The sequence below is a fragment of the Wolffia australiana genome, chromosome 16 (genome assembly GCF_029677425.1).
Source record: "Wolffia australiana isolate 7733 chromosome 16, ASM2967742v1".
In the NCBI taxonomy this organism is placed as follows: Eukaryota; Viridiplantae; Streptophyta; class Magnoliopsida; order Alismatales; family Araceae; genus Wolffia; species Wolffia australiana.
In genome coordinates, this window is record NC_135850.1 from 13,113,061 (window position 1) to 13,184,817 (window position 71,757).

At 39.2% G+C, this 71,757-nt stretch overlaps 5 protein-coding genes across 5 annotated transcripts; 3 read left to right on the top strand and 2 right to left on the bottom strand.

Annotated features, from left to right (window-relative positions):
• Nucleotides 1–3,180: 3,180 nt before the first annotated feature.
• On the bottom strand, nt 3,181–7,370 carry DEG8 (Trypsin family protein with PDZ domain-containing protein). The gene is made up of 13 exons (XM_078588338.1): nt 7,152–7,370; nt 6,909–7,036; nt 6,675–6,757; nt 6,470–6,568; nt 6,212–6,278; nt 6,033–6,108; nt 5,886–5,952; nt 5,074–5,291; nt 4,812–4,879; nt 4,333–4,412; nt 4,030–4,116; nt 3,527–3,634; nt 3,181–3,437 (listed from the first exon to the last, which is right to left on the bottom strand). The coding sequence occupies exons 1-13, from the start codon at nt 7,343–7,345 to the stop codon at nt 3,309–3,311; spliced, it is 1,404 nt and encodes a 467-aa protein (XP_078444464.1). The 5' UTR covers nt 7,346–7,370; the 3' UTR covers nt 3,181–3,308.
• A 12,212-nt stretch (nt 7,371–19,582) lies between these two features.
• On the top strand, nt 19,583–25,146 carry LOC144713460 (S-adenosyl-L-methionine-dependent methyltransferases superfamily protein). Its single transcript, XM_078588041.1, has 7 exons — nt 19,583–19,935; nt 20,508–21,172; nt 21,712–21,922; nt 22,412–22,706; nt 22,858–23,250; nt 24,264–24,341; nt 24,753–25,146. Exons 2-7 carry the CDS (start codon nt 20,516–20,518, stop codon nt 24,982–24,984), a joined length of 1,866 nt encoding a protein of 621 aa, XP_078444167.1. The 5' UTR covers nt 19,583–19,935; nt 20,508–20,515; the 3' UTR covers nt 24,985–25,146.
• Nucleotides 25,147–33,787: 8,641 nt separating this feature from the next.
• LOC144713746 (ATP-dependent RNA helicase) lies at nt 33,788–36,777 on the top strand. Its single transcript, XM_078588422.1, has 2 exons — nt 33,788–35,922; nt 36,614–36,777. The coding sequence occupies exons 1-2, from the start codon at nt 33,884–33,886 to the stop codon at nt 36,666–36,668; spliced, it is 2,094 nt and encodes a 697-aa protein (XP_078444548.1). The 5' UTR covers nt 33,788–33,883; the 3' UTR covers nt 36,669–36,777.
• PFK5 (phosphofructokinase 5) lies at nt 36,739–41,368 on the bottom strand. The gene is made up of 13 exons (XM_078588423.1): nt 40,934–41,368; nt 40,756–40,837; nt 40,138–40,211; nt 39,906–40,017; nt 39,739–39,834; nt 39,524–39,625; nt 39,359–39,433; nt 38,249–38,390; nt 38,044–38,159; nt 37,854–37,958; nt 37,399–37,479; nt 37,131–37,259; nt 36,739–37,020 (listed from the first exon to the last, which is right to left on the bottom strand). The coding sequence occupies exons 1-13, from the start codon at nt 41,203–41,205 to the stop codon at nt 36,853–36,855; spliced, it is 1,554 nt and encodes a 517-aa protein (XP_078444549.1). The 5' UTR covers nt 41,206–41,368; the 3' UTR covers nt 36,739–36,852.
• Nucleotides 41,369–48,689: 7,321 nt separating this feature from the next.
• LOC144713748 (F-box/kelch-repeat protein SKIP11-like) lies at nt 48,690–50,544 on the top strand. The gene has a single exon (XM_078588425.1). The coding sequence runs from the start codon at nt 49,192–49,194 to the stop codon at nt 50,425–50,427; it is 1,236 nt and encodes a 411-aa protein (XP_078444551.1). The 5' UTR covers nt 48,690–49,191; the 3' UTR covers nt 50,428–50,544.
• The last annotated feature ends 21,213 nt before the right edge of the window (nt 50,545–71,757 follow it).

The following is a 71,757-nucleotide window of genomic DNA, read 5'->3' on the forward strand; positions in this document are numbered from 1 at the left end:
GAAAAAGATGGTTAGTATAAATATCTTATTGATATCTTCATGCCAAGGTGATATTCCAAATTATAGATCACAATGTTGTCCTCCTCATAACTTCTGGAAACCTTCACCAAAAAATAAAACTCTATATCCTATGGATTTGGGGTAATCTCATCAATAAATGTGATATTGAAATTTTCTCAAAATCATCTTAAAATTGTGTCCAAATGGTGTCATCTTGTGTTCTTTATGGCTAGATTTTTCACTAAGAGAGTGAAATTAGGTGTAAAAAACCAAGGGTAAATCTTCCTAGTTGGACTTTGAAAATCGAAAGGGAAATTTAGCAATTTAATAAGTATTGAACAATCAATGAATTAAATATGAGATAGAAAAATAATATGATGGCAACTATTTTAATTTTGATATGGCATGATTACAAATTGACATCCATTCATTACTAATCACTGCAGTTCCTCCACACCTTTAACGTCTAAAAATACCTGAAATTTTCATGTAGATAAATGAATTCATCTTGTTCAAAATATTACAAAGAGTGGAGTTTATTCATCTACATTTAAGCACTATAAATATTCCATTATTTTGGATACAAATAGCTAAGTTAGATCGCTATGTGCTAGTTATGCACACATTTCACAGGCCAAAATGTCTCATCAAATAAATATTTGATCAATGAAATATAACATGACCATATACATGACATATAGGTCTTGAGTCCTAAATCAATTATTTGGTACACTGACTGGATGGTCAGATGTCAGATGGCTTCATACAGATGAAGATAGTCATCCAATGCATGTCTGAGTTTCATAGTTTAAACCATCTGATGTCAGTGCTCTATATATGCATGCTTCCTAATAGAATTCACCATTCACTGACCATTGACTTCACCTAATTCACTTTGAAAATTCATCAAAACTCATACTTAGGTATTTTTACACAAATGTGCTAATCCTTAATATTCACCCCTTGATTATTTTCTAAATGAATAAAATGACATGATCCATGATATAGCTTATTCATTATCTACTTAGAGTATAAGCATATTTTACAAAAAACTTTAATGACTTTGAAAGAAATTTATTATTAAATTTAATGTTTATTTAATCAGTAATGCATCAACGAAGCCCCTTATGTGGATATTCATGCTACTTCATTACTCTATTAATAAGTTGTTTTACGTTTTCCCCAATCTTGATATATATATATATATATACTTGAGTGAATACAGGATCCAATATTAGAATATGCCCTTGTTTATCTACCATATTGTTGGGTTCTAGAGGCCTAGATCTGGATGAACAAATACAAAACGATGCGCAGCGGAAGTCTTTTTGCGAATCGAACGGCATCAACAAAAACCATTAAACGAGGTACATTTGTACGAATCTCATTGGCGATTTCTTCGATCCCGGAGCGAGACGAGTCAAGCTGCAGCCTCTAGACGTATCCACGCGATCCTCAGCACGTCGGATCTCCTCCTTCTCGTTGACGAGCCCCATTCTTTCTCCGTCGGCGTCGTTACGTCATCCCGATCACATTAGGGATGGAGAGGGGGTGTGGGGAGAGTGGAGAAGAAGGGGAAAGGGCCCCTGAACAATTCTGGTATGGGTGAATTTCGTTTAGGGCCTTTCCCTATTTATACTAAGTGGGTATTTTTCATAAAAACCCCCAAAACTTAAGTATATCTTCCAACGTCCAAAAGACCATTTGCGTGTGACCCTCTAGGCCCATGTATCAATCTAGTTAACGACTCCAACGGCCCAATAACCTTTATTGCCCTTCAAAATGAATTAACTATATCATCATATAGATTAATTAACGTAGGATCGATTTAACCCAATCGATAGGTCGAGACTCTGACACGTGGGGTGCCAAGCTACATCTCGTGTCCTAGAAGATACAAAGGAGTGTGTATCGGCTCACTCGTGGAACCTGTTCGTCATCGGTTACCGTGTATGTATAATCCCTCATCCACTTGACGCTCCTTGGATGACTTAGGGTATGGTCAAATGTCAAACCCTAATCGATCATCCGAGTTAGTACTAATGCATTCGGAAATCATCGGAGAACTCTTCTTCGATATTTCACTGCCTTGGCCAAGGACTTCATCGCATCATCTTCCTTGAGCTGTCACCTCTTATACCGAGGGTGGACGATCACATCTTGACCACTCAATCGCCTTCGTGTACTTCTTGATGCACCCGAACTAAGACCGTTTAGAATCCCATGACTAGAGACTCGTTGGCCATAGCCAAAGTACAACCGTCTGTCCACAAGACATCTTTGGTGTCTCAGGTCTAAGGACCACTTACACAACCGTGACGTGAATCAACCTGATTGACAGTTCGGTATAATACCATTCAGGGATTCGTACTGATCAATTAAGTAAACTCTTTCCATTAAAGAGCACCCACTATCTATCCTTAGTGTTGCCACACTAATGGCTACGGGACCGGCCATACTCATCATATGAGTGAGGCTAGATAGTGTTATTCTATCCAGATACTTCCATGTCCTTCTCGCGTATCCTTTGAATAGGAATGTTTAGAACACATGCTTAAATACTAGTGATCTCTGTATTACGATCTCATCATAATTCACTAAGCCCGATGATGTATTCATGAACTGCATTATACGCATCACACGTGCACTATAGTGAAAATGTTCTATTAATGAATATGGAACGAGATGTAAAATGTGTGATTGGCTTGTTGGCCACATATATTTCCATCACATCTATGTTTCTCTTATAGTCTTATGACATTATCAATAAATTATGAAATGCAATTATCGATGAAACTGAATTTTTCCTTAACAGATAATAAATACATAGACCATACCACACAAGATCCACAATTATCTAGGCCGCAAAGCTCTGGGGAGTAACCAAAAATATACATAGAGAATTCAAACAATGTGTAAAATATGGGCTCAAAATACCCTCATTCGAAAAAGGCATCTAAACTGTTATGTAACAGCAGGTTTGGATGCAATAAAACAATTCCCAACCATTTTTTGCCCATATTGATGAAAATAGTCCACCCCAAAGCAGATGAAAGAATTCTTGATAATTCAGAACCCATGCAGATTAAGATGACACAAAGTATGTTCATCGGATGGAATCCTGAAGCTTGAAGAAGGTAGAATGTGCTGAACGCTAATAAATTTGAGTGCTCCCCCAACTCTAGAAAGAATTGAATGCATACCAATGAATCATCAGAGATACACAGTCAAAAGATAACATATTGAATAACATTCTTCAGAGTAAGCAGTCTCCTCTTGTCTCCCATGCAATGCAAAATGAGCTCTTTTCAAGAGGTGGTCTCTTCAAGGGTAAGAGGGAGATCAAGAGTGGCACTGCCACGCCGGACAGTGGCCAGGATCTTGTCGCCCACACGGTAGTCTTCGAAGGCTCTCGCCAACCCGGCCTTGCTCTTCACCTGCATTGGGGGAGACAAATATGATATCCAAGTTCAAGGCAAGGACAGAGGACTAACCAAGAAGAAACACCCTCCAGGAGGAAACTTACAGGCTTCCCGTCAACGGCAATGATAATGTCTCCAAGTATGATGCTCCCAGCAAATCCTCTTGTCGTGGGAAGAAGACCTGCCTTCGCCGCCATGCTTGATCCAGGCACCTTAACATAGACAAAGATAAATAAATCTATAGAAATAGATTGATAGATGGATAATTTGACAGATAGAGAGATAGGAGGAGAGAGGGATGGGAAGTGAAATGGAAAAAGAAAGAGAGAGATAGAGAGAGATGTTGAGAAATATAGATGGTGAGAGAAAGACGGATGGAGAAAGAGAGAGAGGGGCCCATAGAAAAAGAGGGAGAATGGGAGAGAAAGAGAGAGATGTAGAGAGAAAGACAGATGGCGACAGAGAGAGAGAGAGAGGGAGCCAGAGAAAGAGGAAGGAGGGAGAAAGGGAGAGAGATGTAGCGAGAAATAGATAGTGCGAGAAAGACAGAAAAAGAGACAGGGAGAAATAGACAGAAAGATAGTTAAATAGAGAGAGGGAGAGATGCCTGTAAAACTAGAGCTCCATTGCGAACGTTCAGCTGACTAGCGATGAGGTCAGCCGCAATTTCCACATTCAGACCTGCGCGAACGACCTGGGAAGCATGCAATGAAGGAGACATGAGGGTATGGGTTTCATTGAAATAATACATTAACGGCTCCAAGGGATCACACTTCCTGCCAATATGAATCATTAGATAGCAGGAACCTAGCACATAAATAGTTGCATGTGGCTATGTATATATCTCTCTCCTTGGAGGTATATCTTTGGTCTCTCTCTCTCCTTCAAGGTAGATAAGACATTGACTCACCTTGCCGAACTGTATCAGCTGAGGCACAACTTTGAGGACAGATGTAGATGGGATGGCAAACCCAACTCCGGCAGAGGTTCCTACATTTATTTATACATAGAAATGAAGATATTTCTTGCAAAAATAATAAAACAGTCAAGATCATTTCCCTCATAAATCAAAGAGACAAATAATAAACGTCAGCCTAAATGCCTTGGCGGGTCTTGAAAAAATATGATAAAATGAGAGCGAATTATTGAAACCCTGATATATGTTTATGTCAAGGACGGACTTTCGATGGGAAGAGCGAGAAAGATAGAAAGTATAAAAAGTATGGCCCTTCCAGTCTGGCTCCTACTTCCTGCCTTCCTTCCTAGTAGAGGACTGTAGACATTTCAAAAGAAATTACCCTTACAACAACAGACCAATATGCTCCTGGTGGGCTGAAATGACAGAAACACTCTTAACAGAGATTTGGAATCATATCAAAGAATTCTTGCCTGTCTGGGTGAATATAGCAGTATTAATTCCGATCATCCTCCCCTTTGAATCCAGCAACGGACCACCGCTGCATAAAAACAACCAGAACCCATTGACATCAGATACCTCATACCAGTGCAATATATAAATAAATAAAAGTCCTCAAAATATGGACATAAAAACACAAGACTATGACGCAGGCAGAAAATAAAACACACATAAAAGTATTCTGAAGAATTAGGAGGCCAAAAAGCAAGTTTATTGTAGGCTGAAAGAGGTAACCTGTTTCCAGGGTTGATGGCTGCATCAGTCTGAATGCCTCCCGCAATCGTTATGCCAGTCTGGCTGAATATTTCACGATTAAGGCCACTAATGACGCCCAAAGTTAAAGTGTGGTCAAACCCAAATGGGTTCCCTATCGCCAAACATTGTTGTCCAACTTTCAAATCAGACGGCTCTCCCAAAATGATGGGCTTTAAGATGTCACTCGGAGCATCCACCTGCCATAAGCAGAAAATAAAATCTTACAAATAAAATCTTGCATGCGTGTATTTCTGTCATCTGCATCAAGGGTAATTTTCCCTTCATATAGAAGTATCCCTTCCCTAAGGGGAACATACAAGAAGTTGGGTTGCCGTTAGGGAACGAGGTTTCTCTTCATCTATCCCTCACTCAACTATGTTCTATGTTTCTATTTGGAATTGCTTATGATGATGAGCTCATCATCCACATGGAACAAATGGCGAGGATGATTCTTCATCTTCCTTATCTGCGGCTACAATCTAATGTGAAGAATCCTCATCATCATCCAAGCTGCTTATGAATGACAAGGAAGAGGACAACTTGTCGTTGAACCTTGTCATCTGAAAGAGTACATATAGAGAAAGTGATGAGAGAATGATGATGAGCTTCATTGTCAACCGTGAATATGCAGAGATAGGACAATGCAGATGGTGAGCTCATCATCGACTTGGTGGAAATGAATGAAGAGGACAATGACTAGCCATCAATGTTCTCCCCAACTCAAACTACCATAGGTCCCCAATCAGGTATCCTATCAAAATCCCATAGTTCTGCAGAAAGAAGAAATTTACCTTCAAGACGGCAAGATCTTTTGCACGGTCAGCCCCAACCAGTTTACCTTCAAAGTCTCTTTGTACCCTTTCAAAAATTGTAAAAACCATAGATATGAAATCAGTGCACAAATTCTCAATCATGGACTACATTAATGTTGTCCTTACCCTTCTTGTGTTAGAATGTTGACCCGGGCGACAACCTGACCTGGACTTGGACTCCTCGACAGTGCATTTCCCACCACTAGAGGTGTTCATAATTCCAGTTCCAAGATGGTTTAGTCAATGGTATAGTTTGAGATCATCTTCAGTATTATATACATCATAAAATGATATAAGGTTTTTACCATGGTAATTTGTCACAATGTGTCCATCCGCATCCCACACGATTCCAGAGCCATTTCCTTCAGGAACCTGCGTCATTATCACAGGAGGGAAGTTATGAAACCCCATTACTTAAGATAAAAAAGGATTCTTGAACGGATTCTTCACACCCCTGATGCGAGGAGGCTACATGTATTTGAAAGAAAATACCCTAATGCAAATGAAAAAACTATCCCTGAAGGGGTTTAAACATGGTATCAGAATTTCAATGATTTCAGTACCTCAACAAGACCAGAAGCATTAAGCTGAGGCCTCAGGGTTATGTCGAATATGTTGACGACAGAGTAAGTGTTTGTCTCAAACAGCGTCGCAATTCTTTCCTGTTAATCAGCTCATGATCGTCTCAAAAAATACAAGAAAACACAGAAAATGAAATTTAAGAATGCAGCCAGCATAAACCGATTAAGAAGGATAATCGGTATGAACCTCCGAAGGGAAGAGCGGTCCAGAAGGGTAAACCAGGGGAGAAACTTCTTCAATGGTAACCGATGGATCCCCAAGAGCTAGAGCTGTTAATGGAACAGTAAACAGCGTTGATCGTCAAATGAGATCTTCAATTTCCGATAATGTAAGAATATGAAGCAAGATTAACGTAACGTAGAGAACGCAAATTCCTCGTGTCAATGAATTGATGAACAATATGACGCTTAGGGACCGGACCTGAAGAGTACCTTGAAGGACGGAGGCTGAGGAACACGCCCAGGCTAGAAAGCAGCCTCCGCCGCGAGATTGAGGACGAATTATCAGCCGCTAATTCAAGCAATCCACCGTCGCGGTTGACGAATTTGCTAAAACCCAAGAATACTCAAAGATCATCTCCAGGGTCCATGCAATTTCAAAAAAATATCCATAAAAAAGCAAATTTTAAGTTATTATAGATAGAATTACGAGAATGCGACGCACCGCGGGTGGGAAGAGGAGATCGTCGACGGGGAGCAGCCATCAAAGCCATCATCGCATCTTCCGTCGGTAGAACAGATCGAAGAAACTCCATCTAAGCACAGCTTTCTACGGCCGAAGCATCTCGACGGAGATCGGAAGACTCTCTGCAGCCGCGTAGCAGGCTGCGCGGAAGCTCCCACCGCCTGCACAACCATTCTCTCTCCTCTACTCCTCTAGAGAGAGAAACTGAGAGAGATAAGCCTACATCTCTTTATAATCCCATTCCACAACCAAAATATCATCAGGATGCCGTTGGCCGGATGACGTTGCCCGGATGACGTGGTCCGGATGACGTTTGGAGGATGGATGATGTCCAGGCATCTATTCCATCCTTTACCATAGTCACTTCTGTTTAGACATGGTTGTTCTGTTCTGTTCATTTGAAACGAACAAAAAATTCGCACATAAGAACCGCACATGGCCTTGTTCTTTGTTATGTTCTTTCTTTTTCTAAAACGAACAAAATTCGCACATTCAAACAAAATTAGAACAAAATTCGCACAAAGCGCACAAAAGAACCGCACACGGGTCTGTGTGATATTCTGTTCGAATTCATTTTTGTTTTGAAAAGTGAACAAAGAACAATTCGCACAAATTCGCACAAAAAGAACCGAATGACCACGTCTACTTCTGTTTTAGGATTCTATGACAACATTTCTGATGATGGGGATGACAGCACCCACTTCTCCTTTCTACACTAACTTCCATGGGAATGAGGACTGGTTCTTGGCAGGGCACAACGAGAACCAACTCTTGGCATCCTCAAGGATTCATGGGGACAAGGATCAGCTCCTGACGTCTGAGGCCTACTCAATGACCATTCAGGTATGACTGTTGTAAACATTTTCTTTCTATCACAAACCAAACTTTTACATTTATAACCTCCAAGGTATGACTCGCATATGAGGCATTCTTAATGACCCAACAAGCTATGATTGTTGATTATGTTTTCTTTCTATCAATGACCAAACTTTTACATCTAAAATTATTGGGTTTTAGGCCACGAATGAAAGCTTAGAAAACTCTTTGTGAAGAAGCAAAAGCTGAAATTAATGCAAAATTTATCTCTAAAACATGGTAAAAATTGTGTACCTTGTGGGGAACTTGTTCCACCCTTGACTTGCAGCCAAGGACAGCGTCTTGAAGTCATTCACATGTATGGACTCTAAAAGTATCCACACAATCAGAAAACTATTGGATCTTCTTCCCTTCTTCTATGACTCTTCTTGAAAACGCCGTTGATCTCCTCACCACTAAGATGCACGTGTAGAATGAGTGGAGGCCAAATATGGATAGCATGGTTAACCAAAATGGGTGCCCTTTATTTATAATTATTTGGAAATTTTCATAAAAGTCTTTCTTAATAAAGTATATATTTCAATATCCTTTAATGTAGTGTGACCATTTAGGCCCATTTATCAATCTAGTTAATAACTCTAAAAGCCCAATAATATTTATCGATCAACCTTATTAATTAACTATATCAATATATAGATTGACTAATCAATGATCGATTTAACCTGATCAATAGGTTAAGTTTCTACCTGTTGAGTGACAACCTACACCTTGTGTTGTAGAACATATAAGGTAGTATTTCAACTCTCTCATAGAACTTTTACCCTCATCGGTGACCATATATGTAGAATCCTTCTTTCATTTGAGATTTTCGAATGACTAAGATTATGTTTAGTTGGAAAACCCAATTTGTGATTCAGTTAATGCTGATGTGTTGTAGGGATCATTGGAGAACATCTTCTTCAATATCCCAAATAACCTGACCAATGATTTTATGCATCTTCTTCCTCGAGTCAGTCTCCTCACATATCAAGGACATACAATCTCGTCTTGACCACTCAATCACCTTAGTATATTTCTTACTATGTCCAAGCTAAGACATGTTTGAATACCATGGTTATGGACTCATACATAATAGTCAAACTATAATCGTCCATACACAAGATGTTCTCTGTGTCTCGAGTCAACAAAACACTTACATAGATGTGAATTGAATCAATCTCATCGACGCTTAGGTATAATACTATTTAGGAATTCATACAGGTCAATTCAGTGAACTCTTTCTCTAAATAATATGTGTTATATGTCCATAATGTCTCCACACCAATGACCACATGAGCAGCCATACTTATCATATTAGTAAGACCAGATGGTGTTGTGCAGTCTGGATAATGATGAACCCATTTTGATTCATGAAAACATAGATATGTTAGAACCATTTCTTTTGCCATTTTTATCTTACCTACATTTTGGTATAAATTATCATTTTATCCATTTATTCTAGGATTTTTGTAAAACTATATTTTTTTAATAAAATTTCTACCTAATTTATGAATGCTATAAATTCTCATTCAGAACGTGTTTGGAGATTATTGTCTTTAATGGACTTAATTTTATCACAAAGTTGGTTATTCTACATTTTGCACTGCATAAATTAAATAAATAAAAAATAGGAAAAACGGTTGTTTAGAGTCACCATCACCAACATCAGAGCACTTAAGCTAGACGTAAGTGCATGGGTGTAAGAGCACTCCAGCCTGCCCACTACCAGCAAGCGCTGCTCACAAGCAATAGGCACCTAGAACGCAAGAGCAACAAACAAAGAGGCACATCAATTCTAGTAGGCGCCCACAAAGGCCCATGATAATGAAGCATGCGCACGCATGCGCATGGGGGAACACATGTTTCTAAATATCTCCATATCAGTTTAATCTTTCTTTATCTTTCTCATTAGGGGGGGGGATAGACTGATTCAATGCCAGAGGGGATTTGCTGGATTGGGGGTCAGTTAGAGAGTTTAGAGATCTTCTCTCTCAACCCTTTAAATCTGAATTTTTTTATGCTTAATTGGGGCATCTCTCGTCGCGAGAAGAAGGGGAAACAATAGAGACATGTTATGCAGTTTTTTGAATCATCAAAGGTCGTGTCGGCCTCTAAAGGTCTTGAGATTGTTGAGATGGCACTAGAGAAGGCTTAGGAAGATGAAGAACTATGCCATCATGGATAGAAGAGAAGGAGAAGTCACAAACAGAGGTTCGGGGGCATTGATTAGCGTCCCCACCCTCTGTTCTTCAAATTAGGGCAGATGTGATACTCTAAAATTTTAGTATCACATATGTTGAAACGATCTGGGTGCTGACAAATTTATCTGGCTTTCCCCAATTTTCCCTTAGAAAATTATAAAATATATAAAAAATACTAATGAAATATTTTAACTTATATAAATATATTATATGATTATAAACTACCATTGACCATATAATACCATCAATACTCTTCTAAACTCCTCTTATGATCTATCATTTGTCTCTTGCTAATTAGTTAAATTCCTCTCAAATTTAAGGAAATATCTTCACTCCCTAGCTCTTTTAATATTAAACTCTCCTCATTGATTTATAAATACATTTCCCCCCTATGATGGATATTATGTGGCCGTCAAGCCAATCACACTACCATGTTTATTTAGGTTTATTGAATAAAATATTTGTGTTCATTATTATTCCATGTGATGTTTATGATGAAGTCCATGAATACATGCAATGACTTAGTGAATTATGATGAGATCATAATACAGTGATCACTAGGCTTTAAACATGTATTCTAAATAATCTTATTTGATGGATAGTCGAGACGGCCATCGAATTATTTGGATAAAATAGTACTAGTTGATCCTACTTAAACGATAAGTTTAGTTGATCTTGTGGCTATTAGTGTGGTGATACTAACAACAGATAGTGGGTGCTCTTTGGAGAAAAAGTTTACTGAATTGATCCGTACAAATCCCTGAATGGTATTATACCTAAACATCAATCAGGTTGATTCAAGTCACAGTTGTATAAGTGATCCACTGACCTGAGACACAAAGGACATCTCGTGAGTGGACGACTACATTTTGACTATGACTTATGAGCCTCTAATAATGGGATTCAAATAAGTTATAGATCGGATGTAGTAAGAAGCTTACGAAGATGATTGAGTGGTCAAAATGGGATCATCCACCCTCGGTATAAGAGGAGATTGACTCAAGGAAGACGTTGCAAAAAAATCCCTAGCCAGGGTTGTGAGGATAGTAGAGAAGGCATTCTCCAATGACCATCGTTACATATTAGTACTAATCGAATGACAGATTAGGGTTTGACAATAAACCATACCCTAAGTCGTTCGAGAGTCTCGCGCAGATGATGGAATATACATATACAATAACTGATGACGGTTAAGGTTCCATGGGGGAGTTCGAGACTACTCGATATCTTCTAGAGCACGAGGTTTAGCTTGGCACCCCACGGGATGGAAACTTAACCTATCGGTTGGGTTTAATAAATCATTATTTAATTAATCTATATGTTGATATAGTTAATTAATAAGGTTGGTAAATAAATGTTATTGGGCCACTAAAGTTATTAACTAGAATGATACATGGGCCTAAAGGGTCACATGCACAAGCTCATAAGGGCATTGATGGATATATTTTACTTTGTAGGGTTTTTGAGAAAAACCTTAAGTGATATATAAAGAGGGAAAGGGGTCTCATTTTAAGCACCCATGCAAGCCTCATTTGAGAGCCCCTCCCTTTCAACATTCTCTTCTCTACTCATCTAAGGAAGAGTGTCTTCATGGTGAGGAGATCTTCTAGATTTTCATGAAAAGTTGAAGAAGAAGACGTGGAGATCAAAGCGTCGAGTGATCACTTGGATACTTCTAGAGGCCAGACGTGTGAATGGCTTCAGAACAATCTCAGAGCGGCAAAGTCAAGGGTGGAACGAGTTCCCCAAAAGGTATATTCAATATGTTGATTTTAATGTTCGATTGTGAATCGATCTACACGCTTTCGCATCCATGGAACGTGTTTTCCATGGACGAACCAAGGCGCCGAACTCAACACCCTATATATCCTAATTCTTTTCTCCGGTTCTATTTTCTTCTATATCTTATATCTCACTAAAAAAAATCTTTATCCACTTCCTTCCTGAGTCTCAAGATCCATCATTAATATACATATCTTGTATCTTATAGATAACGTAAATAAATCTAAGATACACAAGTGTACTAAGTACATCTCATGCTAAGGATAGTATATTTACAAATTTTGATACATCTTATTTCACCAACATTTTAATTAAAACCTTAAATATGATTCTTATACTACCTATCTCAATATTATCCTTAATTATAACACTAATTCATTTCAATATTCTACTTCCTTACTATCTATGATATCTATTAAAATAAATAATATCGTATATGATCTCTCTCTTCCCCGATCTCTCCCTAACACCATCTGGTATTACTTACTATGATGTATTATCTTAAAATCTCTCGGCCTTTAATTACTTCTCCTTCCTTAGTAACTATTTATCTTCCACCCTTTCATTATCATTATTACTATTACTCAACTATTATATCAACTTGTTATGTATTTGATTCACATAATCGCTCACTCAATCATCTTATTTCTCTAACTCTAACTCAACTATAAATCTATCCTTAAAGACCAGTCCTTGTGGAGACGACCTCATTCCCATTATATACCCCTCAGTGACATTTCTATTTCTACAAGTTTATTTGATTTAGGCAAATTAAATTTGCAGACACTTGAGTTAACACTGTAATCTCCATCATCAGATAACTAGATGTCATCTTGAGTATCCAATGAATATGAATATTTAGAATACATGCTTCAAGACCGGTGATAGTTGTACTGTGATTTCATTGTAATTTAATGAGTTATTGCACATACTTAGGGGCTTCCTTATAAACATCACACGAGAATAATAATGAAATAAATATTGATTTTAATGAACTTAAATAAATCATCAAATTTTGATTGGCCTGACAGCCACACAATATCTAAAAATTATCTCTTTAAGACAGAGCATAGGAGACGACATAAACCAATTCCTTGCATCCTCAAGGATTCATGAGAACGAAGACCAGATCATGTCATCTGAGGCAAAATAAGTGACTTGATACCATGATAAATGTATGTATATTTCCATACATTTTATATGTTTTTGGTATTATTAATTTAGAATTTATTATGTTATCACTTGACTTAACTAAATATTTATGCACTAGCCATAAATTATAATTTTTTCACGTTATGGTTATCTTAGACTAAGTTCATTGACTTCTTTGAAGTCAAGCATTTGTATCACTAATGAGTGTTTTATAGTTTCACACGTGCAGAAGTTTACACGAATGCGAAGATGGTAATTCTTATAGAGTCATTAGGCTCTCAAAAAGCCTTACATAGAAAGAAGCTAAAGATTCAAAGGGGAAGCTCTCAACCAATGGAGAAAAAAAGGCAAAATGACAAGAAAAGATAATAGAAAATGCCCAAAGGGGGTATTTTAGTAATTATCCCAATGTATATATACACTTTTTCTCTCTCATTTCTCCTCATTCTGGACATGCTCTAGCAAGCGTCTGGGCAGCAAGACAAAGCATATTTCAGAATCCAGGTTGTTCAACATGCTTAATGTAAGTTTATTGAAGTTTTCTCTTAATCCCATCTCTTGTTTGCATTGAAAAATGCCTGATCCTGGTGAAATATAAGGATCCAGACTTTATTAGAAGCATTTAGGGATCATTAAACTTTCATTGAGGTTTTAGGAACCTAGATTTACATTTTCCCCATCATTATCTGTCCATTTACCCTTAAAATCTATCATTTTCTCACTCTAAACACTCCTTTTCCAAAATTTATCTCTCTAGAATAGGCCCTTTATCTCTAGATATCTTCATCCATATCCCAATTTCATCCCCTCAAAATTTCACAAAAAATCTCCTTTACTTGCACCTTCAAATTCCATCTCAAACTCCCTCTACTCCATTCTTCATTTTCTCTCTCCATCTCTTCATTTTGACCTTTTTCTCTCTCTAAATTCATTTACTTATCTCTCTCAAAATCCATTCCTATCTCTCCATAGATACTCTGTCATTTCCATTTCAAATCCCAAAAAGAATCCCATTAAAAAAATCAAATTTATCCTTTTAGAAACTCATTTTCTCTCCCTTGCTGCCACCGCGAGGTGCCATGCGGCGCTTGTGCGGCAAGGACACCCCTCTACCCCCCGATTCGCGCGCGGGCAACACGCGTGACCACAGGACTTAGCCAAATTGGCTAAGTCCTGACCCCATTAGGCCAAGCCCAATTGGGCTGACCCAATAGGCTGACTTAGTGGACTGCTCCTTTGTGGGCTGACCCACTAAGGCCAACATAAACAGACCAGGTCGGGCCCACCGACCCCAAGGCCCAAAAGGCTCTCCCGCCGCCGCCGCCTCCTCCACCACTGCCCATCGCCGCCGTCACCACCTCTAGGGCAGCCATTGCCGCTGCTCGCTGCCATCACCTCTGGCGTCGCCTTTGTCGTTGTCGCTATCGCCGGCAATCGCCGAAAAAATTACGAAATCAGGAAAATTGTTTTCTGAATTAAAAATTTGCCAAAAAATCCATAAAAATCCCAAAAAATTTCAAGCTTTTAAACTCATTTCCTTCAGTCCAAACTTGAGAAAAATTTTGAAAGTAAATTTATGCCTATCAAGGTTTGATTGTCGTATACAGTTTCTTCCTACCAGGTACAAAACTTTTACATACATAGTCACCCATGATGGAGTCCAAGGCACGAAAATGACCAACTCTTGACTAGGGAATGACATGTCTAGGATGTGATGGCTTAGACGTGACAAGACAGGTGATGAGTGGTGACATATGAGAGTTTTGTATAATACCATTCAGATTAATAAAGTCGGTTAATCAACGGTGACGTGAATCAACCTGATTGAAGGTTCGATGGGGGACCATTGCATTGACCAAGCCACGGAATGCCATCAGACCTCATCGCGCAGCTCGAGCCAACATCCATGACCCTCGCTCAAGTACTAGACACCATCAATAACTATGGGCTATGCATTTATTTCTTGTATTTCTATTTTTCTGAACAATTCGGATTGACCGCCGTGTTTTGGGCTCGTCTGTTGTAATTTACTTTCACATTGTTTGATTTACATTTTAGGGGAAACCACGTCACGAGACAGTTTTTCCCTATTTTGGTCCCACTTGGGCATCCTTCCTCCCCTACATAAAGGAATGGTATGCCCAAAGGAAGCCTTGGAGTTTAATTGAAAAAAGTAAAAGTTCATTTCGATTGGGCTCCCGCCTGCTCCCTTTGGGAGATTATCTTTACAGTTTTCTATCCTAGCATAGATCGTGGGATCACCTACCACGACGCCCTTCCTACATCGAGAATTCCGTGGAGGAGCCGTCGTCGTCGTGTCCCGTAGCTGTTCTTGAAGGTCTGCATCAAGTAGGTCAGTTTATTGATTTAGATCTGATTCAAAAAGTGCCAAGAACCCTCGTCTTGGACTGTTCTTGAGATCACCATCGTCACTGCCGCCATTGCCGCTGCCATTGCCGCTGCCGCTGCCGCTGCCGTCGCCGCCACCGTCACCACCACCGTGCCGCCGTTGCCGCCGTCGCTGCTACAGTAGTCGTTTCTGCCTTGTTTCACCAAGAAACCTTTTCTTGGGTGGATGACTTTCCAATAACGCCGTTCTTGGACCTTTCTTGGGGCTTCTTGGAGTTTTCTTGGAGCTTCTTGGAGTAGATTCTAGAAAGGCCTTCTCTTGGAGTTCTCTTGAAGATTCGTGGAGCAGATTCAAGAAAAGGCCATCCCTTAAAGTTTTCTTGAAGCTTCTTGGAGTCTTGTTTGAGCTTCTTGGAGCATTTTCAAGAAAAGACATTTCCTTGGATCTTTTTTGGAGCTTGTTGAAGCAGATTCAAGAAAAAACCCTTTATTGGAGTTTCTTGGAGTTTATTGGAGCTTTCTTGGGACCTCTTAGAGGAGATTCAAGACAACGCCCTCTCCAACAACGAACAGCCTGCAAGAAGCACTCCGGTTTCCTGCTCGCCATCATCCTGCCTACGTTTTGGGCAATCGCCTCTTCGACTCTTCGCCAAGAACACATTGGATAAGCGATCCCGCCAGGTTCTACCATCCCCCCCCCTTATAAATTGCGGTATCATTACTTCTTTCAGTGTCGTCTTCGGCTAATTACTCTGCTGCCCAGATTTTATGAACGATTTATTAGGATTAGCCACCTTGTGTCAAGAGGTAGGGTTTTTATTGTGATAACCGTTAGGTCACCTATCAATAGAGGTCGTGGACGCCTTTCAGCACATCGTGGGCCTCACTACGTAGACGTCTAGTTGATCCTAACTGGTCATTGGGAGTCTGGCTAAACCGGTCCACTCTCGATCCTTTAGTTGATCGACCACCTAATCAGCATATCATCATAACATTTCTCATTGATTTTACTCAAATGATTGCATCATTTATAAGCATTTCCTTCCTTGATCATTAATCTATGTTGTAACACAAGCCGTTCGACCCCGACACTCATCTTGTTACATCAAGGTTTGGTATAATACCATTCAGGGATTCATATAGATCAATTTAGGGAACTCTTTCCACTAAAGAGCACCATCTATCTATCCTTAGTGTCTCCAAACTAATGGCTATGAAATGGCCATACTCATCATATGAGTGAGGCTAGATACTGTTATTCTATCAGGATACTTCGATATCCTTCTTGCATATCCTTCAAATAGAAATATTTGGAACACATGCTTAAAGACTCATGATCTTTATATTATGATCTAATCATAATTCATTAAGTCCAATCATGTATTCATGGGCTTCATTATTAAGTATCACACTTGCAGTATAATGAATATGTTCTATTAATCAACATGGAACGAGATTTGAATTGTGTGATCGACTTACCGGCTAGATATATTTTCATCAATATCCATAATAAATAATTTAATTTTTAGCTTTTAAATATTTTTAACATTCTCTCTCTCTCTTTGACGCCCTCTCTTTGTCAACCTCCTCTTGCACTCCCTCTCTCACCGTCTCCCTCTCCCTCTTTGTAAGTCTCTCTCTATCTCCCTTTCCCTCTCTCACGCTCCTTTATTCGTCTTTCTCTCTATCTCGGGTTCCCTCTCTTCTTGTCTCCCTCTCCATCTTTGTCAGTCTCTCTCTCTATTTCCCTCTCCCTCTCTCTATCCATCTTTCTCTCTATCTCACACTCCCTCTCTCTTCGCCTCGCTCTCCCTCTGTTTGTCTCCCTCTCTTTCTCTACCTCCTTTATCTCTCTTTTGGTCTCCCACTTTCACCCTCTCCGACTCCTTCTCCCTCTTTTGGTATCCTCTCTCTCTATTAGATTCCCTCTTCCTCTATCTATCCTTTAGTGTCCCTCCCTCCTCTCTCTCGAACTCTGTGTCCCTCTTTCAGTCTCCTTTCTCTTTCTCTCTCTATCTATCTTTCCCTTTCCCTCCCCCCTCTCTCTCAGCCTCTTTGTCCCTCTTTCCATCTCCTCTCTCTTTCTCTCTCTATCTATCTTTCAGTGTCCCCCCTCTCTCCGACTCTCTGTCCCTCTTTCCATCTCTCTCTTTCTCTCTATCTATCTTTCAGTGGCCCCCCTCTCTCAGATTCTCTGTCCCTCTTTCCATCTCCTCTCTCTTTCTCTATCTATCTTTCAGTGTCCCTGCCCCTCTCTCTCTCATACTCTCTGTCCCTCTTTCCATCTCCTCTATCTCTCTCACTCTCACTCACTCACTCTCTCTCTTTATATCCACCCCCGCTCTCGACTCCCTTTCTTTTGGTCCCCTCCTCCCTCTCTCTCTTGGAGTCCTGCTCACCCTTTCGATCTCCCTCTCTCTCTCTCTGTATCCACCCCTCCTCTCCAACTCCCTCTTTTTTGGTCCCCTCCTTATCTCTCTTGGAGTCCCGCTCCCCCTTTCGAGCTCCCTCTCTCTCTCTCTCTCTCTCTCTCTCTCTCTCTTCTCCGTCCCTCGATCTCCCTCTCTCCTTCTTCCAGTCTCCTTCTCTCTCTTTCTCTCTCTCTCTCATTCCCCCTCCCTCTCTCGGTCAATCTCTCTCTCTCTCTCATTCTCCTCCCTCTCTCGGTCAATATCCCTCTTTCTCTCTCTCATTCGCCCACCCTCTCTTGGTCAATTTCTCTCTCTCTCATTCCCCTCCCTCTCTTGGTCAGTCTCTCTCTCTCATTCCCCTCCCTCTCTCATTCAATCTCTATCTTTCTCTTCCTCCTCCCCCCTCCCCCTCTCTCTCTCTCTCATTCCCTCCTCCTCTCTCAGTCAATCTCTCTCTTTCTCTCCTCATTCCCCTCCTCTCTCTCTCTCTCTTTCATGCCCTCCTCCCTCTCTCAGTCAATCTCTCTCTTTCTCTCCCTCATTCCCCCTCCCTCTCTCTCTCTCTCTCTCTCTCTCTCTCTCTCTCTCTTTCATTCCCTCCTCCCTCTCTCAGTCAATCTCTCTCTTTCTCTCCCTCATTCCCCCTCCCTCTCTCTCTCTCTCTCTCTCTCTCTCTTTCTCTTTCATTCCCTCCTCCCCGTTCTTAGTCAATCTCTCTCTCTCATTCCCCCTCCCTCTCTCGGTTGATCGCTCTCTCTCTCTCATTCCCACTCCCTCTCATTCCCACTCCCTCTCGCAGTCAATCTCTCTCTCTCTCTCTCTCTCTCTCTCTCTCTCTCTCTCTCTCTCTCTCTCCTGCCTGTTCCCCTCTCTCCTCTCTCCCTCTCTCTCTCTCGCTCTCTCTGTGTCAGTCTCTCCCATTTTCTCTTGGTATCTCTTGTTTAATTCTAAATATGAGACAATTGTATTTTATTTTTGTTTTCTTCCTTTTTTTCATCATTTAAAATTTTTTCATCCGTGACGGCCATCCTGTCACATCAATTGTCTGAGGCCCTTCATCACCGTCACATCACTCGTCAGCGGTGTTTCATCATGCCATCCATCACTGTCATGGCGCTAAAAAATGCCATCCGTCACCATGACAAATGATGTGATGAATGACATTTGCTGTTCCCTTCTCCTGACTTTCTTTTGGATCCACCAAGGTATGACTACTGTATACATATCCTTTATGGTATGGATCTATGTGTAAATTAGGATATTTACCAGAAACCTCTATAGAACACTAAACTTTTATAATTTTCCCCGGTGGGTCCAGGGCACGGCTAGATCTGTATACCACCTCAAACCTCAGGATGGGTGCACACTGAACTGTGTTTCGTGCCAATTAAAGAAGAATTCCAGGACAAATAATTTAATGCAAATATATGCAATAGAGGCACAAAGTATTCTATCTGGCGGTGTACCATGAGTGGAAAAAAGACCAATTTATAGTAAATGACTATTTTGCCCCTATTATGGTGGGTCCCCCAGGAAAGAGTAATGACTAAAACGCCCTGATTACACCGACAATATTCAGACTCTCATTAAACGGTAAGCTTACCGTTGCCGCGTTTAGCGGCCAAAACCAAGTGAATTGCTCCACTCAGTGGAGAGAGAGAGTGATCTAGAGAGAGGGTGTGATCTAGAGAGAGAGAGAGAGAGGGATTCTAGAGAGAGAGGGTGTGATCTATAGAGAGAGTGAGAGAGAGGGATTCTAGAGAGAGAGGGTGTGATCTATAGAGAGAGTGAGAGAGAGGGGGTGATCAAAGTAATGGTCGTGTTGTCCGGAAGCGAGGGGAGGAGCAGGATCGGGTTGGATCTCTGAGTTGATGTTTGTGTCGGTGTTCGTCGCTGAAAAGGAAAGAGGGAGCGGTTTGAACGTTATTCGCCATCTGTAGAGCTTATTTTCGGTGAGATTTGGCATTGTTGGAATCCTGGGAAGGCTGGTTCACTTGCGGTCCTGCAGAAAAGGTTGATTCTTAGCGTTATTCTGGGCATTTATAACTCATTACCCTGTTGTTTTGTTTGATGGGTATTGGATCTGCGTTCTTTTTTCTTCTGGTATTTGGGTTTTTTCTTGGGTTTCCGTCGCTCTAGTAGAATCTAGATTTCTCTTGATATCGAGATCAGAGAGATCTGTCGGATGTTCCATCGGATTCCTGGCTTTTCCATCCCTATAATGATGTATTGCAAGTAGGAAAGAACAGATCTGTGGCCGTGATTCATACCGATCGATTTTTTGTTACCTGGATGGATGTTCTCTGCCGTTCCTTTTGGCAATCTGGGAACTTATCTTCGATACTCCCTCATTGAAAAATTCCTGTTACAAATTAGCAATATTTGGTTGACGAAAATGTTTCTTCTTGTCTTGTTTCCTATGTTCTGGCCAGGATGAACAAGCCATGCAAAATTTTTACTCTTTTTTCTCTCGAGGGAAGCTTGTTCCCATCTCCTTCCTGTTAGATGCCGATAATTTTCACTCCTACCAATCACTACTCTTGCTGTTTCAATTAATTACCAATACGAATAACTTGCTGTTTCAGGGTGAACCATGCCTCCAAAGGCAAGCGGGCAGGGTGGCAGGACCAGGAGTTCCATCTCAATTTTGATAGTGGTGGGCCTTTGTTGCTTCTTCTATGTTCTTGGAGCGTGGCAGAAGAGTGGAATCGGTAAGGGGGACAGTATAGCCTTGGAGATCACCAGACAGACTGAATCTTCAGTTGAATGTGGAGTCCTTCCCAACTTAAATTTTGAGACCCACCACGATGGCGGCCGCATAATCCCCAAAGCCTCCAATACAGAATCCAAAGTTTTTAAGCCCTGTGCAGAGAAGTACACTGACTACACTCCATGCCAAGACCAGAGGCGGGCGATGACGTTTCCCAGAGAGAACATGATCTACAGAGAGCGGCATTGCCCGGCCGAAGACGAGAAACTGCGGTGCTTGATTCCGGCGCCAAAGGGATACGTCACCCCGTTTCCCTGGCCTAAGAGCCGAGATTATGTGGCATATGCCAATGTACCATACAAGAGTTTGACTGTGGAGAAGGCCATCCAGAACTGGGTGCATTATGAAGGCAATGTCTTTAGATTTCCTGGAGGCGGGACGCAGTTTCCGCAGGGGGCTGACACGTACATTGACCAGCTCGCTTCTGTGATTCCTATCTTGAATGGGACTGTCAGAACTGCTCTGGACACTGGCTGCGGAGTAAGTTGACGATTAGATATCCTATGATAGATTTATTCTGTAAATTGTTCGTGTAGTGTGGGGATGTCTGATACATACGTCACACTTGAGTAGTGTTTGCAGAAGAATTTATAGGTCATTTATTTCTTGAGTTTGGGCCATAGCATAATACATTTTCATTAATTGGATTGATTTTGTCAAAATTTCTGTTTCCTAAAAATGTCCCTCAAGGCTATCAAATAATTATGAACAGAAATCTGGTTTAACTTTTTAATCTCTCTGAATGGTGTACTCTCTCGGTCCGAATCTTCCTTTGCATTGTTTCTTCGTTTTTCTATTCTGACAATCATCTTCCTTGACATCATCCATCGATTGGAAGATATACATTTGTAATCTGGCATCCCTCTGTCATCTGTCATCACTTGTTTTTGAGAGAGGATGACAAATGCATGATTGTCATCCTAGTGCAACAATAATATGGATAATGATGACTTGTCATCGTCATCAGGTATGGCAAACCCTATTCATTTTTTTAACCAAATGATGTGATGGATTTATAGGTGGCAAGCTGGGGGGCGTATCTGTTGAAGAGGAACGTTTTGGCAATGTCCTTTGCTCCACGAGACTCTCACGAGGCTCAAGTCCAGTTTGCTCTTGAGAGGGGAGTTCCAGCTGTCATTGGAGTCTTCGGCACTATAAAACTACCATATCCATCTCGCTCATTTGACATGGCTCACTGCTCTCGGTGTCTGATCCCATGGTCAGGAAATGGTATGTACAGCAGACGGTCCTTTTTTTCTTTGTTCGATGTCACTAGGGTTCCTTGCTGTTGAGCACACAAGCCAAGAAGGAGGGCAGACAAGAAGTTGATTAAATTGGTGGGGAGATCCTCCCAGAAGATGTTTCAGGCCCAATCTGCGCCTGTAACAAGTGTTGCTTCTATTTTTTTCTCTCTGCACAATTCTATGTTTTCCACTTTTTGAGGATGCACTGCCAAATTAATATCAACTTTTTGACTGCCCCTCAGTGGAGGACTACACTTGTTTAAATTTAAGGGAACCATGAATAAAAAAGGTTGTGTAAAATACAATGATTGGAGTTGGGGATCATAACAGAAACCATATCCGTTATCTTCGTGACAAGTTCTGTTCTTTTTTTTTTGTATTCACCGTTATGTGAGAGAATCTAATATTGGGCTTGTGTATATAGGATGTACCTGTGTAGAATTTGCGTTTATTTTGTTTCTCTTGGTGATGACAGATGGGATGTATATGATGGAAGTGGATCGAGTCCTCAGGCCTGGTGGATACTGGGCCTTGTCAGGCCCACCGATCAACTGGAGAACACATCATAAGTCATGGGAGCGGACTGAGGAAGACCTCAATGCAGAACAGTCAAAGATAGAGAAGACTGCCAAAAAACTTTGCTGGGATAAAGTATCAGAGAAGGGGGATATCGCCATTTGGAGAAAGAGGATAAACACCGACTCTTGTCCTGGCTGGCGCGATGGGTCTCAGCCTGAGATGTGCTCTACTCAAGACCCGGATGATGTCTGGTAACCAATACTGTCTTTCCTCCCTCATGTGCTTTAACTTCTTGCGTAGTTTGTTGAATCTGAAGGCTGTGTGAGGGGCAAAATTTTCTATTTTTTTACAGATAAATGGTGTTGATGTCTAAGTTAAATGCCTTCACTTTTTGTGTTTCAGGTACAAGAAAATGGAGTTGTGTGTGACTCCCGTCCCTCGAGTGGACGAGTCTGATGAGGTTGCTGGCAGAAAGATACTTCCGTTTCCGGCCAGACTAACTGCAGTGCCCCCCAGGATAACCTCTGGATCAGTTCCCGGTGCCACAGCCGAGAGTTTCAGGGAGGACAACCGTTTGTGGAAGAAGCATGTGGATTACTACAAGAAGATCAACAAGTACCTCGTTTCTGGCCGTTACCGCAACATCTTAGACATGAACGCTGGGTTTGGCAGTTTTGCCGCCGCCATCGAGTCACCCAAGACCTGGGTCATGAATGTTGTTCCCACGATATCGGAGCAGGTATCCTCTCTTGGCGCTGTCTACGAGAGAGGCCTGATCGGCATTTATCATGACTGGTAGGTCCACACGCTCCTTTCTCTTATGATTGTTCATTGATCTGCAGTTAGATATGTTGCCATGAGTTTCATACGGTCCCGTTGCATTAGAGCACATTTCCGTTTTTAGCCCTGAAGAGGCATTCTCATCATTTTATTGCTAGATCAAATCTCATCATTTTGTTGAAAGAAATGGATTTCACAACCCCCTTCTCCTCCCATTCCCAGGGATCCTCTCCTTAAAACCTCTTCAGAATTTCTGCTGTGCTAGATTGGCGACGACATTACCCCTTCCTCTCTTGCTCCCTCCTCCTCCATCGGTGTGTGTTATATTAACCAATTGGTAGAGAACTATTATTTTCATTGAAGAAACATTTTAAGAATTCATTGAAGAAACACTTAGATGCAATGTTCCCTTTTCTTGATGTCGTTTATGAAAGAGGCCTGATCGGCATTTCTCATGATTTGTATCTTCACAATCTCCATTCTCATATTAAAGTTAAATGGATGTCCCTCTGCAATAGATTTCTATGGCAGTGTCGTCAGTTTACTGTTAGATGAGTTCTCCTATGAAGAATTGGATTTCTCTCCCTCTTCCAACCTTTTGCCGGGTTCTTTCCTTCAAGCTTCTACAGAAGATATTCCCCACTAGATTGGTGACGGCATTCCCACTTCCCTCTCGTTCCCCCCCTCTCTCTCTCCCCCTTTGTGTGTGTCTGTTATCAGAACCAATTGGTGTGAAATTTTGTTTTCATTGAACAATGTGTGGGTTAAATCTAGAATCACTAATATGGTCTCAGGGACATATCGGAGTTTTGATTTCTCCCCTCAAGAGTTTTTGTTGTCAAAAGTTTCACTTATTGATTTGATTGGTGACTTTGCCGAGGAATAAGCACCATTCTCTCTTTTCTGCCGTTAGATTTGGATGGATCTCAAGTTGTTTCGGGTTTTTTCAATGTTGGCATGATATTTGTGGACATAATGACGATCATAGTATTTGTGGGTGATGATTTGTGTGTTTCAATTTTGATCAGGTGTGAAGCCTTCTCTACCTACCCAAGGACATACGATCTCATTCATGCCAGCGGCGTCTTCAGCTTGTACAAGAACAGGTGATTGTGTGCTTTCTTGTCACTCAGCATCGTCTTTTTTACATGTACAATTAGTTTTAAGGTTTCAGGACTATTCTGATTCATAATCTTTGCGATTGTCTTTAAAAAATAAATCTCAGTTCCAGGACTCTAAATTGTCTATCTATCTCGCTTATATCTATCTACATATATTAGTCTCTCGCTAGTTGCCTTTTTCCGCACAATGCTCCCAAGATTGCCATGAATCTTGATCGAAAGCAAGATACATATCTATCTGTTTTTACATATGTCTATCTTCCATTTATTGATGGGCATTTGAAAAGTGAGGTGTCTGGTTTCTGTTTAAAGAAATAGTTCCTTCTCTTGAATTATGTTGAGAGAGAGAGAGAGAGAGAATGCTCACTCTCAGAGATGTCTGTCTATGTAATGCAGGTGCAGTGAGGTGGATATCCTGCTGGAAATGGACAGGATTCTGCGGCCGGAGGGCGCCGTCATATTCAGGGACGAGGTCGATGTGCTGGTGAATGTGAAGAAGCTAGTAGACGGCATGAGATGGGATACCAAGATGCTCGACCACGAGGACGGTCCCCTCGTGCCGGAGAAGATCCTCATCGCCGTCAAGCGCTACTGGGTTGCCGGCTCCAACTCCACCTCCAGCCGCTGAAGTGGTGGCGCTCTTCTCATGATGGGCTAGAGAGATTGGTGATAGAGAGAGAGTTAGGACTCATTGATTATCTTCTATTTTTTTCAATTATCTTTTAGTTCTTCTCTAGAACCTGAACTTGATTAATATTCTTTTAAAAGTTTTTGGGGATTTCAACTTCAATTTGTTGAGAAAGAAAGAGAGATTGGTGATAGAGAGAGAGTCAGGACTCATTGATTATCTTCTATTTTTTTCAATTATCTTTTAGTTCTTCTCTAGAACCTGAACTTGATTAATATTCTTTTAAAAGTTTTTGGGGATTTCAACTTCAATTTGTTGAGAAAGAAAGAGAGATTGGTGATAAAGAGAGACTCAGGACTCATTGATTATCTTCTATTTTTTTCAATTATCTTTTAGTTCTTCTCTAGAACCTGAACTTGCCTAATAGTCGTTTAAAAGTTTTGGGGGATTTCAGCTGCAATTTGTTGGGAAAGAAAGAGAGATTGGTGATAGAGAGAGAGTTAGGACTCATTGATTATCTTCTATTTTTTCAATTATCTTTTAGTTCTTCTCTAGAAAATGAACTTGATTAATATTATTTTAAAAGTTTTTGGGGATTTCAACTTCAATTTGTTGAGAAAGAAAGAGAGATTGGTGATAGAGAGAGAGTCAGGACTCATTGATTATCTTCTATTTTTTTCAATTATCTTTTAGTTCTTGTCTAGAACCTGAACTTGATTAATATTCTATTAAAAGTTTTTGGGGATTTCAACTTCAATTTGTTGAGAAAGAAAGAGAGATTGGTGATAAATAGAGACTCAGGACTCATTGATTATCTTCTATTTTTTTCAATTATCTTTTAGTTCTTCTCTAGAACCTGAACTTGATTAATATTCTTTTAAAAGTTTTTGGGGATTTCAACTTCAATTTGTTGAGAAAGAAAGAGAGATTGGTGATAAAGAGAGACTCAGGACTCATTGATTATCTTCTATTTTTTTCAATTATCTTTTAGTTCTTCTCTAGAACCTGAACTTGATTAATATTCTTTTAAAAGTTTTTGGGGATTTCAACTTCAATTTGTTGAGAAAGAAAGAGAGATTGGTGATAGAGAGAGAGTTAGGACTCATTGATTATCTTCTATTTTTTTCAATTATCTTTTAGTTCTTCTCTAGAACCTGAACTTGATTAATATTCTTTTAAAAGTTTTTGGGGATTTCAACTTCAATTTGTTGAGAAAGAAAGAGAGATTGGTGATAAAGAGAGACTCAGGACTCATTGATTATCTTCTATTTTTTTCAATTATCTTTTAGTTCTTCTCTAGAACCTGAACTTGATTAATATTCTTTTAAAAGTTTTTGGGGATTTCAACTTCAATTTGTTGAGAAAGAAAGAGAGATTGGTGATAAATAGAGACTCAGGACTCATTGATTATCTTCTATTTTTTTCAATTATCTTTTAGTTCTTCTCTAGAACCTGAACTTGATTAATATTCTTTTAAAAAATTTTGGGGATTTCAACTTCAATTTGTTGAGAAAGAAAGAGAGATTGGTGATAAAGAGAGACTCAGGACTCATTGATTATCTTCTATTTTTTTCAATTATCCTTTAGTTCTTCTCTAGAACCTGAACTTGATTAATATTCTTTTAAAAGTTTTTGGGGATTTCAACTTCAGTTTGTTGAGGAAGAAAGAGAGATTGGTGATAAAGAGAGACTCAGGACTCATTGATTATCTTCTATTTTTTTCAATTATCTTTTAGTTCTTCTCTAGAACCTGAACTTGATTAATATTCTTTTAAAAGTTTTTGGGGATTTCAACTTCAATTTGTTGAGAAAGAAAGAGAGATTGGTGATAGAGAGAGAGTCAGGACTCATTGATTATCTTCTATTTTTTCAATTATCCTTTAGTTCTTCTCTAGAACCTGAACTTGATTAATATTCTTTTAAAAGTTTTTGGGGATTTCAACTTCAATTTGTTGAGAAAGAAAGAGAGATTGGTGATAGAGAGAGAGTCAGGACTCATTGATTATCTTCTATTTTTTTCAATTATCTTTTAGTTCTTCTCTAGAACCTGAACTTGATTAATATTCTTTTAAAAGTTTTTGGGGATTTCAACTTCAATTTGTTGAGGAAGAAAGAGAGATTGGCGATAAAGAGAGACTCAGGACTCATTGATTATCTTCTATTTTTTTCAATTATCTTTTAGTTCTTCTCTAGAACCTAAACTTGATTAATATTCTTTTAAAAGTTTTTGGGGATTTCAACTTCAATTTGTTGAGAAAGAAAGAGAGATTGGTGATAGAGAGAGAGTTAGGACTCATTGATTATCTTCTATTTTTTTCAATTATCTTTTAGTTCTTCTCTAGAACCTGAACTTGATTAATATTCTTTTAAAAGTTTTTGGGGATTTCAACTTCAATTTGTTGAGAAAGAAAGAGAGATTGGTGATAGAGAGAGACTCAGGACTCATTGATTATCTTCTATTTTTTTCAATTATCCTTTAGTTCTTCTCTAGAACCTGAACTTGATTAATATTCTTTTAAAAGTTTTTGGGGATTTCAACTTCAGTTTGTTGAGGAAGAAAGAGAGATTGGTGATAAAGAGAGACTCAGGACTCATTGATTATCTTCTATTTTTTTCAATTATCTTTTAGTTCTTCTCTAGAACCTGAACTTGATTAATATTCTTTTAAAAGTTTTTGGGGATTTCAACTTCAATTTGTTGAGAAAGAAAGAGAGATTGGTGATAAAGAGAGACTCAGGACTCATTGATTATCTTCTATTTTTTTCAATTATCTTTTAGTTCTTCTCTAGAACCTGAACTTGATTAATATTCTTTTAAAAGTTTTGGGGATTTCAACTTCAATTTGTTGAGAAAGAAAGAGAGATTGGTGATAGAGAGAGAGTCAGGACTCATTGATTATCTTCTATTTTTTTCAATTATCTTTTAGTTCTTCTCTAGAACCTGAACTTGATTAATATTCTTTTAAAAGTTTTTGGGGATTTCAACTTCAGTTTGTTGAGGAAGAAAGAGAGATTGGTGATAAAGAGAGACTCAGGACTCATTGATTATCTTCTATTTTTTTCAATTATCTTTTAGTTCTTCTCTAGAACCTGAACTTGATTAATATTCTTTTAAAAGTTTTTGGGGATTTCAACTTCAATTTGTTGAGAAAGAAAGAGAGATTGGTGATAGAGAGAGAGTCAGGACTCATTGATTATCTTCTATTTTTTTCAATTATCTTTTAGTTCTTCTCTAGAACCTGAACTTGATTAATATTCTTTTAAAAGTTTTTGGGGATTTCAACTTCAATTTGTTGAGAAAGAAAGAGAGATTGGTGATAGAGAGAGACTCAGGACTCATTGATTATCTTCTATTTTTTTCAATTATCTTTTAGTTCTTCTCTAGAACCTGAACTTGATTAATATTCTTTTAAAAGTTTTTGGGGATTTCAACTTCAATTTGTTGAGAAAGAAAGAGAGATTGGTGATAAAGAGAGAGTCAGGACTCATTGATTATCTTCTATTTTTTTCAATTATCTTTTAGTTCTTCTCTAGAACCTGAACTTGATTAATATTCTTTTAAAAGTTTTTGGGGATTTCAACTTCAATTTGTTGAGAAAGAAAGAGAGATTGGTGATAGAGAGAGACTCAGGACTCATTGATTATCTTCTATTTTTTTCAATTATCTTTTAGTTCTTCTCTAGAACCTGAACTTGATTAATATTCTTTTAAAAGTTTTTGGGGATTTCAACTTCAATTTGTTGAGAAAGAAAGAGAGATTGGTGATAAATAGAGACTCAGGACTCATTGATTATCTTCTATTTTTTTCAATTATCTTTTAGTTCTTCTCTAGAACCTGAACTTGATTAATATTCTTTTAAAAGTTTTTGGGGATTTCAACTTCAATTTGTTGAGAAAGAAAGAGAGATTGGTGATAGAGAGAGAGTCAGGACTCATTGATTATCTTCTATTTTTTTCAATTATCTTTTAGTTCTTCTCTAGAACCTGAACTTGATTAATATTCTTTTAAAAGTTTTTGGGGATTTCAACTTCAATTTGTTGAGAAAGAAAGAGAGATTGGTGATAAAGAGAGAGTCAGGACTCATTGATTATCTTCTATTTTTTCAATTATCTTTTAGTTCTTCTCTAGAACCTGAACTTGATTAATATTCTTTTAAAAGTTTTGGGGATTTCAACTTCAATTTGTTGAGAAAGAAAGAGAGATTGGTGATAGAGAGAGACTCAGGACTCATTGATTATCTTCTATTTTTTTCAATTATCCTTTAGTTCTTCTCTAGAACCTGAACTTGATTAATATTCTTTTAAAAGTTTTTGGGGATTTCAACTTCAATTTGTTGAGGAAGAAAGAGAGATTGGCGATAAAGAGAGACTCAGGACTCATTGTTTATCTTCTATTTTTTTCAATTATCTTTTAGTTCTTCTCTAGAACCTGAACTTGATTAATATTCTTTTAAAAGTTTTGGGGATTTCAACTTCAATTTGTTGAGAAAGAAAGAGAGATTGGTGATAGAGAGAGACTCAGGACTCATTGATTATCTTCTATTTTTTTCAATTATCTTTTAGTTCTTCTCTAGAACCTGAACTTGATTAATATTCTTTTAAAAGTTTTTGGGGATTTCAACTTCAATTTGTTGAGAAAGAAAGAGAGATTGGTGATAAAGAGAGAGTCAGGACTCAGTGATTATCTTCTATTTGTTTCAATTGTCTTTTAGTTCTTCTCTAGAACCTGAACTTGATTAATATTCTTTTAAAAGTTTTTGGGGATTTCAACTTCAATTTGTTGAGAAAGAAAGAGAGATTGGTGATAGAGAGAGACTCAGGACTCATTGATTATCTTCTATTTTTTTCAATTATCTTTTAGTTCTTCTCTAGAACCTGAACTTGATTAATATTCTTTTAAAAGTTTTTGGGGATTTCAACTTCAATTTGTTGAGAAAGAAAGAGAGATTGGTGATAAATAGAGACTCAGGACTCATTGATTATCTTCTATTTTTTTCAATTATCTTTTAGTTCTTCTCTAGAACCTGAACTTGATTAATATTCTTTTAAAAGTTTTTGGGGATTTCAACTTCAATTTGTTGAGAAAGAAAGAGAGATTGGTGATAGAGAGAGAGTCAGGACTCATTGATTATCTTCTATTTTTTTCAATTATCTTTTAGTTCTTCTCTAGAACCTGAACTTGATTAATATTCTTTTAAAAGTTTTTGGGGATTTCAACTTCAATTTGTTGAGAAAGAAAGAGAGATTGGTGATAAAGAGAGACTCAGGACTCATTGATTATCTTCTATTTTTTTCAATTATCTTTTAGTTCTTCTCTAGAACCTGAACTTGATTAATATTCTTTTAAAAGTTTTTGGGGATTTCAACTTCAATTTGTTGAGAAAGAAAGAGAGATTGGTGATAGAGAGAGACTCAGGACTCATTGATTATCTTCTATTTTTTTCAATTATCTTTTAGTTCTTCTCTAGAACCTGAACTTGATTAATATTCTTTTAAAAGATTTTGGGGATTTCAACTTCAATTTGTTGAGAAAGAAAGAGAGATTGGTGATAAATAGAGACTCAGGACTCATTGATTATCTTCTATTTTTTTCAATTATCTTTTAGTTCTTCTCTAGAACCTGAACTTGATTAATATTCTTTTAAAAGTTTTTGGGGATTTCAACTTCAATTTGTTGAGAAAGAAAGAGAGATTGGTGATAGAGAGAGAGTCAGGACTCATTGATTATCTTCTATTTTTTTCAATTATCTTTTAGTTCTTCTCTAGAACCTGAACTTGATTAATATTCTTTTAAAAGTTTTTGGGGATTTCAACTTCAATTTGTTGAGAAAGAAAGAGAGATTGGTGATAGAGAGAGAGTCAGGACTCATTGATTATCTTCTATTTTTTTCAATTATCTTTTAGTTCTTCTCTAGAACCTGAACTTGATTAATATTCTTTTAAAAGTTTTTGGGGATTTCAACTTCAATTTGTTGAGGAAGAAAGAGAGATTGGCGATAAAGAGAGACTCAGGACTCATTGATTATCTTCTATTTTTTTCAATTATCTTTTAGTTCTTTTCTAGAACCTGAACTTGATTAATATTCTTTTAAAAGTTTTTGGGGATTTCAACATCAATTTGTTGAGAAAGAAAGAGAGATTGGTGATAAATAGAGACTCAGGACTCATGGATTATCTTCTATTTTTTTCAATTATCTTTTAGTTCTTCTCTAGAACCTGAACTTGATTAATATTCTTTTAAAAGTTTTTGGGGATTTCAACTTCAATTTGTTGAGAAAGAAAGAGAGATTGGTGATAGAGAGAGAGTCAGGACTCATTGATTATCTTCTATTTTTTTCAATTATCCTTTAGTTCTTCTCTAGAACCTGAACTTGATTAATATTCTTTTAAAAGTTTTTGGGGATTTCAACTTCAATTTGTTGAGAAAGAAAGAGAGATTGGTGATAGAGAGAGAGTCAGGACTCATTGATTATCTTCTATTTTTTTCAATTATCTTTTAGTTCTTCTCTAGAACCTGAACTTGATTAATATTCTTTTAAATGTTTTTGGGGATTTCAACTTCAATTTGTTGAGGAAGAAAGAGAGATTGGCGATAAAGAGAGACTCAGGACTCATTGATTATCTTCTATTTTTTTCAATTATCTTTTAGTTCTTCTCTAGAACCTGAACTTGATTAATATTCTTTTAAAAGGTTTTGGGGATTTCAACATCAATTTGTTGAGAAAGAAAGAGAGATTGGTGATAAATAGAGACTCAGGACTCATGGATTATCTTCTATTTTTTTCAATTATCTTTTAGTTCTTCTCTAGAACCTGAACTTGATTAATATTCTTTTAAATGTTTTTGGGGATTTCAACTTCAATTTGTTGAGGAAGAAAGAGAGATTGGCGATAAAGAGAGACTCAGGACTCATTGATTATCTTCTATTTTTTTCAATTATCTTTTAGTTCTTCTCTAGAACCTGAACTTGATTAATATTCTTTTAAAAGTTTTTGGGGATTTCAACATCAATTTGTTGAGAAAGAAAGAGAGATTGGTGATAAATAGAGACTCAGGACTCATTGATTATCTTCTATTTTTTTCAATTATCTTTTAGTTCTTCTCTAGAACCTGAACTTGATTAATATTCTTTTAAAAGTTTTTGGGGATTTCAACTTCAATTTGTTGAGAAAGAAAGAGAGATTGGTCATAGAGAGAGAGTCAGGACTCATTGATTATCTTCTATTTTTTTCAATTATCCTTTAGTTCTTTTCTAGAACCTGAACTTGATTAATATTCTTTTAAAAGTTTTTGGGGATTTCAACTTCAATTTGTTGAGGAAGAAAGAGAGATTGGTGATAAAGAGAGACTCAGGACTCATTGATTATCTTCTATTTTTTTCAATTATCTTTTAGTTCTTCTCTAGAACCTGAACTTGATTAATATTCTTTTAAAAGTTTTTGGGGATTTCAACTTCAATTTGTTGAGGAAGAAAGAGAGGAGCCTGTTGATGGCTTTTATTTTCCCTGTTTGTGTTGTATTAATTTATCTATTCATTAATCTTCTTACGGTATCCTGGTATCTTTCCATCAACTATAAGTCTAACCATCTGTCAGTTTATCCATCTGCCGATATCTCTCTCTCTCTCTCTGAGTTCTTTCTTGTGTTTTAGAGAGAGAAAGCACTAGAAAGCAGAAACCCAGTGGGCGGAGAGACAGGAAGTCTAGTTTCTCCCTTGTCTCTCTCTAATGGCCTACGTACCTCTCTATCTGTCTCTCTGTGTCTCTTTCTATCTATCTATCTATCTCTCCATCTCTATGTCTATACTCATTGTCTCTATCCATCCATTTATCTATCCATCTCTCTGTGTACTCTCACTGTCTCTATCTATCTATCTATCCATCCATCTCTCTCTCTACTCTCACTGTCTTTTTCTATCTATCTCTCTATCTCTTTGTCTGCACTCATTGTCTCTATTAATCCATCTATCTATCCATCTCTCTGTGTACTCTCACTGTCTCTATCTGTCTATCTATCTATCCATCCATCCATCTCTCTGTCTACTCTCACTGTCTTTATCTATGTATCTATCCATCTATCTCTCTTTGTCCCTCTATCTCTTAATTTATCTCGCTCTCTCTCTGTGTCCCTTTCTGTAACAGAATATCTCAGTCTATCTCTCTCTGTCCCTCTCTCAATCTATCTCTCTCTGTCTCTATCTCTCAGTCTATCTCTCTCTGTCTCTATCTCTCAGTCTATCTCTCTTTGTCTCTATCTCTCTGTCCCTCTCTCAATCTATCTCTCTGTCCCTCGCTCGATCAACCTCTCTCTCTCTCTCTCTCTGTCCCTCTCTCAATCTCTGTCTCTCTCTGTCCCTTTCTCGATCAACCTCTATCTGTCCCTCTCTCGATCAACCCCTCTATGTCTCTCTCTTTGTCTCTCTCTGTATCTATCTATCTCTATCTCTCTCTCCATCTCTCTCTCACTCTGTATCTATCTTTCTCTATCTCTCTCTCCATCTCTCTCTCTCTCTTTGTCTCTCCCTGTATCTGTCTATCTCTATCTCTCTCTCTCTCCATCTCTCTCTCTATTCATCTCTGTCTCTATCTATGTCCATCTCTCTCTCTCTCTCCATTTGTCGCTGTATCTATCTATGTCCATCTCTCTCTCTCTCTTCATTTGTCTCTCCCTGCATCTGTCTATCTCTATCTCTCTCTCTATTCATCTCTGTATCTATCTATGTCCATATCTCTCTCTGTATCTATCTCTCTCTCCCCAACCGATTTATACTGAGAAAGCAGTACAAACTCTTTCTCTCTCTCTCTCTCAGAGAGCTCTACAAGCATGACTGCGGCGACCTCCCTCCTCCACTCTCCCCGGCGACCCTCCCCCAAGCCCTAATCCTTCTTCCTCCTCCTCCCATGGCGGCGGCCCTCCTCCTCCTCCTCCGCAGACCCCTCTGCTCCCCCGCCGCCGCCGCCGCCACTCTTCCTCTCCGCCGCCTCTCCGCCGCCGCCGCCGCCGCCAATTTCCCCCAAATACCCGGCCATCTCCCCCCGGCGGCGCCGCCGGCCAGCGCCGCCGAGCAAGCCCAGCTCGCGGCGGTGCTCCGCCACTTCGCCCAGTCGGGCTGGGCGGCGGACCAAGCCCTGGCCATCTACCTCCCCGCCGCGCTCTTCCCCGCCGCCGCGAAGCGCTTCTCCGCCGCCCTCCCCGCCGCCGCCGCGGCGGAGCCCTCCCTCCTCCGCCGCCTCCTCGCCGCCGGCCCCTCCCCCGCCGCCGACCGCCTCCTCTTCCCCCTCTTCGCCGACTTCGCCCTCCGCCACTTCCCCCGCGAGCTCTCCTCCCACCGATCCCTCGTCCTCTCCGCCGACCTCACCTCCCCCCACGCCTGGTTCCCCTTCGCCCGCGCCATGCGCCGCCGCGTGGTCTACCACTGCGGCCCCACCAACAGCGGCAAGACCTTCGCCGCGCTGCGGGCCTTCGCGGCGGCGCGGCGGGGGCTCTACTGCTCGCCGCTGCGGCTCCTCGCCATGGAGGTGTTCGACAGGGTGAACGCGGCGGGGGTGTACTGCAACCTGGTGACCGGGCAGGAGAGGACGTTGGTGCCTTTCGCCGAACACACGGCGTGCACGATGGAGATGGCGTCGACGGAGGAGCTGTACGAGGTGGCGGTGCTGGACGAGGTGCAGATGCTGGCGGACCCGAGCCGGGGGTGGGCCTGGACGAGGGCCCTGCTGGGGGTGAGGGCCGACGAGGTGCACCTCTGCGGGGACCCCAGCGTGGCCGGGCTGGTCCGGCGGGTCTGCGGCGAGACCGGAGACGAGCTGGTGGAGGTGAATTATGGGAGGTTCAAGCCCCTGGTGGTGGAGGGGAGCACCCTGGGGGGGGACCTGACCCGGGTCCGGCCGGGGGACTGCGTGGTGGCCTTCTCCCGGCGCGAGATCTTCGAGGTGAAGCTCGCCGTGGAGCGGCTGGCAGGGCACCGGTGCTGCGTGATATACGGGGCGCTGCCGCCGGAGACGAGGCGGCAGCAGGCGGCGCTGTTCAATGAGGAGGGCAGCGGGTACGACGTGCTGGTGGCGTCGGACGCCGTCGGCATGGGGCTGAACCTCAACATCCGGCGCGTGGTGTTCTACTCGCTGGCCAAGTACGACGGCGACAGGGTGGTGCCGGTGGCGGCGTCGCAGGTGAAGCAGATCGCCGGGCGGGCGGGGCGGCGGGGCAGCCGCTACCCGGACGGGCTGGTCACGACCTTCGCGGCGGCGGACCTCGAGTACCTTGTGGAGTGCCTGCAGCGGCCCTTCGAAGAGGCGCCCCAGGCCGGGCTCTTCCCCTTGTTCGAGCAGGTGGAGCTCTTTGCCAGCCAATTCCCCGAGCTGCCCTTCTCGCAGCTGCTGGACCGCTTCCGCCAGAGCTGCCGCCTCGACGGCTGCTACTTCTTCTGCCGCCACGACCAGGTCCGGAAGGTGGCGGCGCTGCTCGACCGCGTGCCCGGGCTGTCGCTGCAGGACCGCTTCAATTTCTGCTTCGCCCCCGTCAACACCAGGGATCCCAAGGTGATGAACCACCTGCTCAGGTTCGCCGTCAAGTACGGCGAGCGCCGCCCCGTCGGGATCGCCCTCGGCATGCCCCGGGCCTCGGCGAGGAGCGACGCCGAGCTGCTCGACATGGAGGCCAAGCACCAGGTGCTGTCCGCCTATCTCTGGCTGGCGCACCACTTTGAGCAGGACACCTTCCCGCAGGCTGACAGGGCACAGGAGATGGCCGCCGCCATCGCCGAGCTGCTCGGCCAGTCCCTCGCCCGCGTCACTTGGAAGCCCGAGCCCCCCCGCCGCAAGCGCCGCCCCGACGACGCCACCGCTGCCGCTGCCACTGCCGCCGATGACAGCGGCACCGTCTACTTCCCCGAAGACGAGTTTGACTCCGAGCATGCGACACCTCGGCCTCGCCTCGCCAGGTCTGCTGTCTTGCACTTTGAATTTTGACCTCTTGCCGCTGATCTTACCTTTTCCTCTCTGTTGACTTTTGTTGACTTTGACTTCCTGTTGTCATTGAGTCTAGATTTCCTTTCAATTCTTACTCAGTTTGGACGTTTTGACTTTTCCTCTATCCTTGAGTGTTGACTTTTATGTATAACTCCTTCCAGCACTGCTGACTTGGACTTGGTGTCATCATGTATTTTAGATTTGCTCTGAATTCTGATTTTATTTGGACGTTTGACTCTTCCTCTATCATCGAGCGTTGTCTTTTCTATATGATTCGCTTGTATCGGTGACATTTAACTCTTCCAGCACTACTGACTTGGACTTTCTGTCGTCATTGATTTTCGGTTTGCTTTCAATTCTTACTAATTTTGGACGTTTTGACTTTTCCTCTATCATTGAGTGTTGACTTTTCTATATGATTGACTTGTATAGGTGACGTTGAACTCTTCTGGCACTGCTGACTTATGATTGACTTTCTGTCGCCATTGATTTTAGATTTGCTTTGAATTCAGAATTAAATTGGACTTTTGACTTTTCCTCTATCATTGTGTGTTGACTTTTCTACATGATTGACTCTGATTCTTACTGTATTAGTTGACTCTTTCAATACTGATGACTTTTACTCTTCTTTATCGTTGACTTTTGGCGTGTTTCATTTGTCAGGGGAAAGAAGGGGAGAGAGGGAGGAGATAGTTCCTCTGAGGGGACTGCCAGTTGACCAGGGAGTTCTTGAGTTTCCATCATTGACTTGTGAAATGGAAGGGAAATGTGTCTGATATAGGAAGATATTGTGAAATGAAGATATAACGGTTCATCTTTATTGCCAAGGCATGAATGGATACAAATTAACAAATTACTGTTTATTCATTGGGGGGTTGACAAACAGGGGAATAAAGAATTCGTCACTCAAAATCGGGTTGACCAGTGGAGGTCAAACACCGATGCCACATTCGACTGTTTGGGTCAACGCGGCGTGTCGAGGCAATCACCTCCGTGATCGGCAAGTAGACGTAGTGGGTGTTGCAGATCCCCACTGTTATTCCGCTGAACCCTGCAAATGCTCCATGGACCTGATCAATCAATCAAGCACACACCAATCATCTTTATTAGTCAATCTACCAGGTCATCCATCTCTCTCTCTCCAATATATATATATATATGCATGTATCTGCCATGTTACCGCATTTTGGCCAAGCACAGTGCAGAGGATGGCATCAGAGGCGTTGGCGCGGCAAGCGCGGATCATGTAGGTGGGGTCGATGTACTTCACATCTGCCGGAAAGCCTAATTCTTTGAAGTGCTTCTTGATCTGCAAACCCAGAGGTGAGATAATTACCACATAGAGAGAGATAAGCTAGAATTATAGATGGATATACAGATAGAGAGGCTGGATGTAGAGAGATGATTAATCGAAGATAGATTTAGATGTAGAGCGGTGAAGTGCAGGCCTTCTGCTGGATGTGGACACCAATATCTCCAAGAATCTTATTTCCTGATGCATCCTTCTCGTCTGGCTTCTCAATTAGATCCTGCAAAACCCACTCTCTCAGGAAGACACATAGATAGATAAAGAAGACAGATAAATAGAGAGAGAGAGAGAGAGACATACAGATAGAAGAATGGGAGAGGGAGAGAGTAAGGTTGACAGAGAAATGAGATAGAGAGATAGAAAGGAGAGGGGGACAGAGAATTGAAGTGTATGTATGGATTGATGGATGAATGGATGGATGAATTAATGAATGAATGGATGCATGAATGAATGGATGGATGCATAGATGGATGTATGGACGGATGTATGGATGGATGTATGGATGGATGGATGGATAGATGGATGGATAAATGGATGGATAGATGGATGGATGGATGGAGAGAGAGAAAGAGAGAGAGAGAGAGAGAGAGTCACCTGCCCTGCTCCCTCGGCAACGCATACAACAGCAGAACCCTTAGACCTGATGAGGTGCTCAAGATGCTGGAGAACACCATAGGGACCGTCCAGCTTGAAGGGAGCCTTCATGAAATGCCCCACATAATTTATGCTTGGGCTGATCAGATCAGAACTTGAATAAGACACAGAAGAAAGGCAGCTATCACACCTCGGGGATCAAGCAGATGTCGACCTGGCCACTAGAGAGAGATGCATGCATGGCGATGAAGCCACTGCTCCTGCCCATGAGCTTCACCAGCCCAATGCCGCGATATGCGCTCCTCGCCTGTAGCACTTGTAATGTCAGACCATTATTTTACATATAATTTAAATTTCAAGGAGGAAATAGAATATGAACATGAAAGTGGAAAGTTCCTCAATGTAGGCTGAGTTGATGGCCCTCTGCGCTTCCTCGACGGCGGTGTCGAAACCAAAGGTTTTGTCCATGAGGGGGATGTCGTTGTCAATAGTCTTGGGAACACAGACGACAGCCACCTTCAGCCTTCGTCGCCAGCACTACACATCCATGAAATCTCACATCAGATTCTCTAATCGTTGTTTCTTTGAATAAGGATGGAGGACAATGACAAATTTGTCATCCACACAGATCATTATCATCATCGCTATCCTAACTTCAGATGAATGACAAGGGCCACGACAACTAATGATCATCCTCTTCTCATGTAAGAGAATGGAGACAAGAGAGAGTCACAGAACAATTATATTCATCATCCATCGTTACCGTCCTCGTCATTTGCGTGCTTCTAAGACAGTGTGATGAATGTAGTTGAATCATTTACTTAATTCTCCTCAGATTGAAGTTCTCTTCCTCTACTCCCTCTGATGATGAGAGGACAATGATGAGTTGTGATCGTGTTATTTGTCAGCGTAAAGGGTGATGATGTCATTGTCATCCCTAGGGGCACACAAATTGTTTTGCTGTTATGATGTGGCACTTCACCCCCACATCAAACACCTATTTTGAGGCAAATAGGAACGTTGCATTTCATATAGTGCCACGCTTAATCTACCTGATACAATCATTCATATATAACTTAAAATGAATAGAGAAATATTGACATGTTTTGCCCTCTGTTTTCATTGTCAACCAGTGTTCCATCGTCGCCCAAGATGCATCCCTTTTCACCCAATATTTTTGAATGACTAAACCAAATTCAAGTTGCTTTTGTTTTGCTTCTACCGCACAGAAAGACGATAAAACAATTACGATCAGGATCTTTTCAGAATAATCATCATGATATTTAATGAATTCTTCCTGATGTGCAATGTTCCTCAAGTTTTTATCTTTTTGTGTGCATCATGAAGGTAAACACATTTTTTCGAGGCATATGTATTTAAGCAGAAGTTAAAAAAAACTCACTTCTTAGGCAGATTATGCGGTCTTAGATTTTATGAGAATGTTTTTCACAGAAAATACCACATGATAGCCATGAAATGTCCCATCGAGTCAAAAGTTAACCAACCTCATCATGTATAGCATTAGCCCCCGCATGGGTACCATTCCCACCAAGTATAAAAAGCATATTGATTCCCCTGGCCTGAAGAAATCACCAAGAATGTAAAAAAAACATCATTACCAAAAGATGAGCCAGGATTCTATAAAGTTCCCACCGACAAAAGCAGCGGACCTGGATGCTATCAACAATACTTGAGACATCACCACCACCTCGAGAAGTACCCAGAAAACTCCCACCAGCGAGGTTTATGTTCTGCACCAATCCCCTTGACAACTAGATTGACAAGAACAAGCGCACGAAATCAATAACTACTTCATCAGATTCCTTGAAAAAAAATTACTTTCATAAGATCATCACCAGTTTGTCTTTCCATTCATTTCACTCACTTGTATTTCTTGCAGATCTTTGTCGAAGAACCCGCGATAACCAAAGGGGATCCCCACAATCTCACTGACGCCATAGATATCCAGAGTGAACACAATCTGATGAAGACATCAAAATCCAAGATTAAGTTCCTAACATGGTCATGTTCAATTTGATGGCCAGAACAGACCTGTCTAATGACATCATTCAGACCAGGGCAGAGCCCACCACACGTGACGATTGCAGCTTTCACCGTGCTCGGATCAAAGAAGATCTGCTTGCGTGGCCCGGCTCGGTGCACCCTGTGGCCATCATGATCAGCAGGTCAGTCAGTGCTACAGAGGATTGGTAGCTGGTGCTTAATTTTCTCTAATAAAATCAAATGAGTTGAAATTAAAATTAGGGAAAAATAGGGCGCCAACCATTGTTCTACCCAACTGCATGCTGGATCAATGCACTCTGCACCAGCAGACGTCCGGGAAGAGTATTTAATCACCTGATGTAAGAAGAGTACAGGATAAAAAAAATCATCTGTTTTATCATTTTTACAGGCATTTTAATTTAAAAAATAATGCAGTTTAAAATACACTAGAAAGAATTCTGTCGCAATCCCCAACCCCCAGTGGTACTTGAGTCATATGGCTTCACCGTATTTCCTTTAAATACTTTCAGTCCTTCCCAAAGCATCACAGTCAAGATATTTTTGATCACTGTCTGTCACCATTGTCATCCTCCTATCTTTCTTGATATAAATCTCTGTTCCCATCCAAGACCCTTCCAAGACAGAGACCTATACCAAGATCTCTATCAAATTCTATCTTTCAAAACGCAGAACTCACATTCAGAATTCACAGTATGGACGAGAGAGAACAGCAGATCACAAGCTTCGTTCCATTTCTTCAAAAGAAGAACCAAAATAAAAAGAAGCAGCATCTCTCTTAAACCGTGATTTTTCTAGATAGAACTTGCAATCATAGAAAATCTTTAACATCGACAAAAATAATAAAAATGCCACTAGTGAAGAATTTTTAAGTGTGAACCTTCAGGAGTGCTCTATCGTCGTCGTCCACAAAATCACTCCTGTTAGAGCAAGTGCAGTTTCCATTGAGAACTCTTGAACCCCTGAATCGTTGAGTTAAGAAAAAAAGTCAATACAGACATCTCTAGAAACAAAACTCTAATGTGAGGAAATAAAAAGCAATTATAGAGAGAGAACACCTGCTTTTCAAGGAAAAAGTAGTGGGTCGTGGTTCCGCAGGAACAACATCCTTCAAATGAGGCAGATTAAACCTCTCTTCGAATTCCTCTTGATAACGTTTCTTCCAATCTGGATCTCTGAAATAGTCGTCTGGTTTTAACATGATGGACCGCACACGGGTCGGCCGATCTCTGTTCCTCACTCTTGATGAAAGATCAACAGGAAAAGGAAAGACGTGCCCTTTTGAAACGAAGACGGTGAATGGCGAAGAACCCATCATTTGAATCGGCATGAAATCTATAAATAGCGAGATCGGAGGAATCGTCCTGCAATGGCATTCAGTGGGCTATGGCGAATTATTCAACAAGCGCAAGAGAAGGAGAGAAAGAGGAGCAGACGGCAGAATCGCTCTCCCGTGGAATACGGAGAGTGAGGTGCAACGTCGACTTCTCCTTGATGTTCACTGCTATTTAATATATTTCGTAACGTTTTCAGAATTTTTTGTCAATTATTTGCATGTTTTTTTATTCAATCCCCCCGTAATAACTGGAGTTGAAGAACTTTTCAGTTATTTTTCGCCTTCTTCATTTATTTCTCATGTAGTAATTGTTGTGCAGCACTGCTATAGAAAAATTCTTCAATCAAATAATTAAAAACTATATAACGTAATATATCTCATTCAAAACTCCTTGGACAAAGTTGCAAAGATAGCACATTCTGAATGTTACAAATTTGTGCACCTTTGGGGCCTTGTTGAATGTGGGATACATTTGACTTTTTTATATTGATTTGAGTTATAAATGGAGCCTAAAATGGACTGCTTTGAAGATGTTTGGATAGTTATGATGCCCTTTTCTTTGATCCTCTTATAATAAATAATTATCAATAATATGCTTCATCATGGTGCTTCATCTCATGGAGTGCATTTTGAATGGTTAAGTTTTAATTTCATTATTTAATCTCATTTGGCCCTCTAAGGTCAAATGAAGGTGATGTACTATTCTTTATGAGACCTTTAGCAGATTTATTAGAATACGAGGTCTGCTCAAAGGAGTTGAACAAATTTCTATCCATGAACAAAATATGAGGATTGAATGATGAACAAGATTTTTGGCAAATGAATACAATATTTCACTTTGGGCTTTAATTTGGGAGAATAATCAAGCATGGAGGAGCTAAATGACTAAAAAAAGAAGTGCAGGAGCAAGAGTTGCCAATGCAGAAGCCACACAAAACAAATTCAATGAAAAGAGGAGCTAAATAGGATAGAGTTAATATACATATATTTTATTGGGGTCAGCCCAAGGCAAAGTCCAAACTCCAGCAAACTCTTTACCAGCGAAGTGGCTGGGCCAACCTACAGTGGTGCAGCTGTATAGGACACTAAAAACAGAACTTCCTTTTATGCATATATACCCCTTTCATTTAAATATCTTCATTAATCCTCATCTTTTGCAATAGACAATAACAAGAAGAACAAAGGCAGGCTGACAAGAAATTCTGGCCATGACACACCTGACGCCTGCCTATTTCATGGCCTTAATCATGGCCAACCATTCATTGTGAACAGATAAGATAGGTGAAACAAAACCCCTGGCTGCATCGATAAACTCTAAATACATCATGAAATCACGCATTTTGAGATCATTTTACCTGTAGCATCCTCATATTTATGTAAAATTTTAATGTCATGCACTAGATGAAGCAATTAGTAAAAATAAAACTTTTTAATATATAATATGTAGCAAAATTTACCAACCCACTAATTCTTACTAAAGATATGCTTAGAATACTTATGATTTTTATCTTCCTCCCTTCAACATGTTGACTTAAACTTTGCAGGGAAGGGTTAAAAATAAAAAAAAATAAAAAATTGATTTATGAGCAGAGCGCGTGAGTGCAGCCAGCCAGAAGAAGGCCACAACAGCACTCAAGCCGGCCATAGGCAGGCAAGTGCAGAGGCCCTCAATCCCAGCCACAACTGGCGAGGGTTGCTGCGACTAAGGTGACACTGGAAGCCCACTTAAGGCACAAATAGGGGCCCATAAGGCCCACACCGAGAGCCCATGCACATGAATGAGAGGGAAGTCTTACGTACTTTGATTTATAGTATCAATTGTAATTTTTATAGCATTTGATGTTTTAAAGTTCTTTGACATGGGATTTGCTTTCAATATTTCTTTCAACTTTGCATTGAGCTAGACTGACGAGCAATAACAAAGATCGCAATCCAACGGGTCCCCGTCCATCAACAGTCCTAAGAGGTCCTTCCCAAGCCATTGAAGGGGCCCGAAGGCCCCTAATTCTAGGTATTTTGAGCATCTTCCATAGCAGCAGTGGAGATCCCATCCGGTAATGGCTAGAGCAGGAGGGGCGTGACACCCCTCCGACCGCTCTTGAAGCTCCGAAAAGCCCTGAAGGAGGTTTGGAGCATCTTGGATTCACAACACGATGGAGGAGACAAGTGAGGGAGACCGCACTCCAAAGCTAGGTGGCAGTGACGGGCTTCGCCATTCTTGCTCATCAAATCAGGGTGACACAGGTTCTTTTATGACTTCCATCGTTAATTTCTATGTGTTCATCTATTTTGGGTGCTTGAATTTATTCACGACTAGAGATTGATCGAGTTTTCATAGAATTTGGTTTCGCGATCTATTTGAGGCATTTCCTCAAACACATGCTATGCATTGCAGGTCATGCCTCGTGGCATTGCGGCACCTGCATTTTTGAAATGGCTTGTCAGTAGAGATGTTCCCACATGATTTTCCCGATTTCCCAAGTTCTTATTGCTTTCACTTTATAAAATTAAATAAAAAATTATATACCTATCTTATTTTGAACTTTAGCGAGCATTCTGTCGAATACATCTCCTGTATCGACGTATCGTAAGTCCTATAAAGAAATATAAATATATAAAAGTATATAAATTTGATATATTAACTGTATAAATCATAGTCTACTACTATAGGTGACTTTATATATATACCCCCTTATTACCTTTAATATCCCCTTTATCCTCTCTTAATCACTATCTCCATCTAATTAATTAAACTCCGATAAAAATATATAAATCTATTATTACTACCTCTCCTTCTATTTAGATCTTATCATATCAATATATCAGTAGATATCTATATTCTAATATATATCCATACTAATTAAACAATCTCTACATTTCTACTTACCTTCATTCTTAACTTCTAATACTTTCTCTCTTCTTCTAATAACTAACTAAATACCTCTCACATCTTATTACTTTAAGGTCCTTATTCTTCGCAATCTAATTAAATCTTAATATTCTTTATTATTATACCTACATCCTATCAAAGATATTACTTACTATTAAATATATATATATATATATATATATATATTTAACCTTCTATCAATGGTATCTTACCAATATATCTATCTTATTGGTCTTATTTACTCCTTCACTACCTATATTACTATCATACTTAAATATAATATCTAATATTCTACTTCTTTAGTATTTCCAATATCTATAAATATATACACACACAATATCTGATATTCTCTCCTATCTTGTTCTCTTATTCACCAAATACTGCGCCTACTCACTAACTACTCATTTCTTCTTATACTCATTTATCTTTGGTGTTATTACTATGGCTTGTTCACTATAACTCAATTATTAAATATGCCTCTAAAGGCCAGTCCCTGCGGAGATGACCTCGCCCCCATTATACATTCGAGAGACTTTTTAATTTATCAAATTTAATTTGATTAAGGCAAATTAAAAATTACAATGACATTACAATTACAGATGCAATTTGCACGATCATGCAGAAATTGAAATCTCATGGGCTGATTCCAGCCATTCCATCTTTCACTAAAATCAATAGGAGGGCTAATGACTAATGCTACAAAAGTGTCTTTAAGCTATTATTTTACATGTTTCTAATGGCAAGTTGTGTTCGTCGGTACGATGAACAAACAGGTCATTTTTTCCTTGCCTAAGAATAATTTGATGGCTATCAAAAATGGGAAAATAAATGGTGTCATTTTTCATTTGGTAATAATAATTCAAAAGTTTATGTAGATACACAAAATGTTTTCATTTTATACATTATTAAGTGTTTGTACAAAATTTTAAATACACATAAATTAAAATCAAAAAATTCAAACTCAGCCGTTTTTTTAGTTGCTAAAAAATAACAAATGTATTCTTTTATTTCTGATATCCCACTGTTGCAATTCAATTCCTTTTATTGCTTTATTTTTTAATACATGCAACATTGTCTAGTGCAGACATGTGTCATCCACATCCGCCTAATTTTAGAGTATCCATGGATTCTAGACAAAGTTAGTCTTCAGACAAACAGCCAAAAACTAGATGGAAGTCTAATCAATGTAATTGGGCCATTGAAGTTATTCAATAAATTTATACATGGGCCTAGAGGTTTTCATACAAATGGTCTTTTAGGAAAATATACTTAAAGTTTAGGGGTATTTAGGAAAAAATCCCATAAATATAGGAAGGTCCTAAAAAAATTTACCTGAGCTAGAACTTTTTAAACCCCTACACTTCTCCCTTCTCCTCTTTGCTCATTTTCATTCCTGATGCGATCATGGCGTAATGACCATGGTGGATTGATAACGAGGCTTGTCAAGGTGAAGTAGTAAATTTCATGTGCCAGGGATTGCGTGGATACATCTCGAGGCTAAACACATGAACATCTCAACCCATCTTGTTGGAGGAACTGATAAATTGCAGATAAGATCCATGCACAAATGATTTTATCATCATTTTGTAAGTGCAATTATGATTCCATTCAAAGTCTTCCACTATAGGAATCCCTCTAGTTTTATCCCAATCAAGGCTATAGACCCCGATACGAACATTTTCATAACTCGGTTCTTCACGTTAAAGATTTCATCATTACCCTTACTGTATTTATATCTCTCTCCAGAATAAACATATAATTTCAAAAATATGGAAATACATCTTAATCAAAACACCATTGCCCTCAGACTAGTGTATATCCCCCCACTATAATTGTTTTTATTGAAATATAATAATATATATATATATATAAATCAACACACCATTGGAAATAAATCATCATCAAGACACCAAACCAAGGTTAAAAATTCTTTACTGACTTGGTTTGATGAGTTTCTACATTCTGTTTCTGTTTTTACCAATATTACATAAAAAAAATCAGATGATCAATACGATTAGTTATAGATTAAAATAATATTCACATTAATTCATAACTATTAAAGAATGATTCATAAATACTTTTATTCAGGCCATTTCTCATTTCTAAATTATGTTGGAAGGTGAGGTTATTCAAGCCGGGGGGAAAATAAAAAACCCCACATCATGTTGAAATTTAGGAAGTTAAAAATTAGCCATTGACTCTCATTTAAATTTCCTATTCATGAGATGCATAAAATGACCTGTTTGAAAGTTTTTGAGGGAAGTATGAGTTCATGCAGTATTTTGTGTGGGGTTAAAGTTGAAGTTTTGTATCTAGGCCTTTAGTGTATTTTTACATGAAGAGGTAGAATTATGTAGGAGAGAGAGAGGTGAGAAATGTGTTGAATGGAGGAGAGAGGAGAGGGGAACTAAAGAGAAGATTGAGGAAAAAATATGAGAGAGTATTTTAAAGAGAAATTGAAATTGACGTAGATGAGAGTGAGAAATGAATCAGAAGAGATGGTAATATACATAAGAAAATAGGGAGGGGAGAGAGAGGGAAACAAATAATGGGGAACAGGGAGAAGGCCAAGAGAGAGGAATACAAAGAGGAGGGAAAGAGGAATAAGAGAAAGATGAAAATGGGAGGGAGGAACAATAATTAGGAAAAGAGAGAAGAACGAGAACATATTCATTTCAATTTTTAGTATCTAAAATAAAACATCCAAGGGAAAAATTTATGGTGTTAAAGTAATAGCAGTTGCTTTAAACTGGAAAATATATTTTATAATATGCATACAAATGTTTAGCGCCTTAATTTTAATTATTTTTGGAAATAAATATTCAGTATGGGGAATAAATTTGATAATTCAACTCACACTACCATTTTAATCATCCTCAACGAATCTTGCGGATTTACTTCCATATTTTCTTTTTTAGAAACCTATATGATACTGAGATATTAGCAAAATTCAGTGTCACGAGCTTCAGAGAAATTTAGATTGATTTGATTGAATATAATGATTAAATGGATTATCCATCATGTTATATGTTATCTTATGATATGAAATATTGATACCACCATCATTATCAACTTTAACGATTCCATTCTGATGGTCTTCTGTCAGAGATTTTGGTATCCGCTCTCATTATCTAATATCCATCATAATAATGATATCTGGTATATTGATATCAATAATCCATATTGCAAGGCCTGATAACAAATATTAGATACATATACCATTAGTGGCGTCCTACCTTATGCTTCGTTTGAGTGTTGCTACAAAAAAATATGCTAATTTTGATAATAATTTCATGTCTTTTATGTGTTTATTTTTGTAGAAACAACAATATATGAATGTTGCAAAGGCTTAAAATGATTTGTCATATTTTTCAATAAATTTGTTAATTCTCTATTTATGATATTTTCCCAGAATTTTTTGAAATTTGCCTCATATAGAAAATATTTTCGTAAATCAGAAAAAGTATTTTGATTAATATAAATATTTCCATGGGTTTGGTATATTTTTAGAATGAAATTCTGAACTCTCCCAATGGTATGGTATTTTTATGGAATTTATAAAGTTAAATTCATAAAGAAAATAATTTTATAAGTCAGAAATATAATTAAAATTTTCAAATATATTTTTATTGAGTTTTTTGAAATTTTCAGTTTTCCTAAAATTTGGTGCCGTGCTGGAAATCCAACACATGGATTGGAGGAAAGAGAAAATCAGACGGCTCTAATTTCTCCAACTTCAAACAGTGATATCTAACAATCCATAATGATTTTCAGGGTCAAAATTTTAGGGTAGTTCTGTCTTCATTTATTTTATCCATTGAACATTCAAATCTATAAATAGATACCCCATCCTTTTAAAAAAGACACCCTGGGATTTTGTTTATAATTATGATTAACAGAGTGAGTTGTACATACAAAGTTTGGTTTGAGTCCACTCATGCATTCCAAGAGTGAATGCATCCGTTCCAGCGAGTCGTGTCAGGAAGACGGTTCTCGGACGGGACGGGACGGGGCGAACAGTAAGACGATTAACGAAGCAGGGATTCAGTCGGCGACGTGGCCCTCTTAGGAGCTGACAGATTTCGCCGTTCCGCTGCACCGCCGTCTCTGCTCCACTTCTTATTCTATTCCATCCTTTCCCCAGACGCAAGATAGGGCTGCCATTATTGACCAAGACTTGATCAACGATAAACGTAATCCGCCGGCCCACCTGAACGCCTTTACGGAGAAAGCCTCGGTCAACCGTAACGGCCCGTCCAGCGTTTCTGGGCACCGGCGCGGTGACCGTATCGGCACGTGCCTCGTCACAGTCGGCCACTTGGAGAGAAACCATTCGCGGAGACTCAGCCAAGTGGAGCACCCCCATCGGCCCGATCAAGATCCGACGGCGGACAAAGCCGCGGCGCGGTACGCTTTATCTCCGCACGTGCGGGCTCGCGGCGAGAGCCGTGGACGGAAAGGATTCGTCTTTTCGCTAAATACTAAATTCCGATAAACTATTTATAACTCTGAATAAATTAATTTATTAATTAGGAGAAACCACGACGACAACTTGGCTGGCAGATAAATGTCTGGCGAAGGGGCGGTTTCGTTGTCTATCTCTCTCTCTCTCTATCTTCCTTTCTCTCTCTAGGCTCTCTCTCTCTTCTTTCTCTCTGTCAATCGCTCGAGCTCGTCGCCTCAGATTTGCGCTGGGGAGGACGAAGAACCGGCGGGGGAGAAGATCGGAGGGAAGATCAAGGAAGAAGAAGCCATCTGGTTCATGATCGGAGCAGGCGGCGGCGGAAATCTCAGCGCTGTAGGTTTTTCCCCCTTTTTTTGGCGTCGATTTGAAGAAGAAACAGGGAAGAGAAGAGGAAGAGGAAGAGGAAGATCCAGGATCCGGACTGGATTTCGCCGATTCCTCTGTACATAGAAGCCATCTCGATCCTCGTCCGATCTCGGATTTCATCCAGGATTCCGCAAGTTTCCACCTCCGCACCAGATCTGATCCATGGATTGATCAGAAGCGGACTCGCGCGGCGCCCGATCCGATCCGATCCGAGCCGATTTCGACTGTTTGGGGGAGGTCCGATCCGGGGGGGGAGACGATGCTGGAAGGGCAGCCCTGCCTCATCTCCCGCGCGCTGCCGAGCTCCTGCGAGCAAGAGTCGAAGTGGATCTACATGCACTACCATCTCCTGGAGATCTCCTCCGGCGGCAAGGGCAAGCGCCCCGCCGCCGACGACGCCGCCCGGGCCAAGAAGAAGCCCCTCAACCACCACGACCACGACCACGACCATGACCACCACTCCAATTGCCTGATCCCCGCGCTCGGCCGCGACCTGTCGATCAGCTGTTTGATCCGGTGCTCGAGATCCGACTACGGCGCGCTGGCGGCGCTCAGCCAGAGCTTCCGCGCGCTGGTGAACAGCGGCGATCTGTACCGATTCCGCCGGCAGAACAAGATCGTGGAGCACTGGGTCTACTTCTCGTGCAGCGTTCTCGAGTGGGAGGCGTTCGACCCGGGGAGCAAGCGCTGGATGCACCTCCCCAGGATGCCCCTCCCCAACGAGTGCTTCGTCTGCTCGGACAAGGAGTCCCTCGCGGTCGGCACCGACCTCCTCGTCTTCGGCCGGGAGATGAATTCCCAGATCGTTCTCCGCTACAGCATCCTCTCCAACGCCTGGACCCCCGGCCCGAAGATGAACACCCCGCGGTGCCTCTTCGGCTCGGCCAGCCTGGGCGCGGTTGCGATCGTGGCCGGCGGGTGCAGCCCGCAGGGGGGGCTGTTCGCCTCGGCCGAGCTCTACGACTCGGAGACCCGGACCTGGGTCGAGCTGCCCCGGCTCAACACCCCCCGGAAGATGTGCTCGGGGGTGTTCATGGACGGCAAGTTCTACGTCATCGGCGGGACCGGCGCGGGCGGGGCGCTGAGCTGCGGGGAGGAGTTCGACCTGCGGGAGATGCGGTGGCGGGTGATCGAGAACATGTTCCCGGTCGGGAGCGGCTCGAGCGGCGCGCCGCCGCTGCTGGCGGTGGTCAAGAACGAGCTCTACGCGGCGGACTACGCGGAGAATCTGGTGAGGAGGTACGTCAAGGGGGGGAACCGGTGGGTGACTCTGGGGAGGCTGCCGGAGCGGTCGGCGTCGGTGAACGGGTGGGGGCTGGCGTTCAGGGCCTGCGGGGACCGTCTGATCGTGATCGGAGGGCGGAGGACGGGCGGCGGGGGGGGGAGCATCGAGATTAACGCGTGGGTGCCCGGCGAGGGGCCGCCGAGGTGGGAGCTCGTCGCCGCCAAGGCCTCCGGCGGGTTCGTCTACAATTGCGCGGTCATGGGCTGCTGATCGATTCCCTCTCAACTGTGAAGCCACAACAAAGAACACAACCCAAAGGTGAACAAAAAGATGAACTTTCCTTCTTCTTCTTCTTCTAATTCTAATTCTTCCTCTTCTTCTTTGTCATTGATCTTTGTTCACGCCTGAAAGATGGGAACTTGGGTGGGTTGGCCTTCTAGAGAGAGAAAGTGGGTGTAGGCAGTGCTAGAGAGAGAGAGAGAGAAACTGGGGGAGGGGGGGGGGCGGCGCCGCCCGCAGACTGAGGGAGGATGGCCGGGTCCCCCTCCACCTGTGGGCTGTTGTCTGTACCCGATTAGCTTGGCGATCAGAGAGTCGGTAGATTCAGAGATAGAGATGGATTGATGTATTGATTGATGGAGCGAGAGATGGCTCGAGAGAATAGAGAGAGGGAGAGGTGGAGATAGAATAGAGATAGATATAAAAACAGTGAGATACAGAAATAGATAGATAGATAGATAGAGAGAGATAAACTAGAGATAGAGATGGATGGAGAGAGATAGAAATGGAGATACATTGATAGAGGTCGATATAGATAGATATATATAGAGATATAACAACGATGGAGGGATAGGCATGGATTTATTTAGAGGGAGAGAAAGATAGATATAGATAGGGAGATAGTCAGACATATAGAGATGGATAAATAGACAGATAGATATAGAGAGATAGAGATATAGAGAGACATATATATATATATATATATATGAATAAATGGATAGATAGGTAGATAGAGATAGATAGATAGATATATAGATAGATAGAGAGAGAGAGGAGAAAGAGAAAGAGGAACAGAGAGAGAGAGAGATAGAACCAAAAAAATGAACTAAAAAATATATATTTGCTGAGAATTAGGTTTCTACAGTAGAATGAACTAAAAAATATATATTTTCTGGGAAATAGGTTTCTACAGTAGAATGAACTAAGATTTGGGCACGGGAGCAAAAACTCGTCCAGGCCCCAGCTTTAAGGTTACACGTCGCATTAACTAACCATATAAGCATACTTCAATTATACATGGATACATACATCCCAAATGTGCTTATAATTCCGTTGATTTAACATACTTTTAGACATCTCAATTATGAATAATTCTTCTTATTAACTAAATATTTCTACATTCATGAATTTTACGTGAATATCATTTCATGCATATTATGAATATTTAACTTACTCTGCAGGACTTCTAGGAAGTAAAATCAATTTTATTATTAATGCATGTTTCTTAGTTCCATGTGTATATACATTTAGAAGAATTAATGTAAGGAACTTGAAGTCAAATCATTGGGCTTTTGAGCTAAAATGATTATTTTTTGTTTAGTGTAGCATATCTCTTGGACCCATCCGCTAACCCCTCTAACGTCCATAATTAAGAGGAGCACACAATTTAAATTACGTAATGAAGAAATGTCATGCAGAGAAATGGGAAATAGTACTTGGGCATTTTTAATAGTCATGCTTATTGTGATATCATTCTCTCTCTTTCCTTTATTTTTAGATGTGATCTAGCACTGGTTAGATGGCAAGAGCTGGCTCTATAGGATCCTGGTTGCTCAACCTGGGTCATATTAATATTTTGAATTGTTCATCCTCTACTTGTAGGAAAAATATATGTTCCTCGTACGATAGAGGGATGTAAGTTGAGAAAGACATATTCAGGGCTCAAGATACAATCATCATCATTTTAAGACTAAAAGAATATATGAATGTACAATGGGAGAAAAATGAGAATTCGAGCCACAGAGTGGATCAGAGGGGAAGTTCACATCAGGACCCTGGTCCAATATAGAAGTAAAACAGTACAAAAAGTGGGATTAAGAATCCCATCACTGACTCAAATGGTGCTACCTTTTGGGGACCTGAGCCAAATTTGTATCTGGAACACTTTTATATATGGGATCATAAAGACTAGGATTTAGGGAGAATATGATCTTATCTTAACCCTGTAATACAAGCACATCAAATCAGAATAGATCATAAGTATTCAAGGAACCTATCAGATCTATGTTCCATTTCTCTCTTCTATTCACTTTTGGATTTCATCGTGAGGGTGCCTAGCCTTGTGATAATTATCTCTCTCCTCTTTTCCTCAGCCATGTAGCCAAAGATGACACACACTGACAGATCCACCAATTAGCTGCAGCTATAGCCATTACTGTGTAGCAGTGGCCCTGCCATAGCCTCAAATGTCATGAAGCAAAACTTCTGTTTGGCATTCTTCTGTCATCTCCCCTTGAACAGAAAATTGGGTTAAATATTATCGATGCTTCTATATAATGAACTAATATTTTAAAACTATTTTCTAAACAATTAAAATAAAAAGAATAAGGTTAATTCCACAACAAGGAGGTATTTAAAAAGATACAATATCATTTTAAAATTAAGAATGAGCCAAATCAGATATCGAATGCAAATTTACGCTGCCAAACATGATTAATAAATATCCACAAATTAGTTTTTACATTAAGAAAGTGTCTAGTTGTAGACCAAAATGGATGTTGACACGAGTGCATTCATCTTAGTTCAAATCACTGATTTTTATCCACTTACCACATGTCCTGCACATCACATGAGATTCATTTTTATACTATTCAAACCCTTATCATGCTTTCCTTAGGAAATTTTGCATGATCTAGAATACCCTTTAAATCTAATTAATTAAGTAGAGATATCCTATGAAGGTCAAGTATTACGATTTCACCTCTCTATTTTCTAGTAGCCTTATCAAACCATTCTATCCCCTTATGTCTTCCTTTTCTTATATTTCTTTTACCTTTAATGTATGGTGCTGAGTTGTCATAAATGTCCATGCAACATGCTAGATGAAAAGTATGTCCAGCCATTTCCCAGATTCCATAAGGGATAATTATACTTCTCTGATATCATTTTGATTTAGCGTTTGCTTCCTATGATGATTATTTGCATGAGTGACACTATATACTATTTAGAAAGTATGTTAAGTAAGAATATGTTCATGGAAACATATATATAAAATGCATACTAAGGGCATATTCATCATCCAATATTATATTCCTTAATAAAAAGATATTATTTATAAGAAAACATGATGCATATAAGGATGCCCTAGAATATCTGTAAGTATATTGAATTATGATAAGAACATAATGTGGAGACCAATAACATTTAAACATAAATTTAATACATTTATTTATATTATATTTGATAATGACATCAAAATAAAAGAGCTATATCTTCTCCCACTAATATGAGGAGCATGGTTAGTCATGTAACCATTATAGTGGACACAATAATGAGAAATATGCTCTTTTGGGAAATAGTTCACTAAATTTATCCATATGAGTCCCAATATGAGTTTATACCTTACTATGAAACATCTTGATTCACTTAAGACGACTCAATCACTTTCATGGAGTTTCATGGCTCAGCATAAGAAGAGATAGATCAAGGAAGGCATCGCAATGAAGTCCATGGCTAGTGAAGTGTAGGTATCAGATAAATAAATATGCAATGATTTAATAAAATATTAGTACATAGGATGATAGATTAGGGTTTTGAAATTAACTATATTCTGTCATTCATTGATCTTCACATAACAAGGGATTATAGGTACATGGAAAGTGATGATAGAAATGTCTCAAGAAAAAAAGTGCAAACCTGTTGTACTGTCCAAAGTACACAATATAGTTGGATACCTAAAAGCATTGTGATTCAACCTATCAGTAGACATTAAATGCATCCAATATCAATATATAAATATAGATATAGTTAATTCATATGGTTCGCCAATAGAAATTAAAAGGGTTATGGATTCAATGACTAGTTTAATAATCAAGAGACAAACTTTTCTAAAAATCAGAAACTCAACCTAATGTTTTTTTATGAAAATTTCCCATCAAGTATAAAAGGAAAGAATCCCCAAACTTAATAAGACTGTTTTAGTTCTTATATGAGAACCTTCCCTCATGGTGTGACAAGAGCAATTAGAAGATCACCTAGTATCAAGGGAAGGGCTATTTGATTAGAAACTTGTGAACTTTTGGAAAAAATCATTCAAGGATCCAAAATAATAGTTGATTTGAATCCCTACAATATGATTCATTCATTGAAGGGTTTCCATTCAGTTTTAAATATTTGCTGTGATTTTTTGAAAAAAAGCTTGATGTGAGAATCGTCATTATATTGTCGATTATGAAACAAAACAGACAGCGACATCAGAAACAAGCTATGTTGTGATTGGCATGAAAAATATAATCTTGACCACCCTTGTTAAAAAGAGACTACACAAAAGTAAAAATCTGTTGAAGATCATTCAATCCTTGAGCAATTCTACAAAGCAGATTTCAACTTATAAAATTATTTTTGATACAAATCAGATAATGGAAGTTTATGCAAAAAGCAAACATTCTAGAAAATTTATAAAATAATAAAATTTACTTCAATTTAATGCTAATAGAATGAGAACATAATATTGTAACACTACTCTGGATGAACCGCCTAGGTCTGTACTTTTGAAGTAATTTTACCACATTTCTAAACTAATTTAAAAGCTATATTAGTATATTTTAGCTTTATAAGTTTTTCCATTTTATCTTCTGTTGACCTATTTTAGATGAGCTTTCAATTTATCCCGAAAATTGATACATTCTAGACGTGCTCCCAATTATTTTTAGCATCTATATTTTTCAAGAATAATATGGTAATGTTATGACATGGTTTTATGTATTTGGATATTTCAAGAGTATGTTCCGAATAGAAAAGAGATAATAAAAATGAAGGTGACAATCTTAAGATTACTTTGACAAAAATATCCGAATAAATCATTCGTACGATCCAGTTTAACGTATTAGGTTTTGAAAAAGATTGAGCTTTTGACAGTTCATCCAAACCTTGAAAATCATTCAACCTCTCGGCCACTGTAAGAGGAATATCACACTTAATCTCAAACTCACCCTTGCCGAATTATAAAGTCAACATTAGTCGTCACATGAACATAATTTAGTTAGAGAGGGAGAGAATCATCAGAGGGCAATTTATTTTCCTTTTAGTAAAGATTAGCTGAAAGCCCGTCCCTGATTCCTTCGTCCGGTATAAACCTAAAAACTGAACCATGATTCCTTCATCCAAACATATTAAATCACTCAGAAATTTGAAGATGGTAAGAGAAATAACACTTCATCTGAAATCCAATGTCCCATGTCCATCGTCTGTGGAGGAAATAAAATGCTTTCTCTGATTTAAATATAACAAATAGAAAATTTTCAAAAACCGCCATATGTTTTTATGCCATTCAATAAATGAATCATGTGTTAAATATCTAGATTCAGAGAAAGAGTCTGTGTATGGGAAGAAATAATGAACTCTTGGGAACGCCAATCATAGTTGTCCACAGGGGCAGGTGACAAGCAGAGAATAATCCTCAGCTAACCAACGGGCACGTTGGACCCTCGAAGGAGAACCACTAACATCGCATAGTGGGATCCACACGGTGCTTTGATCTCACGCAAAGAGAACAGAGAGATTGAAACCAATAAGGAAACTGAAAAGAAGAATAGAAATGTAGAGAGACGAAAAAGAAGATAAAGAAGCAACGAAGAGGGAAAAAGAAAGGAAGACGGGAGCGAGGAAAGATGTGAAAGAGAAGATAGAAAGTGCACAACGAAGAGATGACTTATACACGAGGAAAAAAGAGAGTAAAAGAAAAGTGAGAAAAAAGAGGAAAATGAGAAAAAATAGAACACAACGAGACGAGATAGTTAAGAGAGAAGAAACTAGAGGGAGATGAGAAAAAGTTAAAAGAGAAGATTTAAGAGTGGAAAGAATAACTCTAAAGATAGGTGAGAAGAAATAGAAAGAGGACAAAATAAATAGCGAGATCGGAAACAGCGCTGGAGAGAGAGAGAGAGTATTTATATTTGTGAGAGAGGATAGAAGAGAAAGATGAAAAAGAAGAGGCAAGAGGAAAAAAAGACTGGCAAGAAAGAAGTGACGAATTTAAGATGGTAAAAAAGAGAGATAAAAAGACAGGTGAGAAAGAAGAGGAGAAAAAAAGATATAGCTAAAAAGTATAGGAGAGGACAAGAAGATGTAGTTAAAAGATAAGATGGTACAGGGTACAAATAAACAACTTTAAAGAGATAATAGCGGAGACGAAATAATAGATCGAGAGAGAAAGGTAATAAATATTAGAAAGAGGACAATGAAAATAGCGAGAAGAAGAAAAGTGCGAACGATAGAAAGAGATAGAAAGAGATAGAAAGAGAGAGATACAAGAAAGACGTTAAAGGATAGACAAAAGGAAAGGACAGGAAGAAGAGTGGGAGAAGAGGCGAGTTAGACAGAATAAAAAGTCGACAACGAAAGGATGAATTGAAGGCGAGAAGAAGAGAGTTAAAAAGCCAGTTAAGACAAAGAACGGATGAATGCAACAACGACTTATTTACATCAAAACACGCAATTATTTACATCAACGACGCATTTCCACAGCACGTTCAATTATGTTTGAAAAGATAAATGCTTTTGCACGTTTTCCACCACTCCACCGGTTCTTCTTCACAGCACGGTATCTAGCTCTTGTCCTCTAGGTCAGGTACCTACCTAGCTCTTGTTTTCGGCCTGTCTTCATCCTCGCTTTTGATCAAGGAGTCTTTTGCTGTTTATAATTTTCGATGACTTCTGGTCTATTTTCTTCGTTTACTTTACTTGATAGTGTGCTGTCCTACGCCCCATTATTGTATTCGTATTCTTCAGTCTATTTCTGTATGCATGACCCTCAGTACAACATTTGACCTTATACTCGTTTCCTTTGTCCATGGGTTAACCATAGTCCCTGTTGTGAATGCTTCACTGAGTTAAAGATCCATTTTATAATTCAAAAGCATCAACTGTACTCACTCAAATGAGAAGCGTTTGTTTGTATACTCTCAAGAACATCACTGAGATTTCTGTCCAACGCATCCAATGTCTCCGTAATATTGGATGATATAACCTTCTTTGATGGACTGCTTGGAATCTCACGTTTTTTTGTCTCGGCCTAAATTAGGTTAAATTTATCAAATCTTAGTTAGTGTATGTTAGTGTCTCCTTCGAGTATCCATCAGTATATTCGATATCAGAAAGTTCAATATCTGATATCTAGGAAAAACAAGATGATTTCAGATAAAATTATCATATATCACATGGCTCTCAGATATTTTCCTGAGATTGGTAAATGCGAAAGATGTAGAACGGGTCAGAATGGTGATAGATGGTGGCACCAGAGATCAGAAACTTGTATCTGTGCCAAGATTTGATATTTGAATATCACATTTTTGTAAATAAACTTTGCCACATAAGGGAAAAGTTAAAAATCGCACTATATTTTTGTGTGTGAAAACAAAAATAAATAAATACCTTGTCCCAAATGAAAAGTTCACTCGGAAACTGTGCATATTATGTACTAATGGAATGACTTGGTGGGTCAAGGTCGTCTCCTTTTTCAGGACCTCAGTGCTATGGGTTATATAGTTCCGTAATTCAATTCCTAATTAGGTAGGTTCACATGATAATAAACATAACTCACTAGAAATAATTTAAATAAAAATTAAAAAATACAAATATTCAGCCAGTTATTGGAGAACATATATCCACAATCGATACTTGAAATCCTCATTCAACAATTCGGACAAAGGTGGATGCCAAAATCAGGATGAATATCAATATCAGATATTTGGTATGGTACAACCGATATATCCAATAACACCATCCAATGTCATGAATATTGGACCAGGAAAAAAGTAAATTCTCCCTGTTGATATCCAGTTCAGCATCTGTCGCGATATAGGCACCGATATTAACACAAAGAAGGGAAAACACTATTATGGTGTTGTTAATTAATTAGGTTACTGTATAAAAGATGATTAGGCTTATGGAATCGTTAACTTAAATGACTTATCATCTGAGAAGGTCACATGGATAAGGTTTATTAGACATGTGATGACATCGCGTATCCAATGGCTGCGAGAAGGTGACAGAAACACACTTTTGTTTCAAGCCTCAATCTGACATAGATCCCGACCTGATTGTACGACATATATCCTGACCTAATTTGGGGTGTATAATCAGGACCCAAACCAGCTAGAGACAGTTTGTGTCACGTACTATAGTTCTCTCCTTACCTCACAGCTGACTGCAGTGAGTGAGGATCTACTCGAATCCATCCCACACTTGATGATGGAGCAGGAAAACACTATACTTATGACATTTCCTATGAGATTGGAGATCAAGGAGGTGGTCTTCGCCTTTAGTCTGAACAAGGGCCCTGGGCCAGATGGGTTTTCCACGGAATTCTACATAGGTTGTTGGAATATCATAGGCACAGACTTGGTGCTATCTATAAAGGAGATTTTTACACACAATATCTTACCTCGAAGTTGAAATACACTTTCCTGGTGCTTATCCCAAAAATGGATGATCTAGTTTCTTCTAGGGACTTTTGCCCTATTAGTCTTTGTAATGTATGCTATAAAGTTACATCCAAAATCACTACAAATTTATTGGGACCTTCCTTCATACACTCATCTCGCCTGAATCCACAGATCCATGAAAATATCATACTAGTTCACAAGTTAGCACAATCACTAGACACTCATATTCGGAGTTTGAACATCATCATCAAAATCGATACATAGAAGGCTTTTGATAGAGTCGAGTGGAATTTCCTCACCATAGTGTTATGACTCTTTGGCTTTACCAATGCATTCATCGCTCTTGTGGATGTTTGCATTAGAGAGAATCACTTTTCCCTCTTAGTGGACTAAAACTCCACGAGCTTCTTTACTGCCAATTGAGGTCTTCAGTGAGGTGACCCTATCTCAACCACCCTTTTCATACCAATGGAGGAGGCCTTTAGCAGATCACTCACACGAGCAGTCGCCCGAGGCTTCATCCAACCATATTTTACGAAAAGGGGTTGCCCAATCTTATGACATTCTCTATTTGCAGATGATGTTATCCTTTTCCTCAATGGGTTGACAAAATCCATTAGGGAGCTTATGAGTGTACACAATGCATACGAGCGGGCTTCTGGTCAACTCGTCGATGTCTCTAAGATTAGCTTTATGGTCGGCCCCTCCACGACCGTAAAGCGCTCATATATTATCTAACACTATACTTACGAGGATGCCTTCTTTTCGACTATCTAGGATACCCCATCTTTTGCGGCCCAGAGAGACATAATTATTTTGATGCCTTCTTGGCCAAGCTAAGAAAGAAATTTGATGGATGAAAACTCCATTTTCTGTCCTTTAGTGGGCGCATCCAACTTATTCGCCACGTCCTCATGAGTATCTTGTTGCATACCCTAGCGATCCACTCGCTATCGCTCACAGTCCTTCGCATTGTGGAGCGACTTTCCTATGGTCATGCCCTTATTAACACATTTCAGATGGTCGGGTCACCTTGAGGGAGAGCATAAACACCACTAGGTTTCTAGGCAAAAAGTATGTCGACCGACGAACGAGGGGGGTCTAGGGAACGGGTTGCTTGTCACCAAGCAACCGGTTAAAAGAAGCATCCTGAAATAAAAAAGTAATGAATGCGAATAGAACATATGATTGATTGAATGAAGTGGCTGGCGATAAAAATAAGTGTTGATCCCACTTCGTTACCTGCTCTTGTAATGCAGGCGCCCCACGCTAAATAACAATGGGCCGGTGAAGACCTTCTTTCAGAACCTCTCTTCCTTCCTATAGACAACCAAGGTGCTCTTCAAACGCCTTCATGACGCCCAAGACAAGCTTCAGAAGAAGCTCGTGTGGCATATGCGTACCATGAACACCTCTTGGAGAGTTTCATCTCGGATGTTTTTGGAATATAATTTTCTAGAAGTTTTTGTAATTTATTTCATGCATAAAATAATTTATTTCTAAATCATTAAAGGCCAAATAAATATTCCAAATTTTACGCAAAAATATGCCACGTAACTATATATGATTTCAAGAAAGCACTCGTAGCTCAGTGGTAGTTTCCTTCCGATACGACTTTGAGAACCTGGGTTCGAATCCTAGGGGAGGCATAAATTAATATGGCTGCTTTTATGCTTGCTTGGCAAGGGTCCCACTTAGGTGGCATGCCTAGGTGGCACAAGCGCTGCCTTCTTGGTGCGGGTCTCGCTTAGGTGGCATGCCTAGGTGGCACAAGCGCTGCCTTCAAAGCGCAGGGTCAACTACCTATGTGGTAACTGACGGAGGCAAATTCCGGTATTATTTTTAATTGTCTTTGTAATTTTTAATTCGCCTACAGTCAAATAAATTTATAGTATGTAGAAACTTACTCAAAGATGTATAATTGACAGTAAGGTTGTCTCCACAAGGACTGGCCTTTAGGTGTAGATTAATAGTTGAGTTATTAGTTAATAAGATTTAGTGATAATACTAAAGATAGTGGTAATAAGAAGAGATAACTAATTAATAAGCATAGGGGATATTACTTTAATAAGATAGCTACAGAAAGGGGAATATTAGATATATGGATCTATCTTTTATAGCTACTAAGAATAAGAAAGAATTAAGATATTAGGTAGCTAGTGAAGAAATATAAAATACTTAAGAATAAGAAAGATAGAGTAATTAGTAATAAGAGGATAGAAGAAAGAAGAAGAGTTATATATATAAGAGAGAGAGAGAGAGAGAGAGAGAGAGAGAACAGAGGGGATAGAAAAGTATTTATATATTAATAAGATAGATTGGAAGAGAATAAGTGACTATTGTACTATAATATGCTAAGTAAGAATTTAGGTGTGGGGAGATATTGGGAAGAAGTGAAAGGATAATAATAGTAGTAAGAAGTATTTATAGAATTATAGAATAGATTAGAGTTATAGAGTACTACTTATAGTAGTAAGATCGTTATCACAGAATTATATAGGTAGTTTTAGTGGTTTTATATGATTTATGTAGTTTTTATAGTTTTCGTATAATTGATTTAGTGAAATACAGGTAGATTTAGTCGAACACCTGAGAGGTGTTCGACCAAATGCCCCTGAGGAGGGGTAGACGGGGAGCTATTTATATGGTATTTACTTAGTAGTAAGTTTTTTTTATATGTTTTATAAAGATTTTAAAAAGAAAAGAGGGTGTTTCTGTCGAACGCCCATGAGGTGTTCGACAAAATGCCCGATAGACTCCGAATAGTGATAAAGAGAAGATAAGAGAGTTGATTCTGACGAACGCCCGTGAGGGGTTCGACAGAATGCTCAAAAGAAGGCGGGATATTTTTTTATGTTTTTATACGGTTGAGTGAGATACAACTTAGTTAAATCGAATAATGTTGATTGAACACACTAGGTGTTCGATAAAATGCCCTGAAGAAATTTGCATATCAAAATGAATCGTAAACGCAATTATATGATGAAATGTTGAATAAAACTTCCTTTTAAGATCAAAACGGATGTATAGGGATAATCTACGAAGTTCAAATCTCACCAAATGCCCTGATCAGACAGCAAAAGTGGCGGCGCCGGTTGCTATCGCCGAACCTCTGTTTTCTGACTCTTCTCCTCCATCCGGGTGCAATTCGATGAAGATAGGACCTCTGAGATCTTCTCGAGAGTCCTTTGAGCCTTAAGAGGTGTGTCACGGCACCTCACTAGCTACCGGGAGCCCTCCGCCGTCCCTCTTTTCTTGCGGCTGGAAATGCCGAAATTGGGGGCTCTCGGCCCCCTTTTTAACGGCCTGGGAGGGAACCCCAAGGCCATCTGATGGTGGGGAGCTGCCCTTGTAGCCCTCTCGGGCCGTCGGATGACGGCTGGTCCCCCCTCGCCGGCTGAGAACCGCCTCCGGCCGGCGGAGCCGACAGCCAGGGGCGTGAGTGGATGCAATTGCCTCTGGCCGTTGGATAGTCTCCATCTAGGTCCAACGGCTGTGATTAAATCGCAGCCGAGGACCCTTCTTCTGGTGCACCCATGCTCCTGCATCATCAATGCCCCGTCAACGCCCCGTCACCCTCCTTGTCTTCTTCTGATTTGTCCGTCGACAGGTCTTGCTACTATGTCAGCCTAAACAAACAAAAATAAGATAGTTAAAAAGGGCGAGATAGATCTCCATCGTCCGATCTTCTTCAAGAAGATTAGACGCCTAAGATCATATCCACCTCTTTAAATAAGCCCGAAAAGACACAGGCTTCGGGCTGGCTTGGCTCAAAGCCCGATTTGATTTTCTTCTTATTTCCTTATGATCGTGGCCCGACGGGCCGCGATCATGTTTTTACTCTATGGCCCAGCCCGATGCGAACAAAATAACATGGGATTTACATCCCATATTGAAAACTTCTAAAAAATGGAACGCTATATAGTTGTCTGCGAGTTCTAACTTCTGAAATAAAATAATACCCCTACCTCTCAATGCGACTTCCTCTGGGCTATGTTGGGGCTCGATTTGGGCCTGCTGCGCTTGGGCTCCTTGTGCAAAATGGTCTCACCGGTGTGGCTCGGCCGGCCTGAGTGCTCCGCGCTCGCTGGCCTTGGCTGCCAGCTTGAGGCCTTGTCCTTGGGTTACTCATTAGCCGGCCCATAAAAATCCTTTTTATCTTTATTTATTATTATTTTTTCTCCCTAATACTTCCCCCTTTCTTTCTTCAAATTTAATACAGAATTTTTACCCCTGCAATTTCTTAGACAAGATACTAAATAGAACATGAGAAAATTAAATAGGTATTGAATGTCTATTTCAACTAAAAATATTTAAATTGTATAACATGCATAAAATGACATTAAAATGCATCATTTTTACTATTAGTTTTATTTAATGCATGACATGCAATATTTTATAAAATAGGATGAAATACACATGAATTGGTCCCAAAATGCCTTTAAAATATGTATAATTACATGACTCATTTTGGACTTATTAGTACCCCCCACAAGGGATGCTTGGCTATGCGGCATGAGCCTTGCTGGTGGCCCGCCTAAGTGGCACTCGCCACGTGGGACACATGCCGAGATTGAACCAAAATAATGCAGAAAAAACTTTTATACTCTGTTTTAGATGATTTTGGTGATGTTCTTCATCCAAGTCAAGCTGTAAATGGGCTCTGATACCACTATTGGGTTCTAGAGGCCAAGATCTGGATGAAGAAAACAAAAAGTTCTGCAATGGAAGACTTATCCAAGCGATATCGATAAAACCATTGAATCAAAGAACCTCTGCATGGATTGCATCCTTGATTACTTGGATCCCGAAACAAGGCAAGTCAAGATGCTCAAGTGTACAGCCTCTAGACATATCTACGCGGTCCTCGGCACGTCGGATCTCCTCCTTCTTATTGGCGCTCCCCATTCAACCTCCGTCGCCATCATTACGACATCCCGATTGCATCAAGCATGGAGAAGAGTCTTGGGGAGCGGGGGGAAGAAGGGGAAGGCCACTGAACAATTCTAGCATGGGTGAATTTTGTTCAGGGCCTTCCCCTATTTATACTAAATGGGTATTTTTCATAAAAAGCCCCAAAACTTAAGTATATCTTCCGACGTCCAAAAGACCATTTGCGTGTGACCCTCTTGGCCCATGTATCAGTCTAGTTAATGACTCAAGCCGCCCAATAATCTTTATTGGCTTTCCAAATAAATTAACTATACCATCATATAGATTAATTAACATTGGATTGATTTAACCCAATCAATAGGTCAAGTCTCCAACACGTGCCGTGCCAAGCTACACCTCGTATTCTAGAAGATACAAAAGGAGTGTGTATCAACTCACTCATAGAAATTGTTCATCATCGATTACTGTGTACATATAATCACTCATCAACTTGATGCTCCTTGGACGGCTTAGGATATGGTCAACTGTCACATCCTAATTGGTCATCCGAGTTAGTATTTATGCATTCAAAAATTATCGGAGAACTCTTCTCTGATATTTCACTGCCTTGGCCAAGGACTTTATCACATCATCTTCCTTGAGCTCTCAACTCTTATACCAAGGGTGGAATATCCCATTTTGATAACTCAATCATCTTTGTGAACTTCTTGATGCATCCAAACTAAGATCGTTTAGAATCTAATTATTAGAGACTCGTTGGCCATAGTCAAGGCACAACCGTTTGTCCACAAGGCATCTTTGGTGTCTCAAGTCTAGGGACCACTTACACAACCGTGATGTCAATCAACCTAATTGACAGTTTGGTATAATATCATTTAGGGATTCGTACGTATCAATTCAGTGACCTCTTTCCACTAAAGAGCACCAACTATCTATCCTTAGTGTCTCTACACTATTGGCTACGGGATAGGCCATACTCATCATATTAGTAAGGCTAGATAGTGCTATTCTAGCCGGATACTTTGATGTCCTTGTGTATCCTTCAAATAGGAATATTTAGAACATGTTTAAATACTAGTGATCTCCATATTATGAAGTCATCATAATTCACTAAGTTCGATCATGTATTCATGGACTTCATTATAAGCATTACACATGCACTATGATGAATATGTTCTAATAATGAACATGGAACGAGATGTGAAATGTGTGATTGGCTTGCCGGTCAATATATTTCCATAATAATCCCACTTGGACAAAAGCCAATCACTTTTAGTGGACAAACCTTTTGTTTACGAATGATACTCAAAATACATTGAAGTAATGTTTATGTCTATGGATCTGCTATAATGTTGGTCAATGGAACACTTCCATTATGCAATCTCCTACTAAAGATGATATTCCTAATCAAGTAAAGTCTCTTAAGAAGTTCTCTAACTTCAAATTAGTCCTAGACTCTTTCACTTGTACAATAGCACCATTGGTGTCACACACAATGGAATATCATCACACGTTTCCATCACTCTTTCTCCTTTGGAGACTTTAACTACAGTGAAATAATCTTTTCTTCGTCGTCAAGTTTCAAGTTGACCTACTTGGAAACTTTTCAATAGGTTGTACTTCCATACTGTACAAGCAAACTTCAAATGTAAACTTTCTATCATTTGAACATCATTGAAAGCTCAATTTTATGTCACCCATGAGTTTCAATCCATCTTCTCCATGAAATAAAATATTTCCTTTTTGTCTTCTCAAGACATCAAGAACGTATCTAATATTGTTTTAGCACTCATAACAATTAGAGCTTTGGCCACTTTAGGCCTACACATAGAATAATGTGCATGATTAATCTAATTATATCATGACACAATGAACCTCTCTCAGAGTTCTCTATACCAAAACTACTTTGGTTGATGATATCTATGTTTATGGACTTGGAGAATAGTGATAACCTTCTTGACCTATCTCTATAGATCTGTACTCTCAATCATAATTCATTAAGTTCGATCATGTATTTATGGACTTCATTATAAGCATCACATGTGCACTATGATGAATATGTTCTACTAATGAACATGGAACGAGATGTGGAATGTGTGATTGACTTGCCAGCCACATATATTTCCATCAATTTCGCTACCTTTGATAATGACATCATGACATCAGCGCCCCTAAGGTGTCTCCCCATGTATCGAGGGTGGCTGATTCCATCTTGATCACTCAACCATCTTCGTGAACTTCCAATTAGAGCCAAACTAATTCTGTTTAGAATTCCATGATTAGGAACTCATAGGTGATAGTCAAAGTACATCCATCCATCAATAGGACATCTTATGTGTCTCATGTTTAAGGACCACTTACATAATTGTGACATGAATCAGCCTAGTTGACAGTTTGATATAATACCATTCAGGAGTTCATGCAGATCAATTCGACAGACTCTTTATACGAAAGATCACCCACTATCTATCTTTAGTATCTCCATACTAATACCTATAGGATTAGCATAGTCATCATATGAGAGACATTTGACAGTTACTGCTATCTACTTACTTCGATGTCTTTATCGAGTATCCTTCGAGTAGGAATATTATAACACATGCTTGAAGTCTAGTGATCTCCATACTATGATCTCATCATAATTCACTTAGTCTAGTCATGTATTCATGGACTTGATTATAAACATCACACATCCACTATAATGAACAATGGACGATACGTGGAACATGTGCCTGGCGTGCCAGCCACATATATTTCTATCAATAACATCATTAGTTTTAGTAATCACATTGACGTTATCCATGATACAACATGGATGAACTGTTATATTTGTAATATGGGAGGGTACAACTGCACTAGCAAGAGAACTAGGGGTTGAGATTAAGGACCATACTGATATGGGGCTTTCATTCTTCCATTTTATGATGATCGATCAGTCCAGTGATATTTGTTTATATTTTATGACCACACCAGCACTATTTTTTTTAATATTATTTTTATAGCTGATTATCCCCATTGATGCTTCCCACCCCCCTCATATGCTCTCGCCCCATGTTACCTTTCTCTCTCCCTCTCTTCCTTTTTCACTCTCTTTAAGTCTCATCTTATCTATATAGTTGTAATCGTTCTCCCTTATTGCATCAGATGTTTATCATGAAAAAATAACACAGTGAATGAAGCATGACAGTCATTCACTAGAAGTGTTTCTAAGGAGTTATGATATGAACTTTGCATCTGATTTGAACTTTACCATTGTGAGTTTTTAGACATGCCTCTTTCCAACACAAGCAGTGACACCTGATTCTTACCATAGAAACATAATTGAGATGGAAGCATTAAAATCTCATTTTGTGTGATTTTGTATTTTGTGGAGATTTTGTATTATGTGTCGTGTTTTCATCCTTAATGATATGTGTTATTTTTTCTACTGAGGTAAATAAAAAAGATTCTGGCACATGGATTATTCATGTCCATACTGGTTATGTTAGTTAAATAAACTTTCTAAAGTGTATGCACCATCATTGACTTTCTATGATTTTTTAATACGTACAAAGGAAGAATGTTAGATATCGTATCATGAATACATTTACATTGTTTTATGATCTTCAGATTTTTAATGAATTAATATTCAATGTGTGCAAAAATTACCAAATTAAAGTCTCACCTAACAAAGAGATGCATGCGACTCAATGTTAATTCAAATCTCCAAGAATATGGCAATATCACAACCCATATGTGTTTTTCTACTTAAATAAAACATCCACTTTGGGAAAAAACATTTTTTTACTATGGTCCAAGTTTTGTTCATATTTAATTTTAAATTCATTTTTAGATGATACTATTCCCTATCTTTCAAAATCATATCATGCATCCAAGGTGCATTTTGACGTCACCCAGTTCTGGTTTAGCCTGAGGAAAACATCATATCTCATTTTTTTTGTCAACTGGGAGGGATCTTTCATTTTCTTGATTCATTTTTTATGATATAGGGTGTAAAACCTTAACACCTTGTTCCTGTTCATGTTGGCGCTTTCGATTGTTCTATATTTTTTAAGGGGTTTCAATGGGAAGTGAGATTAGGATTAATCGTCTCTGACTAAGCTGAACTATCGTCCCAAGTACGAAGTTCTCACAAAAATGCCTCACTTTAAAATTGATTTCTCAGGCATAAAAATCATATACGTAGAACCTAGGAACTTCACAAATCCTGAGTATTTAATTTTCTTATTTTTTATATTTTTAAAAATTGATAGAATCAATGGTCTTGATTGGGGAATCACTCAAAAAATCTTAAACACGATAAAAGCCATCATCTTACATAATTTGTCTTCTCAAAGACAAATATTAAAGATAAAATTAAATATTAAAGGACATCAGTAAATGAACAAGGAAGCAAACGGAAGAATAAAACACTTAGAAAAATTAACATAAACTTACAAAGTTATCTAGTTTGATTTTTCAAGTCAAAATGATGATTCCTGTAAAATAGAACCTGTCTCAGTCAAAATTGTTTATGTTAGATTGATGGATTAAAACAAAGCAAATTTTAGAAAGCAATGGATAAATTTTCATTTAAAAAGGGCTTGTAAATATAATGGAATTATTTTATTTTTAAAATTTTGAATATTTTTGAGGAATTAAGAAGCTCTAAAAAGCTAAAAGCAAAAACTACAGGTATGGGCCTATGTGGCTGCGCCTATGCGGGGGTGATCAAACAAGCCATCACGGAAGCATGGACCTCTCATGGAACTAATATTGTCTAGGGTGCCCCATAGGTGGGTAGTAATGGTACAATAGATATTGGTTGTTTCAAACCAATATTCAGCACATGTGGAAGAACATGATACATCAGATGAAGATCTAATGCACATGGCTTGTTCTACGAGGCAACCATTGTTGAACCCAAAAAATAGAGGACTTGGCCACTCCCATGGCAACATGTGGAATCATCTGGACCATCTGATTTCATAATAAAATGACTGATACAGTTATCTCACATTTATATGAATTTATTTAAACTTTTTCTTTTCTTCACTGAGAAAATACCTTAAAATCCTTGATCGATCATGCTTGTGGTCATCTTTATTAATAAAGAATAGATTTATTTGCATTGTTGACTTCGTGCAGATCCTCCTGGTGTAAATTTTTCATCAAAAGAGTAGGGGTATCCTTACCAACACATTGGAATATTCCAAAAGTGAAGAACGATTTGATTAAGAAGATTTGAATTTGATTTATGGCCTTATTTTTGGGGTTTCTGGGTTTAAAGATGTCCTGTTTAATTTTTTATTTATAATGAGCTAGTTTTGCGATAAAATTAGAAATTTATTGAGATTTAGGATTGAACCAGAAGCCTTTCCCCCACGTTTACTGCAAATTTGTGTTGCCAATCTAGCAAAAAATATCCCACATTTCACATCAAAAGCTTGTGACTTTCGTGGAAATAGATGGTTTTTAGCCCTCTTTCCATTAACTCAAAATAATTTTTATTATGTTGAGGTTTGACCCCCAAATAGTTTTTTAACTACTGCATCCTTATGAGAGTAACATATTTTGGATGTTGATTTTTGAGAATCATATCTCAGTGCACAAATCTCCAAATTCCTCAAATTTTGCTGGATGTTGTAAATCTAGCCATTTTCAAAGCATTGATTTTCAAAATTATTAATAATTTTATTCATTTTATCAAATTCATTTATCTCTATTTAATTTTTCTCTCTCCATAGTTTATATAAAAAATAATTTTCTGATGATTAAACAAATAATTCAACCTCAATTCATTTAGTATCAATGAGGAGGTCAAAATAAAAATTTTAAATTCGTCTGTTGTTTTTTTATTCTTATAAAAAATTAAGTTAAAAAATATTTATTATAATCCTTATATTATCATCTTTCTGAAAATATAAACTCTTTCTGAAAAATATTTGTGTTGATCAACATATTCACATGAGTCAACTTCCTCATTTGTTTTCTTATCTGATTTTAATTTTATTTTCTTATGTTTTGATTTAAATAAATTATAATTTTATTTTTTTAACTCTTAACTCTTTCTGAATCTAATTTGACCTAGTTTGATCGATTCAACTATTAATAAAGCCAACCATAGCTGTTTGTGGATCAACACACACTTATTATGGTACTCGAGTTTAGACGTTTGAGTAAGTTTGACATTTTACTTATTGATCAATGCACTGTTTGTTTTGTTGACTTCAAATTAACAAGTGATAAATTGGCATTTTATCTCCAAGACATGTGATTCTGGATGGCAATAAATGCACAACTTTAGAGCATAGTATCCAAATCTAATTGAATTTATAAGTTATTATTTAAAAATGTTCATGGGAAAATGATCATTGGAAACTAAACTTGTTTCCAAATGGAGTGATCTAAATTTCCTGGATTATTGCTTAATACAATTCTCCAAAAATGCTAGTGACATTGTTTAAGGGTGAGATATATCCTTCAATATTTGGCAAATTCACATGCCCTTATATTAATGGATTGGTTATTCCCTAAAAGTGTGATAACATGCTGAAGCACAAAGAGACTTTGTGCATAGTTCAGAATATTTGGAATCTATTTTCAGGTGAAGATAACTGGAGCTTGTAGTCCTATTTTGATCAAACCAACCTTTTGGGAATCCAGTGTCAATGTGGTAAAATGATTCTTTTGAGATCAATGAACCAAAGAGAAAAAAAATTTCAACCCCAGAGTTGGATAGCTGATAAATTGGGTAGGATGGAGAAGATATCTTAATACATAAAGAAATATGTATATTCACACGTATCAATCAACCACCCACAAAATTCTTTGATTCTGGGTTACGTCATTGCAGACTGAGTCAACCTACTGATTCTGCATTCGCGACCCACTGGTAACATTATCCACTGACTTGTCAGCCCATAACCCATTAGCCTACTTCTGATATCTGCACTCTCCAAGAAGACGTGTTGAGAAGCTCCACCAATATAACAAGCATCTAAGATCTCCAATATGAAATCTAGTTATTATATATATTCAGTCTAAATAAATTATGTATTAATGAAATAAATGTCATAATTTTTGGAGATTTTGTAAGAAACTATATAATCAGTCTCAACAAAAAATCCAGACTAATTCTTGGGCTTTAGTTGATGCATAACAGATTCAAATTGGTTTGAGTATGAAATGATACATTATAAATCATATGACAGATTGGTTTAACTTCTCATGGGCATATAATTGATGATGAACTAAATCCAAATCCATGAGAGTATGAATTTTATTCTTCTAATTAAAGGGAGATGCAAATGAAGAAGTTAGATGGAAGTTTCTATACGAATGAAATATCGAATTACTCTCAGATGGTTTGTAATCGCATAAGTTTATGCATTACTTTAAATTAATATAAAAATAATTTATAATTATGCACTTCTCTCAATATTTTAATGTTTTCAATAATTAAAATAAAAAAACTGTATATTTTCAGTGAAGTAAATTATTTTTTTTACTGGTTGTTTATGATGATCATATACATCAGAGCTGAAATCATAATTGTGAAAAGAGAGTGTGACATCCTTATTAATATTTAACTTCAGACCCTACATTAATTTATTTTAAGTAAATTATTTACTCAGAGGTCGCAATACAATACTGGCACTAGAAGATCCACTAGACGTTTTTTGTATTTTCATTGGTAACTCACAGATTTGTTGGAAAAAAATGTCTATTAGTTGTGTATGATTGTTGGGGTTTGTCAGCCCCCTTACTGCAGGAATGTGGAAGAGGGGGGGCTTGACTGGTCAAAGCCCCCCGTCTAAGAAAGGGGGCACGGGAATCGGGGCACACCCCCTCATTTATGTCCTTTTGTGAGGAAAGTGCTCATTTGGAGGCCATTTCTCTCCTGTTTTTTCTGTTTATTCTTCTTGTCTCTTCCTCTCTCTCTCTCTCTCTCTCCCCTTTTTTTATTGTCTTCATCTCTCCTTGGTGGTTACCCCCTTGACTTGGGAGTTCAAGGAGGAGTTTCTCCACTGTACCACACGACAATCCAATTCTGTGCACCAAG

Excerpts from the sequence above, each read along its gene's own strand:
- DEG8 (XM_078588338.1), bottom strand. The coding sequence starts at position 7,345 with ATGGTTGTGCAGGCGGTGGGAGCTTCCGCGCAGCCTGCTACGCGGCTG. Across the intron at positions 5,953-6,032 it reads AACATTCTAACACAAGAAGG|GGTACAAAGAGACTTTGAAG; the intron begins GTAAGGACAACA and ends AATTTTTGAAAG. Across the intron at positions 3,635-4,029 it reads ATGGAGCTCTAGTTTTACAG|GTGCCTGGATCAAGCATGGC; the intron begins GCATCTCTCCCT and ends GTCTATGTTAAG.
- LOC144713460 (XM_078588041.1), top strand. The coding sequence starts at position 20,516 with ATGCCTCCAAAGGCAAGCGGGCAGGGTGGCAGGACCAGGAGTTCCATC. Across the intron at positions 22,707-22,857 it reads CAAGACCCGGATGATGTCTG|GTACAAGAAAATGGAGTTGT; the intron begins GTAACCAATACT and ends TTTGTGTTTCAG. Across the intron at positions 24,342-24,752 it reads TTCAGCTTGTACAAGAACAG|GTGCAGTGAGGTGGATATCC; the intron begins GTGATTGTGTGC and ends TATGTAATGCAG.
- LOC144713746 (XM_078588422.1), top strand. The coding sequence starts at position 33,884 with ATGGCGGCGGCCCTCCTCCTCCTCCTCCGCAGACCCCTCTGCTCCCCC. Across the intron at positions 35,923-36,613 it reads CCTCGGCCTCGCCTCGCCAG|GGGAAAGAAGGGGAGAGAGG; the intron begins GTCTGCTGTCTT and ends TTCATTTGTCAG.
- PFK5 (XM_078588423.1), bottom strand. The coding sequence starts at position 41,205 with ATGCCGATTCAAATGATGGGTTCTTCGCCATTCACCGTCTTCGTTTCA. Across the intron at positions 39,626-39,738 it reads AAGATCTGCAAGAAATACAA|TTGTCAAGGGGATTGGTGCA; the intron begins GTGAGTGAAATG and ends TTGTCAATCTAG. Across the intron at positions 37,959-38,043 it reads ACATCTGCTTGATCCCCGAG|GCTCCCTTCAAGCTGGACGG; the intron begins GTGTGATAGCTG and ends CATTTCATGAAG.
- LOC144713748 (XM_078588425.1), top strand. The coding sequence starts at position 49,192 with ATGCTGGAAGGGCAGCCCTGCCTCATCTCCCGCGCGCTGCCGAGCTCC.